At 41.8% G+C, this 71,866-nt stretch overlaps 2 protein-coding genes across 8 annotated transcripts; both read right to left on the reverse strand.

The window, feature by feature from the left end:
• Nucleotides 1-23,418: 23,418 nt before the first annotated feature.
• Nucleotides 23,419-33,139, reverse strand: LOC311612812 (pancreatic alpha-amylase). 5 transcript variants are annotated; one of them, XM_084866085.1, is made up of 14 exons: nt 32,867-33,035; nt 32,706-32,744; nt 32,470-32,586; nt 32,211-32,301; nt 31,054-31,267; nt 30,562-30,708; nt 29,242-29,439; nt 28,597-28,827; nt 27,719-27,852; nt 26,828-26,950; nt 26,633-26,732; nt 25,336-25,454; nt 25,102-25,227; nt 23,419-23,644 (listed from the first exon to the last, which is right to left on the reverse strand). In XM_084866085.1, exons 5-14 carry the CDS (start codon nt 31,219-31,221, stop codon nt 23,455-23,457), a joined length of 1,536 nt encoding a protein of 511 aa, XP_084722211.1. In that variant the 5' UTR covers nt 31,222-31,267; nt 32,211-32,301; nt 32,470-32,586; nt 32,706-32,744; nt 32,867-33,035; the 3' UTR covers nt 23,419-23,454. The 5 variants fall into 5 exon arrangements, with proteins under 5 accessions (XP_084722211.1, XP_084722208.1, XP_084722210.1 ...); XM_084866082.1 differs by having other exon boundaries at nt 32,470-32,596; XM_084866084.1 differs by lacking the exon at nt 32,470-32,586.
• A 6,623-nt stretch (nt 33,140-39,762) lies between these two features.
• RNPC3 (RNA binding region (RNP1, RRM) containing 3) lies at nt 39,763-53,541 on the reverse strand. Of its 3 annotated transcripts, none has more exons than XM_084865188.1 (15): nt 53,238-53,541; nt 51,756-51,803; nt 51,034-51,152; nt 50,299-50,382; nt 49,780-49,891; nt 48,479-48,547; nt 47,887-48,029; nt 47,361-47,486; nt 46,701-46,849; nt 45,308-45,469; nt 45,118-45,212; nt 44,952-45,010; nt 43,484-43,616; nt 42,762-42,829; nt 39,763-39,964 (listed from the first exon to the last, which is right to left on the reverse strand). In XM_084865188.1, the coding sequence occupies exons 1-14, from the start codon at nt 53,427-53,429 to the stop codon at nt 42,773-42,775; spliced, it is 1,548 nt and encodes a 515-aa protein (XP_084721314.1). In that variant the 5' UTR covers nt 53,430-53,541; the 3' UTR covers nt 39,763-39,964; nt 42,762-42,772. The 3 variants fall into 3 exon arrangements, with proteins under 3 accessions (XP_084721314.1, XP_084721313.1, XP_084721312.1); XM_084865187.1 differs by having other exon boundaries at nt 42,756-42,829; XM_084865186.1 differs by having other exon boundaries at nt 39,763-41,796; nt 42,756-42,829.
• Between the last annotated feature and the right edge of the window lie 18,325 nt (nt 53,542-71,866).

Genomic DNA, 71,866 nt, shown 5'->3' on the forward strand with positions numbered 1-71,866 from the left:
AGTTGCAACAAATGCTTCAATTCCTTTTCAATTCCCATTTTGCTTTGTCGCCTCCCAGTCAGTTAGTAGAAGAGGAATCATAAAACAAATCCAGGTTTTTTTAAGCAGAGGCAACCTCTTGATCCCCTGAAGACCAAAATGACTAGATGATACGCCTGATGTTTTTTTAGGTAAATTATAAAATTTCCTTTGCAAATCAATTGCCCTACGTTTGTCATTGAGAACAAAGCAATTGGCATACAATGTATTGTAGCTTTAGTTTCAAACAAAACACACATACAGATACATACGCACGTATATTTCACATGCCAGAATATATGTAGGCCAATTCTATTTCTAAAACCAGCCAAATCCTCATAAAACCTGTTTTGACAAATCCTGAACTAAAGACTGTCTAACCCACTGCTATCCCGCAGCATCTGATATTTCGAGGTGGTGGTAGAACTTTTATTCAATATTCAGGGCCCCAAGTTGTCAGAGCCTAAAGCCCCTAGCATTTACAGTTTTGCGATCCTGGCATTAGAAATAGAATTTACTTAACCTTTGCAGCGTCCTAGGACACAGAGACCAGTCCACATAAATGCCAGTCTCTGGGTCTCCGGAGAGAACACTGTCTTTCAGGCCGACACAGTCGCTGGGAAAGAAAGAGAAAACCCGGAGCACGGTGACAGAGGGCTGCCTGGTCGCCTTCCTAAGAGGAAAATCGCACAGGTGTTTGATCCTGAGGTTTCCCACAGCATCTCCTAGTAGCTAAGGGCTGTGGAGGTCATTTGCTCTAGCCCAGATTTCCGTCTCTATTTCAGTGCTTACAGGGGTCTTCAAACTACGGCCCGCGGGCCACATGCGGCCCGCAGAGAAGTCTGATCCAGCCCGCCAGGTTTTTTGGGCAGTGAGCGCAGCCGAGGTGTTACAGTAGGAATTAGTAGTTCATATAGTCCGGCCCTCCAGCTCTCTGAGGGACCGTGATCTGGCCCCCACTTTAAAAAGTTTGAGGACCCCTGCAGGAAACAGGCACCTCTACCCAGATCACTGGGAAAGTAGCAACTGGAATATGGGAGGCCACGGATTGAGAAAATCAAGCACACAGGAAGGAAAGGCAAGAAGTGAAATGTAACCGTCACTCTACACCTGTGGGTATTATTCAAGGACATTTCTGAACACACAGGGAAATTTTTTTGTTTTGTTTTTTTGTATTTCTAATGGTGTATTTGCAATCAGTGTTTCCCAGACTGTGTTTGAGATCAAAGCACAGGGTTAGATTCTAGTCCCAGGTCTACCACCGGACAGCTGTGTAAATTTTGACAAGTGATTAAACCTCTCTGACCCTCAGGTGACTTAGGCTCAACCGAACTTGGTGACTGTGAGTAGCTCTCACCAGGTGTCGGTCCTTGTGTTTAATCTGGGAGCCCGGAGAGAAGAATCACTTCTACTGAGTTACTGCAACTCCTGATTCCAGTCTCACCCCACTTGATAATTTCCAGGTTGTCCACACCCCTCCAAAGTGATCTATTTGTAATGGAAATATTCTCATTGGCTTTCAAATGTTTCAATAATGCCCTGTGTCCCTAATAAAAAAAAAAATCCACACATCTTTATCGAGATATGTAATGGGCACTTTATGGCCAGCTCCTCTTTGCCTCTCTTCATCTATTTTTTTAAAACATAGTTTTATTGATTTCAGAGAGGAAAGGAAAGGGAAAGAGAGGTAGAAACATCAATGATGAGAGAGAATCATGGATCGGTTGCCTCCTGCATGTCTCACACTGGGGGTTGAGCCTGCAACCTGGACATGTGCCCTGACCGAGAATTGAACCATGACCTCTTGGTTTCTAGGTTGACCTTCAACCACTGAGCCACACCAGTCTCTTCATCTATTTTTATCCCTCCTCACTAGACCTCATCCACTATAACCCCACACTGCCTCAGAGGCTCTTCTGTCCCTTTTCCGTGTGTGTTCTTCTTCCCACCTAATGCAGCTTCGCTGATCACTCCTGTTAGTCCTCTGAACCTCAGTCCCTAAGCCTGTCTTCCCTGAGACAGAAGCCTCTTTGATCCTGCCCATGTATTACGGAATCTACCAAGCAGTATCTTTTTATGGATCTGCTCACCAACTATACTAGCCATCTGGGAGCACTGATTTAGAGTCTGATGACCTAGGTTCAAATCCAGCCTACCCCAAACCTAGACAAATCTTTTTAACCTCTTCTATCTTCAGCTGCTTGTGAAATGGGAAGTAATCATTTGTTTCTAGCTCTTGGGTATGTTATGAAGGTTAGAAAATGAACAAACATAAAACCAAGCATGCAAAAATAGAAATCAATGAAAAAGAAATGTCCTTAGGTGAGGATTTTAAAAAATAGTAAAACAAAATGTCTACACCAAAATAAAATTCATGTCGAGAAAAAAATGCTCGTTTTGAAATTTTGAGTGAAAGCTTCATAAATTTTTAGGTTGTGTTGGGAACATGAAGATTATAAAGATGGTTTAGTGAATTATCTTAAAAATTATAAGCCTATAACTTCAACATATGAAATGTCAGCCATGAGAAACAAATTCTTCATGTTTACATAAAAATTCCCTTGTTCTTCAGTTTGGTTTACTTTGCCATCATGGCTGTGGGTGGGGAATGTCAGTATGACAGCACAGCTAAAACGTATTTAACGTAAAGTGAAGTTGCCTGGTTTGGGTCCCATGTCTTATTAAAGTTTTATATTAATGGCCTGTCATCTAAAATGTATGCTTACAAATGACTCATTGTCACCTTGAACTCTGGATAAACTCATATTACAGGATGTTTTATTAACTCATTTATAGTGTCCCCTGTAGCAGCCTTCCTGCAGGTGTATTTGGGGTCTTGAGAAGAGGTCTGTATCGGGTTAGATGGGCCCGTGGCAATCACGGAACTCAGGGACACCATCGTGCTAATGAAGAAAGTACCGTCTGCCCCCCCCCCCCCCCCCCGCTTTCCTTGCGCTCCCTTTCACGATTTCCACTTCCACATTCCTCAATTATGTTATTGAAGGTGATGAAGCTTTTCTTTTTAAAAAGTATATATTTGTCTTCATTTCAGAGAGAGGAAGGGAGAGGGGGAGAGAGAGATAGGAACATCAATGATGAGAGAAAATCCTTGATTGGCTGCCTCCCGCAGGGCCCACACTGGGGATCGAGCCCACAACCTGGGCCTGTGCTCCTGGTTCATAGGTCAATGCTCAACCGCTGAAACTTTTCTAATAAAATGTTCCCTAACACGCAGGCTCAACTGCGTACCCCTCTCCCGATAGTCCCATACCCACCTGTGCTCACCTCTATCACTGCAGTTACCACATTGTACTCATCTGTTTATTTTTTTTTAAATATATTTTATTGATTTTTTACAGAGAGAAAGGAAGAGGGAGAGAGAGCTAGAAACATTGATGGAGAGAAACATCAATCAGCTGCCTTCTGCACATCCCCTATTGGGGATGGGCCTACAAGCAAGGTACGTGCCCTTGACTGGATTGGACCTAGAGCAGGCCGATGCTCTATCCACTGAGCCAAACCGGTCAGGGCACTCATATGTTTATTAGTGTGGCTCCTACATTTGTTTGTCTTTGTTCCCCAAGCACATGACACAGTACTGGGCACATAACGGGTGTCTGAATCCATAACTGGACACGTGATGGCAGAAACCAACACTTATCAAGCTCAATGTTGTATTGGGGGCCATGTATCAGTAGCTTATAAAGAACAGAATCCCAGAGCCTTATCTTCAGAGAGTAAGAAAGTCAGAGCATTATTTTTATTTTAAAAGAGACACGGATAGATTACAAAGTAAACTATAAAATGTGTAAACATCTTTGAGTTACATCCTTAGAATTCAAGGCGACCTATTTTGAGCTATCTCCCCAATCTCTGTACATAGAGGTCTGTAGAGGCTCACACTCTACCTTGCTGTCCTCACCCCATGAGAGCGCTTTGGCCATGGAGCTCAGCCAGCTGTCCTCAGGGAGTGAGTGCCAGCGTGAGAAGTTAGAGTTGGCCACATTATTATTCTGAAAATAATAGCATCTCCAGTGAGAAGACCATATCGGAATATTGAATGTGTGTATGTCTAAGGCTGAAGTCAGACCTAAATATTCTGATTTTATCCAGTGAATGCCCCTGGGGGAGTCTTTTTGGTGGCCACAGCTCAAATATTCTGATTCCTAAGACTTGGACGTATTTTTCTATATTCCATAGTGTAGACTGGTTAGAGAAAAACCACATTGGCCATGCAAAAATTTTAGTCAGTTAGATAAAGCCAAATTTTAGGCATTCTCTAATAATAGCTCCCCAAATTCATTTTCACTAAGTATCTGCTACTGGTTGCTTACTATGATGAAAATATATTGCATCTCTAGATCCATGTTGTATGAAAATTCATTTCTTTCCTGAACAAACTTGTATTGAGGCACCGATTATGGGTAGCATGGCCGAGACACTGAGGATGCCACAGCGAACAAGACAGGAAACCTGCCCAGCTGGCATGGCTCAGTGGTTGAGTGTCAGCCTATGAACCAGGAGGTCACGATTCAATTCCTGCTCAAGGCACATGCCTGTGCTGCAGGCTCAATCCCTAGTGTGGGGCATGCAGGAGGCAACCAATCGGTGATTCTCTCACTCATTCTCTCTCTCTCCCTCCCTCCCTCCCTCCCTCCCTCCCTCCCTCCCTCTCTCTCTCTCTCTCTCTCTCTCTCTTCCCCTTTCTCCCCGCCCCTCTCTCCATTCCACTCTGAAATCAACAAACAATGACTTTATACTCCCCTGAGGCAGACAGAGCACACACAAGACCACACCTGCCATGCCTGGCACCAGGTAGAGTGAGGAGTCACCAGGAAGGGCTCTCTGAGAAGGTGACATTGATGGAGGGTTTGTTTTTTATTTAGACTAAGCAGTCTCCTCTTCTTCCCCGCCCCCCCCCCTTCTTCCCTCCAAGAAGCTAATACAAAGAACATGCAGGGGACTGGCTCATCACAGGTTAGTTGCTGAAGGTAGACCTATAAGACTGACAAGATGTGAGGCCAGATCATGCGTTACTCCAAGGACAAATGCACAGGCTCCTCATACATGGTAGTTCAGGTCTGAGCTCCAGCACCATTCGTCCTGAACCACACACAGTCGCCATGGTAAAGGGTGGTGCGCTGTTCTTTCTCACACTGCATCTTTAAGTGAAGGCTGTCTCCGCACGACCGCAGGCAGGAAGGTGGTGTGGGCATGGTGCCTTGCTCCTTATATTTGAGAAGGTGGCTGTTTGCCGTTAGCAAACCTTTGTCCCTATTAGTCTTTCAAGGTCCTCAGCGAGCCTCACTCACCTTATGATGTTTGTGGCTCAGCTACTTTATTCTATGTTTTTATGTAAAAAAAAAAAAAATGATTCTCTGCAATTATCATTATAGCTCTAAAAACCACAACTATAGGAAAAATGAGCCTAATTGAGTATTTCTCAGAGAATATAAGAGCCTGTGATGTTATTTTACTTTTTTTAACTTTTTTTAAAATTTATTTATTGATTTTCAGAGCCAGAGAGAGGAAGCTGGGGTGGGGGGGAGGGAAGGGGGAAATATTCATTTGTTGTTTCCCTCAGTTATGCATTCATTAGTTGATTCTTGTATGTGCCCTGACCAGGAATTGAACCCCCAACCTTGGCATATCCAGGTTATGCTCTAACCAACCGAGCCACCCAGCCAGGGCTTTACCTTGGTCTTGATTTCAGCTTCAAGATGCCTGTACATTGGTAGGAGCTCTATGGCAGTGTTTTTCAACCTTTTTTGGGCAAAGGCACACTTGTTTCATGAAAAAAATCACGAGGCACACCACCATTAGAAAATGTTAAAAAATTTAACTCTGTGCCTATATTGACTATATATAAAGTAATTCTCTTGAATAGGAATCAAATAAACACAAAGAAAGTATTTTATAATTACTTTATTATGAAATATTAAGTAAACAAAATAGTGAAAAATTATAAAATTCTTGTCTTGTCTGCACCTACGGCACACCAGGCAACATCTCGCGGCACACTAGTGTGCCGCGGAACAGCGGTTGAAAAACGCTGCTCTATGGCACTGCCACCTCTCCACCATGCCAGTTCAGGGCCTGCACACTTCCCTCTTTCCTACAAATGAGAAATGCGAGTGACGAACCAGACAGACAGAAGCTGATTGTCACCCTAATCATGACATTCAGTAAGACAGAACCCGTTGTTTCCTTCACAAGTCAACAAAGAAATAAGAGTCAGAAATAGAGCTAGTATGGCCTGAAATATGTTTGTCTGTGTATTCTCCCCTCTCCCACGGCCATCAGATTCGATTTGCATATCTAAATTCAATCAAAGCTGGATGTTTGAGGTAGGAAATTCACAGACCTTGATTGGTGGGGGAGGGTGGGGGGTGGGGTGTAGTCAAAGGCAACACTAATTGTGAAGTTTTCTATTTAAAAGTTTATCTGAGATCTAAAAATTCTTCAGATAGCATGAAGTATTTTCAAAACACTTTTATCGTTAAAAGAGAAAAATCACCCCCAGAAGAGAAATGCTCTACTAAGCCTCATATCTGAAATAGCAGTGCCCCCTGGTGATCAGATATTTCTCTGTCATTCTCTCTCTGTTTCATTATTCTTAGCCAGCTGTGTTGACCTCTGCATATAAAAATATAATGAGAGAAGTAATGGACTTTGATTTCTTTAGGACGTTTTAAATTAGCATATTAAAGGGAACATGTTAATCTTCATTTAGTATTAATTAACCATTAGACTAACAGTCATCAAGCAGCCACCATATTTGACACATTTTCTTAGGCTACGCAAACATCTATGAAAGAAATGGCCATGGGTCCTGACTACTGCTCTCAACAAACCTATCAACGAATAGAAGGACCATCAAAAACCAGGCTCAGAAAACAAACCATTGAAAAATACACGAAATCGCAGGGAATGGCACTTTTCAACCGGGAAGGCATCCTGGTGAAGAGAGAGGACCTCTGTTCTGGCACAGTTCCTTGGTCAGAACTGCACAAGTATTTTAACAAAGGTTAGTTGGGAAGGATAGTCTTTTTATATTATCTCATGCTTTTCTTTCCGTCTGTATTCCTGCTCCTTCTTTCCCAAGAGATGCCCTGGCCGTGGAGGACAGTTGGTGAGAGCCTTGTCCTGATGCTCCAGGGTTGCAGGTTCGATCCCTGGTCAGGGCACATCCAGGAATCAACCAAGGAGCACATAGATCAGTGGAACAAAAATTGGTTTCTCTCCCCCCCCCCCAAATCAATTTTTAAAAGATGCAAATTATTTTTGAAAAATTTTATTTCTGTAAAAAAATGTGAACAGGACCAATACAGCAGGATTCATTTTGTGCTGGAGGCCTACATTGATGGAGGCTCTCAATACTTTTAAATGTTTGTCAATGTGTTTCTTTTCTCCCGACATGCAGGCAGGTGCTACATTTAGAAGGCCGTCATCTAATATGAATAATTAAATTATTCTATGATATGATCTATATTGATCTGGAAACTCTGAACGTTAGTGCACTTGTTCAATTCAAATAACAATTAGTATCAAATGCCCATTAGACAATAGGAGGAATAAGGGCACCTATTTTTCTGCTGTGCACATTACTTTGACAAAACTCTAGCTGATAGCAAGAGAAATTGCCCATTCCCTGCCCTAAACCTCTATCGCTCTGTTATCTGCGGGCTGGGCAATTAGCTGGACTGCAGGGCCCTGATTTGGGAACACTAAGGGGAGAGGAAAAGGAAGCAACACCAATGAAAACTATGCCAGTTCTGTCCCACCCCAGTCAGCAGTACTGTGATTTCATCTTTTTCTACAATGACTGTTTTGACAACCAAATCACCATTATGAAGCAGTCAACAAGAGTAAAAGGCTAGAAAAATAGGCCGAAAATTATTCCTTTCTTTACATTTTTATAATATTTTAATCCTTATTTGTTATATTGTATTATTTCATTGTCTGCTTTCCTTTCCTTACCCTTTTAGCTCCTTGAACACCGAGCTCCCATTTTTCTGTGACCCTGGCTAAGCTTAACAATAATTACCATTGGATTAAAATTTTTCATTCCTTCAGCCTCGCTCTTAGCCCCAGTATGTCTCAACATTCTTGGAGCCCTTTTGTTACACTAGTGGAAAAAATATAACTATAGTTAGTCCTAAAATAATTGGGTCTCATCCTCTAAGTTTTTGGGTTGTTTTTTATTTATTTTTTTTTCCCACAGCAACTAGATGTTTTTCAGACACTGAGTTATTTTTCTCTGAAAAAAAGAATATGTTACTGTGCAATACGGAACGGAATTTATTGAAATCGGCAGCATTCAGTGATGAGATGGAGTCACATGCTTCCTTTACGCCTGCTGCAATCTATCTGTTAACTCAGTGCTCTGTCTGCACCTGCTGGCCATCACGCTGGTACCTAAGGAGATCCTGATGTGAAATGTCATGAAAAGGTGTCCCCTCTTCTGCTCCTTGTGCTTTCAACAGAACTTTATCTGTTGATATCAACAGAACTTTAACCAGCTAACATAGCTGAGTATTTAAAGATTCACCTCCAGCCACTCTCTAGGTTATAGGATTGGCATATATTTTCACTCATGGCGGCATATTGAAAACCTTTTATAATGAAAGGCCAGCCAGCATAGCTCAGTGACTGAGCACCCACCTATGAACCAGCAGGTCATAGTTTGATTCCCCATCAGGGCACATGCCCAGGTTGTGGGCTCGATCCCCAGTAGGAGGCGTGCAGGAGGCAACTGATCCATGATTCTCTCTCACCATTGATATTTCTTTCTCTCCTTCTCCCTTGCTCTCTGAAATGAATTTTAAAAATATTTAAAAATTAAAATAATCTTCATAAACTTTCTACATTTTTCTTCCAGAAAATGGCAGCACCTCCAGGGCATTCCATGTAAATGTACATTCTAGTCTCCTTTAACTTTCTCACGTTATTGAAAAGCAGAGGTTTGGGACCAACAAAAGGACAGCCAGTCTATCTTCCTGCTCTAATATGCCATGACTTCAGATTCGGCCCTTCTACTGCAATCATATTGTTACCAACATTACACATGAAATCATCTAGAATTCAATAGATAATATTGAGAGCTCTAATTAAACTTTCAGCCACTTAATAAAAATAGCACTCTGCAATAAAAAAGTCAACCCTGAAAACTCAACTTTTCTTTTTCATTAAGTTTTATCTATAATAGTTGCTGCAATTTTTTCTTTTTATGTGTGCAGTTTTTTTCAATTAATTTTTAATTGATTTCAGAGAGGAAAGGATAGGGAGGGAGGGAGAGAAGGAGAAAGGGAGAGAGAAAAGGAGGGAGGGAAGGAGGGAGGGAGGGAGGGAGGGAGGGAGGGAGGGAGGGAGGGAGGGAGGGAGGGAGAAACATCAATGATGAGAGAGAATCATTGATCAGCTGCCTCCTGCACACCGCTTACTGTCCTTACTGGGGATTGAGCCTGCAACCCAGGCATAGGCCCTGACCAGGAATGGAATTGTGACCTCCTGGTTCCTGGTTCATGCTCAACCCCTAAGCTACACCAGCAGAGCCAGAAATTTTTAATTTATTTTTTACATATCAAATGTTCAAACCTATATTCACATCCTATATCTAGACAAACCACTTTCTTCTACACTTACTTGAAGGTATAGCAAAAAGTAATTTTAAAAGTCATATTTACTATAATTGAATGTATTCCTAGCATAGCTGCAAAACTCTTAAAGTTGTTATAGACCATGCAAAACTACTTTCTGGTGATGGTTTGTTGAACATTTAAATGGAAATCAGAGAGCTTAAGCTATCTATTTCAATTCAGCTAGCAATTCTGCAAAGCTTCAACATCTAAATGCCACAGTACTGTGAAAACACAAACTATCAAAAATTCATACACTTGAATTAAAATCTGTAAAAAGCCCATTGTTTTGAAACCTCTATTAATCTCCTTGTAATCATACATTTCTTTTACAGAATCTTCTTAAGCTCTATAAGGCCCATATTATGTATATTGTCTTCAAACTGCTCTGATATTCTAATGGAATTTAAGCTTTAGATTTCTAAACACAGTTATTTGAAGTTATTTACCCCTATAATTGTCAGATAGGAGGTCTCCATGTACACCACTCCATTGCTGCCAAGGCCACCAATGTCAAGGTAGCCAGTTGTCTATGCAGTATTTCCGCCCCTGTGTCTCACATGAGTCTTTTCCTTATTTTATCTCCATTGTTTGTGTTACACTGCTTCCTAGGTCTGACCTCCATAGCCATTTTTACCCCTATTATTAGCTCCTTTTCCCATGCTTTCACTCCCATTATTTCATCTCATTTTCCTCTCTTCTTCCCTCCTCTCTTTTTACTCTACAGATATAAAGGAAACTCCACTATGGCTCAACTACCACTTATATATTGAAAACCCAAATAACTAATAGTATATGTATTGAAAACGAATACATGGATACGGCAAAGATTTTTCTTATTAAGCCCGAATCTTTATGTCTACCTGCCCACTGAATTTCATTACCTTCAGATTTCCTATTTCTTCATGATTCTGCCTTGGTTGGTTATGTTTCTAGAAGTTTATTAATTTATTCTAAATTATCTGACTTGTGGTGATATAATTGTTCACGGTAATCTTTAATGACTCTTTGTATTTTGTGGTATCAGTTGTATTGCCTTCTTTTTCATTTATGCTTTTATTTGTTTTAAGTTTTCTCTCTTCTTCTCTTAGTCTGGCTCAAAGTTTGTCAATTTTGTTTTGTTTCAGAAAACTAGCTCATAGTTTCAATGATTTATTTGTATTGTTTTTCTAGTCTTCATTTTAGGTACGTTTGCTTAGATCTTTATTATTTTCTTCCTCCTTACTTTGGGCTTAGTTTGATCTTTTTCTAGTTCCCCAGGTGTAGTTATATTGTTTATTTGAGACTAGAGGCCCAGTGCACGAAATTCATGCATAGCAAGGGGGAAGTCCCCTCAGCCCAACCTGCATCCTCTCCAATCCGGGACCCCTCAGGGGATGTCCGACTGCCAGTTTAGGCCCCATCCTGAAACCGGCAATCGGATATCCCTGTCACAATCCTGGACTGCTGGCTCCTAATTGCTCACCTGCCTGATCATCCCCAACTGCCCCCTCCCTGCTGGCCTGGTCACTCCTAACTGCCCCCCCCCAGACCTGGTCACCCCTTACTGTACCCTTCTGCCAGTCTGGTTGCTCCTAACTTCACCCCCTGCTAGCCTGGTCGCCCCCAACTTCCCCCCTCTGCTAGCCTAGTTGCCCCTAACTGCCCCCCCCCCCCGCTGGCCTGGGTTCCCCCTCCCGCCCCCCCAGGACCCTCCACCAGCCTGGTCACCTCATATAGCCTGCTTTTCAGTCATTCAGTCGTCCCTCATAACCCCCCTGCTGGCCTGGTCATGGCAGCCATCTTCTGAGGGTGTGAGGGTCAATTTACATATTACCTCTTTATTATATAGGATATTTCTTGTTTTAATATACATGTTTATTGCTATACTTCTCCCTCCAAATTTTGCTGCACCATATAAGTTTTGGTATGTTTGTGTTTCCATTTTCACTTGTTTCAAGGTATCTTTTTTTTATATATCTTTTGATTTCTCCTCTGACGCATTGGTATGATATGGAACCACAAAGATCTGAAATATCCAAACCAATCTTGAGAAAGAAGAGCAAAGCTAGAGCCATCACATGTCCTGATTTCTCAGGACATTACAAAGCTATACTAATTACAGAAGAGTGGTACTCACATAAAAACGGGCACAGGGAGCACTGAGATAAAGGAGAAAAGCCGGAAGTAAGCACATACATGTACATTCAGTTCATCTTGGACACGTTGCCAGGAACACAAGATGAGAAGAGAACAGTGTCAGCAATGACGGTGTCTGAAAACCTGATGTCCACATGCGAAAGAAGGAAACTGGGCCTCTGTGTTTCCAAATTCACAAGAATCTATTCAAAATGTATCAAAGGCTTAAATGCAAGACCCGAAACCACAAAATGCCTAGAGCAAAACAGGCAGAGGCTGCTTGCCCTCAGCCTCGGCGATGGGTTCTTTGGGCTCTAACACCAGAAGCAGATACTGCAGAGTCAAAAACGGCTTCCGCTCAGCAAAGGAAGCAGCCAATCAAAGGCAAACACAGCCTGCAGGATGGGAGACAAGATCTGCAGGCCTTCTATCTGATAAGGGGTAAATCTCACAAATATATGAGGGACTCTTAAAATTCAGTGTCTTAAGAAATAATAATAAACTCATTGGAAATGGGCAAAGGACCTGAAGAAACATCCAGCGAAGAATCCGCAGGGCCAACAGGTTCATGAAAAGGTGCTCAGCCTCCCTGAGCATTAGGAAGAGGCACATCCAAACCTCAGGAGAGCTCAGGCAGATTTAATGTCTCCTTAAATTTACATAGGTATTGGACTCATCATGGAGATTTGTCCTCCTAATAGCCTTTTTACTTTTATGAGATTTCTCAAATTACCTATTTCTTTTAGTAGATAACTTAAAATTCTGTTAATGCAATAATAACTTTTGAAAATATTTTTCTAAGCTGCCTGAGCTATTTTCCACCTTAAAAACCTTTCCAGTTCCTCATGTAAGGTTTTTCCTCCAAAATTTCTGGAATGAAGAGAATGCAACCTTCCCTGACCCGTGCCTGGGCCCACTTATATTGGATGTATTTTCCGAGCCTCTTTGGCTGTCCCTAACATATGGGCTCATCCGGCACAGTGCTCATCTTTGAACAATAAAAATTGAGGACAGGGGTGACAGGAAAACTCACCCTAATTGGCAGTCTGTCAGCATTTCTCTGAGTGACATGCAGTGATGAAGTTGGCAGCAATACGAGCCTGGGCACACCTGACCTTGCAGTACGCAGAGCATCCATGGACCAGTGATGATTTAACTCTGTGAACCCCAAAATAAATATCTTTTTCTTAAAATATATATTTTAAAATATATTGTTATTGATTTCAGAAAGGAAGGGAGAGGGAGAAAGATATATATATAAATGATGAGAGAGAATCAAAGGTGGGCTGCCTCCTGCACGCCTCCTACTGGGATTGAGCCGAAACCCAGGCATGTGCCCTGACCGGGAATTGAACTGTGACCTCCTGGTTCATAGGATGATGCTCAACCACTGAGCCATGCCTGCTGGGTTAGATGCTATTTTTAAAGTTCCTGTATTAAAATGCAGCTTGGACTTTAATCATCTACCAAGGATGAGCTCAAGGATATCAACCTTTTCCAAAACCTAACATGACTTCAGCTAATTTGATGCAAGACACTAGGTCAGAGACAACAGTCACTTCCTAGCTCATGACCTCAGAAAACCTGCAACAGAGGAAACATTTGTATTTATATTTTTTAAAAGATCATTAAAATATCATAACGCAAAGCTCAGAACTTGAAAAAGTACTCAGCATCACTAAGCATTAGGAAGAGGCACTTTAAAACAACAAGGAGAGTTTAGAGTTTCTTGCATTTATATGCAATTTAGGATTTTTTTTTAAATCCTCACTCAAGGACATGTTTTTCTTTGATTTCAGAAAGAGAAGAAATGAGAGAGAGAGGAACATCGATGGGTTTTGACCAGTAATCAAACCTGCAACCTTTCATTATATGGGACAATGTGCTAACCCACTGAGCAATACCGACCAGGGTTAATATTTCTTAAAAATTATTTTATTATGGAATGTGGGTTCCAAATGGATTTTAGTAATTAATGACTCTAAAGGTTTGAATCTAGCACTGACTTTGGCACTCTCATTCAGGTGACCTTCGATATTTAAAAATAAACCTAATCTGGAAAATAAGGATTCTCAGGGGATTTTTTATAGGCGAAATCTATTCTGAAGCACCCACGCCCACTGTAGAGATTATGCATTGTCTTCCAAATATAGAAGGCAGCAATGAGCACCATAACTCATCCTTCACTCTGCGCATGTTTTGTGCCCCCTGCTCCCAATAAGCTTTATTAGTTCAATCTAAATTTCAATATTATGTCTTCACAAACATTTCTCATCCTGAGCCAAGTACCATAACATTGCATTGCCTTAGACGGTGGTCTTTCCTCTCCTGAAAGTTACTTTTCAATTATTTGTATTTCCTTGGCATTTAAAAACAATCTGCTCCCCAGACATGCAACCGTTTCCTAGAATCCCTTTTCATCAAATTCCCTCGGGGTCAAGCTACTCAGACAGTACAAAAGCTTTATTTTCCTAAAGTGACCTTTCCCACAAATCCCACCCGTGTCTTCATCTAATGTTTCCTGGTTTCTCCCAGCTGATGGGGTCCTACTGTCCTTGGACATGGTCATTCTATTCCAAGGCCCATTCCCATCTCTTCTGTGGGGGATTCTCTCTGTCTCAGAAACCTTCTCTTCCTCCACCTGGATTGGCTTACTCATTGGGGCTCAAGAAAAAGAGGGGGTACCCGGGAGTCACATATTTTTAGATTTCTGCACAGGTTACACATTGACTCTTCCCCACAAACTATGGCTGTGAGTGTGGCTGCCCGGAGGATTCTAAGTTGGAAACTGTTGCCCTGGGGATGTTCCCAATCTTGCTAGACTGTGCTTGCTCTCCCTGTGATGCTGGTCGTAGGTTTTCTAATAACAGCGAACGTGAACTTAGCCCTTCCTGTGAGCCAAGGTCTGCACTGGCCTCCGGGTTCCTCCTGGCAAGCTTATCAATAGGTGACACGGTCCCTGCTGGCAGAGGAGGACACTGAGGTCCCAAGAGCTCAAGTTGTTTGTCTCGGGTTCCTTAGCAGATCAGTCCTGTAATCAGAATCTAGATCAGCACCCCACCCCAGGCCCTCTGTCCACTGCCTGCCATTGGCTTTCTGGTGCTAAGCTTTTCATTTAGAAATGTTTCTCCCTCTTGAGCTGATAGTATTTTGATCCAGGAGCTGAGAACCAGTCGTTCTCTTCCTATGGAAGTGTTTATCCGCACCTCTTTTCCTTTCCATTTCTGGAATATTCATGATATTCATCCAGCATATCAATTTCAGGTCTCCATACTCACATCCTTGAGCTCATGCCTGCTGCTTTTCTGTTTCCCCAAAGCCTCTTCAAAATCATCAAAATTAAATGTTGGAATGCCTGGAATAATATTCTTATCTACTTATTTTCTCTCTGGTCTTTTTTCTCTATTTTCTGGAAGATTTCCTCAATTTTACATTCCAACATTCTTACAGAATTCTTATTTCAGTTATCACAGTTTTCATTTCAAGAATCCCATCCATGTGTATAAATATACTTCCATTTTCCTTCTTAAGTGTTCAAAAAAAATTAGGATTGTTTTTATAGTGTCAATTTATAATTCTGCTAGGTTTATTCTTAGGTATCTTATAGTTTCGTTGTTTATTGTAAATTATATTTCTTAAATTCCTTTTTCCAATGATTTTGGGTGGTTATAAAGAACGCTATTGATTTTGTGTTGCTGGAATTTTATGTTCCTCTCTTGTTTACTTTCCTTCCTTTGTTGAATAATCACTTTGCATGGGCCATCGGTACTCTCCTTTCTGGTTCTTACTTTAATTTTGAGTAGCTCTCCTACTCCCCCTAACACTGCGTGTATGCTGAGTGTGAGGAGGCCCTGTGAGCTGCGGCAGCTGCGTTTGGTGTATGTTGCCTCAGTAGACTTTTTTCTTCTAAACTTTCATGTCTGCTCTCAGATCATCTATTTTCATTGCGGTACCTTTGCCTGTCTCTCACCTCTTTTCAGAATGAGCTGAAAATCGGATGATGCATTAATGAAGCTTGTTGGGTTATAAGTTCCCTCCATGGTGCCAGAGAGTAATTTTATTCCCAAGGGAACACACAACATGGGACAGCCAGCTCCGACTCAGTGAGGGAGATACCTCATCCCGCATCACCCTTCTGCTCACGGTTTCAAGGTGCTGTCAATCAGGAGGTTCAGAGCAAGTCAAGTCGGGAAAGGCCTGTGGTGTCAGCAGCATCCTCAGAGGCAGATGTTCCTGAATGAACAGGAGCATCTGGCTCCCAACACGGCTGGATCTCCAAATAAGGTCCACGGGTTGCCTCACACAGTAGGACCACGAGGTATAACATGACTCCATTTAAAAAAATCAGAGCTGAAGATGGCTGCCATGCCTCAGAGAGTCTAGGATCTACTGGTTATAGGTAACCCTTAGCCAGGGACATGCTACAAAGGGCATTTCAGCCTGGCTGGCGTGGCTCAGTGATTGAGGTCACCTGTGAATCCAAGGTCACCCTTCAATTCCAGGTCAGGGCTCATGCACAGGTTGCAGGCTCCATCCCCAGTGCGGGGGAGGGGGGGGGGTGTGCAGGAGGCAGCTGATCAGTGATTCTCTCTCATCATTGATGTTTCTTTCTCCTTTCCCTCTGAAATAATATATATATATATATATATATATATATATATATATATATATATATATATATATATTTTTTTTTTTTAAAGGGCATTTCAGACATAAGGTTGTTTCTTCCTCCCACACACTAGGATTCCCTTTCCCCAGAAGCCCAGCTGACAGGGAGGCTAGACCAAGCCCCCGCCTTTGCCTGTGCAACACAATGAAAGGAAGTGCAATAAGATGAGGTGTGAACAGTCTCTCCAGTGGAAGGGCAGAGCAAATCTTGAGCAATATAACATTTGTCAAAAAAGAAGAGAGAGGAAAAGAAATATCCCAGGCAAATGGAATGACAGAGGGTTCTGGCACTGACAGGAGGCAGGAGTCCAAGGCGGAACTTGCCTGGGATTCCCACAGTGACGCCCCGGCTTACCGAATGGCCCGCTAGGAAGCGGAGGCTCCATTTTACCTCGCTTTGTATCTTGAAAAAGATTCTTCTCTAGCGAAGTCCCAGTGTCCCTCTTTAATTTCCATCTGACATTTATTCCGAGGTTAACAGATATTAATAATACAGACAACCAAAGAATATCAGCTACAATAAGACACTAAACAGAAAGAAGATAATTCCATAGCCTCTATTCCATGAGGACCCAAATCTGACAAGGGCCCAAAGTCCAACCAGGTGTAAGATTCGTGCCCTTAACTAGCTCAGTGCACTGTTGCACCATGGGGCATTTGAGGGAGACCCTGAGTGACACTGTTTCCCAGCGACATCTTTCCTGACGTGGTTTCCTTTCCCCCGGGATCTCAGAAGAACAAATTTCAGAAACAAAAGGCTTTGCCATAGAAAGCAGCATCATCGTGGAAGGCTTTGGGTTCAGATAAGTTTTCCAGTGCCAGGAATGAACACAGTATTGAATTAAAGTATATTTCAAAATCTAAGCATCCATACATTTAAATACGGTCATAATTGTATTGCTAACCTACCAAGTACCTTGAGCTGACTAAAGAAGAAAAGTCCATTCCCGGTAGAATTACTATTTTTTTATTTTTTATTTTTATTTTATTTTTTTTAATTCCCGGTAGAATTATTGATATGCAGGTGGAGTAGGGGTCTGGGAGCAGGGCTAGGTGCTAACATGAGCCCATTGTAAACAATCCCACAAAGCCAACAAGGAAGCCAAGACCCGGCCTGATGACTGAAACAGTTCTGACGCTCTCACTGCTGATGGTGAATGAGGGGCCCATTAAGGTAGGAACGCGCTTTGTGGTGAGTCTGGAAGGAAAGATTGGGAACATGAAGCCTAGCTCCTCCTCTTCCTGCTGGCCGTACCTTATTGTTGACAAAAATATCAAACTTTTTTTTTTTTTTTTTCCCTACAGAGCCTCTGCCCCGTCCAGGGGAGCCCTGCCCCACTGTAGGCTGCTGAGTGGGAAAATCAGATCCTTAGATTCACCATTAGGAATGCCACTTGCCAATCGGTACAGACTGTATTTTCCTAGATGGGCTTTTTAACAAAGGTGATATTTTGTCGTCTAACTTCATTATTCGTTTGTTTGCTTTTTCAATTAGTTTGACCCCAGGACTCAGAAAAAAATAATATTATGTATTCTGGGAGGTCTCTAGCTTGCACACTAAAGATGTTTTCATATAGTACCTCCAAAATGAAACATCTCTAAAACTGTGTTTTTCCAAAAGCATTTTCTTTCTCAGAAAACATTTTACTGAGATATAATTTTCTTTCTTTTATATTTATTGATTTATAAACCCACAACCAAGGTACATGCCCTTGACTGGAATCAAACCCTTCAGTCTGCAAGCCCACGCTCTATCCACTGAGCCAAACCAATTAGGGCTCTTTCTTTCTATCAGCTGTTTTGTGGCATGGATACAAATTTCTTCATTGGTTTGGTACCTTTTGGAATAAAAGGCAGAAAATGCTTTGTATTAAATGATGCTTTTTCTCTCCAGTGAAAATATTAAAAGTCTATGTTCATTGAAAGAGAATTTTGCAGGACATAATTCTATAGTTTAATTTTAAAGTGCACGAATACTCCTTGTGATATAGGAAAACATTTTATATCTGAACTTGCTCCTATGAAGCCAGCAGCATTACTAACACCATCAGCGCCTGGCAGGTTGAGGCACTTTGTTTAATCGCATGCTGTGCTTGTGTTGTCACTTGACTGACAGTTAAATCAAGGGGTGGTTCCATTATTTCCATCCCCAATTATATAAAAATAGTGAGCGGGAAGCAAGTTGTCATTCCCAATCAGTTATTTCAGCATGACAATAGGAGCCTGGCGCGGGGACTGGCAGGACAGACCCATGCCCTCAAAACTGATGGGCAGATTGGCAGACCTGGGAGCTAAGTAGAATCAGTGCCATTGCAACTACACGGCGGGGGGCAGGGGAGGAGGAGAGAAAACCATGAAGGTCATGTGCACTAACACGTCGTTAACTAACTCTGTCTTAATAGCAACATAGGAACGATAGTCACTAGCACTGTCGTTGGCAAACTGAGGCTCTCAAGCCACATGCTGCTCTTTGGCCCCTTGAGTGTGGCTCTTCCACAAAATACTACGGCCTGGGCAAGTCTATTTTGAAGAAGTGGCATTAGAAGAAGTTTAAGATTAAAAAATTTGGCTCTCTAAAGAAATTTCAATCATTGTACTGTTGATATTTGGATCTATTGACTTAGGAGTTGGCCGACCACTGCCTAGCACTTCCCCACGGCCACACCTGATTATCTCACACAGATAGTAACATCCTTTCTGTTCAGAAATGCCCTCCCTGGTGTCCACAAAGCCAACCGAACAGAAGAGTCTTGGTAGAAAATGCATTGTACTGGTTAGTTCCATTCTGCCTCTGCAGCCTCCTTTCCAATAGTATTCCGTACACCCTCTGCAGCCTCACTGATCCTCCATCGGTGCTCCGCCCCAGTCTCCTTCATCCTCTGTGCCTTGGTCATCAGCACTTGTATTCCTCTGGGCTCCTCTCCCCGTCCCCTTCCTTACAAATCCTCCTGGTCCCTATTGAGACCTTCCTTTCCCACACATTTTTCTCAGAGCCTCTCAGACCTGCCTTCTTCCAACTCAAACCACTTGCGGTCCATACTTACTTTGCATAACTTCACTTTCCTCTGTGTTCTATTTAATGTAGCCTATAGTTCTGTCTTTGTACCTAAGCATGGGTAACATATTTCAAAGTACCTCAGCGAGTGCTTGTACATTTAATAAGGACACCTTAGGTTTATTAATCCCATTTTCATTGGAACACACCTAATCTTCCTTACTTGTGGCCACATACCACGGGTAAGATCGGAACATACAAAGCCGAGGCTGAAATTTCTGATGTGGCATCCCTAGACCTAGAACAGAATTTGATCCTATGAGCTAGAACTGAATTGGAAACACTAACGCCAAAAGGAATGTTCTTTCTTTTTTTAATCCTCACCCAAGGATATCTTTTTATTGATTTGAGAGAGATAGACATCAATGTGAGAGAGACTCAAGGATCCTGCCCAGCCTGGGGCTAGGGATCAAACCTGCAACCCAGGTACATGCCCTTGACCAGGAATTGAACCTGTGACCCTTCCATGCCCAGGCCAGTCTCTAACCACTGAACACCACTGGCCATGGCCAAGCTGGGTTTTCTGTTAACTTTCAGCTAATGGCACACAGGTTGAACCTGACAAGATTTCAAATTAGAGTAGAATGTTGCCTTCTGCTCCAGTCCCAAGACTTTGTGGTTCTTTTTCTTCTTTTAATTCAATTTTAGGAGAAATATCGAATTGCTAGCCATCTTGACTGAGGAAATGAATGTTTTTTACACAGTTCCTCACTCAATACACCAAACTGAAATAGGAGTTGTCATTTTCATTTTACACATGAGGAAACTGAAGTGCAGAGAGGTGCTCCAAAAAAGGCCATGGGTTGAATTGATCATGAACATAGCATTGTTTGTTGACTGGAAAATGTCTTTAAAAGTATAGGAACATGGTGAGCTGGTCTTGGCGGATACGCCATTATAGGGAACTACTAAGCATCACCTTTTATTCTGGCGTAAGACTCGCTCTTTGTACCCAGATCCTTTCAACACTCCGAGTTCTACCTACAAACAGATTATGTAACTGGCCCTGAGGCACACTTCTTTCTTTTTTCTTTTCCCGGAATTTATGTTCAAGGACAAGAAGAGCAAATAGGCTGTATTTGCCCATCTGTTCAAGTTCTTGTGAAAGACCTTTAAAGGTATTTTCCCCTTCGGTTCTCTCCCCGCCCCCCACCCCCAGTATTGTGTGTGTGTGTGTGTGTGTGTGTGTGTGTGTGTGTTTAATTGGAGTTCTTAAATGATTTCTTCTAAAACCTTATGATTTTCTCCTGTAACAAATTATATGCTACATTTAATATATCTAGATTTCCCCCTTGATATCTAGTTTTCTGAAGACAGAGCTTTGTTATATAGTTTGAAACAAGGCAGTGTGATGGCTCCAGTTTTGTCTGTCTTTCTCAAGTTTGCTTTGATTATTCTGGATCTTTTTCGGTTCCATAGAATTCAGGATATTTTTTTCTATTTCCGTGAACAATGCCACTGGATTTTAATAGGGATTGCATTGAATCCTGGATCACTTCAGAGAGTGTGGATATTTTTAATAATATGAAAATATGAATTCTTCCAATGCAAGAACATGATACCTTTCCATTTACTTGTGTCTTCTTCAATTTCTGTGATGAGTGTCTTACAGTGTCAGTGTATAAATCTTTCACCTCTTTGGTTAAATGTATTCCTTAGCATTTTTATTTTATGCTATAGAATTGGATTGCTTTCTTAATTTCTCATTCGGATAGCTCATTGTTAGTGTGCAGAAACACAACTGACTTTTGCATGTTGATTTGGTATCTTGCCGCATAAACTGAATTTTATTGTTAGCTCTAACACTTTTTTGGTGGAGGCTTTAGGAATTTCCATTATGAGATCATGTCATCTGGAACCAGAGACAATTTTACTTCTTCCGTTCTGATTTGGGTGCCTTTTGATTTCGTTGTCTTGCCTGATGGATCTTGCTAGAATGTCCAGGGTTGTGGTGACTAGAAGTGGTGAATGGACACTTGTCTTGCTCCTAATCTTAGAGGAGGTACTTTTAGCTTTTCGTCATTAAATATAATGTTAGCTGTGGGCTTGTCATAATGACCTTTACTGTTCTGAGACACATCCCTTCTATATCAAATTTATTGAGAGTTTTTACCACCAAAGGTTGTTGAATTTTGTCAAATACCTTTTTCATTTCTATTGAGATCCCATGACATTTATGACCTGAGAAATCAGGGCTAACCAGGAATCAATAAAACTTGGGAAGAATGGGAGAGAGAATAAAAACATCTCTAACTCTAAGGTTATATCTTTACTAATAATTCTGTCCTAAAAAATGTTATCTTTTTCTTTTCTTTCTCTCATCATCTCAATTTATTTTACAAACAAGCATTGAGTGTTACATAATATGTGCCAGACACTGCCCTGAGACTAAAGTCTCCCTGAGACTGAGGGGGTAGAACAGTACAAATATACATCTGTGTGAGCCTTAGGTCAAACAGAAGATGAGCCCGTGAAAAAATGTGTGAAAAAAGAGCAGTCAGTGAGAGAAAAGGAAAAGTGGGAGACAGAAGAAGCACAGAAGCCAAAGGAGCCAAGGAAGCAATGTGGCTGAGCATTTTGAAAATTGGGGTAAAGTGATATAAGACAATGGTAGAGACGTACATTGGATTCGTCACATAAATGTTTTTGATGATGTTGATGAGAGAAGATGCAATGAAGTGATGATACTAGAAACTGAACAGTCAAGAGATAAAAAATGACTGGTTAAAATCACTGAAATACAAGCATACAAGTGAACCACTGCTGGGCAACGGGCGTTACTATCTACAAAGATGCCTACCTGGGTTTCTAGAAATTCCTTTTTTTTATGTTTATTGAATTTATTGGGGTGACATCTACACTAATAAAAGAGGAAGATGCAAATTGACTGTACCTTAGCTATGCCCACCAGACAATCAAGAGTGAGTACCGTATTTTCCGGCGTATAAGACGACCCCCTAATTTTACAGTTAAAACACAGGTTTAGGCCTATATTCGCTGTATAAGATTACCCCCCACTTCCGAGGCAACACCAGTTCTTTTTTTAATAGACTGCCTCTCTGACTCTGGCCAATCTGAGCAGGCTTTTTACTAGAACACAGTGTACATGTTCTGTACCCAAAGCTACACTGTGTTCTAGTAAAAAGCCTGCTCAGATTGGCCAGAGTCAGAGAGGCGGTCTATTAAAAAAGAACTGGTGTTGCCTCGGAAGTGGGGGGTAGTCTTATACAGCGAATATAGGCCTAAACCTGTGTTTTAACTGTAAAATTAGGGGGTCGTCTTATACGCCGGAAAATACGTGCCAGTTAACCCAACAAAGATGGCAGCTTAATTTGCATATGCAGGCACCGAGCAGCCAGGGGTGTGGCCGGTGTTCCCTACCGCCCCAGCTGCTCTGGGCCTCTAGGCAGTATGGGAAGGCAGAAAGGGGCTCTGGTCCAGAATGAAGGTGGTGCTGGCAGCCAGGGGAAGTAAGGCTCATTCTTGTATGAATCTTTGTGCATCAGGTCTCTAGTTGGTTAATAAAATTATATCGGTTTTAGGTGTACACTCTATAATGCATCATCTGTGTATTGAATTGTGTGTTCACCACTGAAAGTCAAGTCTCCTTCCATCACCATTTATATCCCTTTACCCTCTACTATACGCCCCTTTCTCTCTGGTAATCACATACTCTTGTCTGAGTCTGAGTTTGGGGTGTTTTGTTTTGTTTTGGTAATCCCTTTACCATTTTCACCTAGCCCCTCAACCCCGATAAATAGGCTAATGTGAGTCTTCTGAAATAAAACTGTTGATTGTAATTATCTTATAATTGTATAACTATGTGCGTGTTTATGCTTTTCAAGTTGGTTACTTATAGCTTTTACAAAGAAATGAATGAGTGACAAGAATTTATATATGTAAAAAAAGAAACACACATGGTTAATTCTCTGCGGTCATATGTATTTAATTCAAATCTTATAATTTAGATTCCGCATGAATTGCAATAAATGGATCTTCAGCACTGTTACTGATAGAGAAGTGAGCGTTGCCGTCAGCAGAGACGTAGATTTTGATTCCTGTACACTTGTCACCAATTTTATCTCCAGAAATAACATCGCAGTAGGTGCCAGCAGGAAGACCCGTTTGCAGATAGGAAGATAATGGCCTGTAACAGAAACGTGAAGATTTAACTTGAGCTCAACACCATGAAAACCAAGCTCACAGGTGACCTCTGTAACGAGCGGCTGCCCTTCATGCCATGGACACCACACAGTCAGGTCTCAGGGAGAAGAGACTTCAACACAGAGACCTCCCTGTGGACGAGTTCTCTCAGGAACAGAAGGAATGCTCTAGGAGACAGCAGCTGCCTGGTCCACAGGGAATACTGCCAAGTACGACGGTGGAGAACTATTGGTGAAGACTTGAATTGTACGGGCTCCCTCGGGTAAAGACTTGAATTGTACGGGCTTCCTGAAGTGCCTGCCAGGTGTGGCTCAATGGCTGAGCATTGGCCTATGAACCGGGAGGTCAAGGTTTGATTCCTGGTCGGGGCACATGCCCCATTTCAGGTTCAATCTCCAATAATGGGTGTGTGAGGAAGCAGATCAATAATTCTCACCACTGATGTTTCTTTCTCTCTCCCTAACTCTCTGAAACTAACAAAAATATATATTTTGGAAAAGTACTTCCTGCGGTACACAAATATTTAAAATAGGTCCTCATCTGAACTTCAAGAAATACAAATTACTTTCAAAATTTTTAATTTGGTTATGCTTTCCAAAAATATTTTCTTTTGTACAAGAGGCCAAAATGAATTTGGGCTGGAGCTAAAAATAATCTAACATTTCTTTGGAGAAGTGTATGGTTTTAAACAGAAAGCTGTTTGCATACATTTATTTTGCTTCTCCCATCCGAAAAAGACAGAAACTAAAGGACGAACCACAAGAAGAGATATACTGGGTTCTTCTTGTTGTCCGTGGAATGTAATTTAGGCTGGAATGAGCTGAGCATAAATAGAAGTTGCCCTTGGATGAAGACATTTCAGCAGCTTGCTAAGAGGTCTAAGCCATGCTCTTGTCTCGAGTGTAAAAATCAGCTCTCCTCAGGTGAATCGCGGACCCGAAGATACATATTCAGTACACATATGCTTTGAAAAATGATGGCATGGAGAGCCAGAAGCAAAGGAAAGGACCAGAGAACAGATAGGAGACTAGTTGAGAAAAAGAGCTAGAAGAAGGTATTTCAGTGCTGGGCAGTCATCTTCCATCATTTACATAAAAGGGTGTCAGGCGACATGTTCATGTAGTGACTTCACCACCTGTACACTAACATGGGTGGATGTGTGCGCACAGAATGTGCCTGGTCCCTGCACATGATACACAAGGTGCACAGACACCGGTCTTCTGAGAACAGAGAGCCCTCGTCACGAGGAGACCAAAAAGATCAAAATAATAGGAACCATCATTTTTTTCTTTTTCTGGCTCATTTCCCATCTCTATGATTGTCATCCATTGACTAAAGAATCTTTCTGATATTAAAGAAAATGTAAATGAGCAGCAAGAGAAAAGAATAAACCCGGAACACGTTAGTGTGAAATATAATTTCTGATGGATATCGACTTACCAATCATCATTGTTAAAGATAATGAAGCCTTTGTTTCCTCTTCCAAAAGCTACTTGGTTGCTACCATTATCCCACCAGTTGGTAAAAGGTTCGCCGTCAACCACATTACGGAACATAACCATGTTCCTGAAAGCAAAACACGGTAGGATTGCTATGCATACTTCAGCAGTTTCACAGAAAATGTTAGGCAAGTTTATTATTAGAGGATCTCTCCCAATAAGGGAGGGGCCCCACCTGATCTGACGCCAGCGATGCTCACACACCCAGTCATTGCCGCAGGTGGTGTCTGGGTTGATGGTGACTTCTTTAATTACTCCATTCGTGTTTGGTGGCCCAACCCAATCATTAATATCCTTCATTAGATAAAAGAATAAAAAAATGCTCAGATTTTAAATATTAGTGTTCTCCGCTATGCCAAATCCAATCTCCTATTTGTCTTTAGAGTGTCTTCATGTAGAATCCAACTCCTTCAATAGCCATCAGTTCTCATCACCTTCCCTCCGAATTCTTATTCTCTAGTGCCATGTTTCAAAAGTTTAAAAAAAAAAAATTCTTTCTGTATGGGAAAGTTCATTTATTTATTCAACAAATATTTATTAAGAATCTCGCATATGCCAGGCACTATGGACACAGGCCAACAAATTCCTCACTTCATGCAATTTACATTCTATTAAGAGAAGATACAATAAATAAGAAAAATCTATTCAATTAAGGACCTTGGATGCTACTCTGAGTGATCGGGGAAGTCATTACTATAATGTAAGCTCTATGAAGGCAGGACTTGTTATATGTTTTGTTCATTGCTGTGTCTCCATGGTCAAGAATGATGCCTTGTTTATGTTTGTTGGATCAAAAAAGGTAAACATTTTTAAAGCCTGGCTGGTGTGGCTCAGTGGTCGAGCATTCAACCTATGAACCAGGAGGTCTCAGTTCGATTCCAGTCAGGGCACACGCCAGGGTTGCAGGCTCAATCCCCAGTAGGGGCCATGCAGGAGGCAGCCGATCAAGGATTCTCTTTCCTCATTGATGTTTCTGTCTCTCCCTCTTCCTCCTCTCTGAAATAAATATATATTTTTAAAAAATTTATGCAAATGAGTGAATTTACCAATTTTTTTTTCTCATCTGGATCTTTCCCAGTATACTCTGCACATTTCTGTTCTTTAATACATATATGATCCTTCTTATAAAATACTTTGCCTATTTAACCTGAATTCAACTATATATATATTTTTTTTTTTGCCTTTAATACAATTTTTTAAAAGTATTTCACCAGTATTTATATTGCTTAAACTATGAACAGGTGCTGTTTTAAGTTCTTTACAAGTGTTCACTTGTAATCCACATGCCAGCCAAGTAGTAGCAGGTACTTATAAGAGGTACCAATTATCACATTGCTAACAGAGGCCTGCATCAGCTTACACTTAAAGAGTTGATAAACAGATAATAAATGTAACAGCATCAGGTAAACTTAGAACAAAACTGCCTTCCTTGTCTTGAGGAAAAAAGTATGTTGCATGACACCAACACTTACTCTTCCATTCTCAAAATACCTCGGCCACCGGAAGCTGGACATGACACGTGTGAACCCATAGGGATGGGCGAGCATAAATGCCACTCCCATTTTGTAGAGTCTGGAAGTTACAAAAGGATGCCATGGTCAAAGGAAGCAGTGTTTTCAGTATTGTTAAAAGGCAGGGGGAGAGCAGATGGAGAACTCTGTTCCGACCTGGGGTCCCAGAAGGTAAGGATGGACGCGCCTCCAGCGCCGTGTCCCCGCTGGTTGTCATGGTTGTCCACGAAGACGAGGGCTCTGTCGGAAGGCATGAAGCCCCAGCCTTCTCCCCAGTTCCTGTGCACACACACACACACACACACACACACCATAGAGTAACTTACATGCGCGTTTCTTTCAGTACATAATGACATTCTCTAATTGAAATACAAATAAATAATACAACAACAAATATATACAAGTAGTAGAGGAATAAACTCACAACCATAAACCTACTTCTGCCTGCCCCTGCATATATTCTATATAGATACAGCTCTGCTATCTATGAATACATTCCATATGTGCACATGTGCCCGTGTCTCTTGTATTACATTCATGTTACAGGTATTTCTGTAATTGTAAGAGTCCCTTTGAAAGTCTTAGGGAATTATAATTGAGATGGGCTTCAGAAGGATCAACATCCATCTCATGCAGAACAGCAAAGCAGTTTAAAAGAAGGTTTCCATGTTTGCATCTATAATACAGACATTTTAAAATGTGAAACCATTTGATAGGATGCTCGTAATTGCCACAGCATGGCCACATTGTAGGGACTTTCTTAACGACTGACCATTTTGATAACAACCTGGACCTCCCAGGTCAGCTTAGGAGAACCATGTAAGCCATAGATGAGAACCCCAGGTGATGGGTTTCTAGACATACTGGGACAGACATTCTCAATAATAAAGATGATCCGTTCACGTCTGGGGAGCTAGCACCCGTGTTATTGGTAACTGAATCCTCGCAAGAGTCTACATAAGGTCTTCATAAGATAACACCTGTCAGCATAATGTGATATGTACTAAGTCTGTAAAGTGATTCCAAGAACCAGGCTGTGCCACTCACCTCAGATAGGCCATCCTTTCCCCATCCCACTTGCGCAGCACTGTGCCCAGTTTGGCACCATACTTGAACTCTGTCACGCGGCCGATGTCGAAGTATTCGCTGCTCTTAATGGACTCACCACCCAGATCGATTACCTGGAAGAATTATTCAAGTCAGAAGAAATGTAGGGGGAAATGCCGTTTTAGGTCAGACTTTAACCAACCAGTGAGTGTCATATAGAAAACGGCTTTAGCCCACCTGGCATGGCTCAGTGGTTGAGTGTTGACCTATGAACCAGGAGGTTACAGTTGGATGCCTGGTCAGGGCACATGCCCAGGTTGTGGGCTCCATCCCCAGTGTGAGGCGTGCAAGAGGCAGCCTATCGGTGGTTCTCTCTCATCACTGATATTTCTATCTCCCCCTCTCCCTGCCTCTTTGAAATCAATAAAAAAAAATATTTTAAGTGGTCTTAAACAATTTATGTTAACTTGACATGCCCCAGATAATTCTGCTTATACCAAGATTCTCATTTTTGTTGTTAAGGTATTTACTACAATATTAAAAGTGACTAGCTAAGGCGGCCTGATGTCCTGTGAAAACCCGGACCTAATGGAGTCTTCCTCGGGGCATGTGCAGGAGGCAGCTGACTGATGATTCTCATCGTTGATGTTTCTATCTCTCCCTTGCCCTTCTTCTTTGAAATCAATAAGAAATATATATTTTAAAAAAAAAAAAAAAAAACACTGTCCTCTACAACGGATTCCTATTCTGTGTAGATGAATCAGTTCCTCCCGTACAGAAATGATATTTTAATGAGATATGTCCCTTATTTTCTGGTGAATTAAGCTACATTGTGTCTGCACACACATGTCTCCACACACACATATGTGTCCACGCACCTCCTGGTAAATGAAAGCTTTACTTCCCTCGGGGAACCAGGTGGTGTTCAGATGATGCAGTTTATCCATAATGGCCTTCATGTCCCCGGGCCACATGTGCTTGGAGGCATCGATCCGGAAGCCGGCCACCCCGATGTCAATGAGGTAGTTCAGATACTCGGCCACCTTGGAGCGCACGTAGTCTTTCTCCAGGGCAAGGTCAAGAAGACCGACCAGACGACAGTCTCTGACCTATGGAGGCAGGAAGTTCGTGATGGATGCATAAGACACGGTGTCCCCACCTGAGAACCCACGTGGCCAGTCATTCATTTGTTCATTAACAGGCATCTCTATAGCGTCGCGTCCGCCTCGGGCACTGGGGCCATGGACACCCTGGTCTGGACACACCTTTGAGGTGCTTGCTAGTGTGAAAACAGAGCACGAAGGAAGTGAAGTGGCTGAGCTTTTCACTGGGAATCAGTCACATGGAGAGAGGGTGGTACCTATTGCTCTGAGTTGCTTTATTTTTATCCAGTCAGACTTGGAGCCCTGTTTTCTTAACTACGGAAGCTAAGGTGGCACTGCAGTGGAGATCAGTGAGCTGCGCGCAGATAAAGGCAGATCACGGGAGCTCTCTATTCCGATCCCCGTGGTGTTTCTAATTACCTGGTAAGGGTCATTGTAGTTCTCGATGTCCCCACTTGGAGTTCTGCATTTACCGTCATTGAAATCCCAGGCAGAGAACGGGACGGAGGGGAAGTCGCGGCTCCAGGGGTTGAAGAAGCTCCCGCAGGTGCTGCTCTTCCCCGGGGTCACGCCGTTGCCGCACATGTGGTTGATCACGGCGTCCACGTAAATATGAACCTGCAAGGCAGCGCGTCCGGTTCAGTGTGACGGATGGGAGGGAGCCACCATGACATTGCCGCCTGGAGCTGACAGCATGTTCATGACATTCCCAACTAGTTCTTCTTTTACATTATAACGCAGCTGCCTAGGAGACTATAAGTAAGGTGTGCGAGGAAATGAACCGAAGACCTACATGCATGCCAGCCACAACCCAGATGTTTCCCTACATGTAAATGAACAGAACCAGACTCCAGTGCCTACGAACAAAGGCAAGGAGCCTTTGTTGGGGAGGAAGGAGGAAGAGGAGGAGAGATTGCTGATCTTTGGAAGGTCCCTGGGTTGTGCTCTGCTACCGACTCAGCCGCTGAAGACTGGGCGGTAAACATAGTCTCTTACTGTGTTCCTCATCTGGAGGGATCCTCCTTTTACCATCAAACAGCCTGTGGGGAAGAAGACTCGGGAATTATGGATGGAGACACCAGCCATGCAGAAGGCACCCAGACATTGTCGCTGGAATTTCCAATTTCTGACTAGAAAGTATTCCCTGGAAATCTGTACAGTTATAAGGGTTAAAGGTTGATTTTTGCTTTATAAACCCCAACTTATGTCTTGGTAGATAAATGGCACACATACAAAGAATGATAAAGACTGAAATATGCCGAAGCCAGTTTGGCTCAGTGGATAGAGCATCGGTCTGCGGACTGAAGGTTCGATTCCGGTCAAGGGCATGTACCTTGGTTGCGGGCACATCCCCAGTAGGGAATGTGCAGGAGGCAGCTGGTCAGTGCTTCTAGCTTTCTATCCCTTTCCCTTCCTCTCTGTGAAAAATCAATAAAATATATATATATATTTAAAGACGGAAATATAAGCTACAATTAAACTTTAGTTACAGGTAAAGCATAAAGTAAAATAAAAAATATGGGAAATTTCTCAAAAGGAGCAAGAGACGGAGGGCAAGCAGAGAGAAATTATATTTTTACGTAATTTATTTATTTTTAAAATGTATCTTTATTGAAAGTATTACAGATGTGCCCCTATATTCCCTCATTAACCCCCTCCAGCTTGCACCTGTGGCCCGCCCCCCAGGCCTTCACCACACTATTGTCTGACAGATATTTTAAAGAAAACGAAATCACTTACTCCAACGTTGTTACACCTGGTCACCATGTCTCTGAATTCATCCTCATTTCCTGATCTTGTACATAACTTGTAGCTAATCGGTTGGTATCTTTCCCACCAAGGTCTTGAAGGGTTATTAATGATCACATTTTCATTGGGTGGAGAGATCTACAAAGAAAACCATCTTAGGTATCACATGGTGGCTTACTTGGTATCACTGGATGGTCTAGGAAATAATCAGTGACCTTAGATTCTTTCTCAATCTTTGTATAAACTGCTTCATTTTTTAATAAGCAGGGGACACCATTAACAGTCTATTGGTGATATCCTGCTGAGAAGAGAGTATACCAGAAACAGAACCTAAAGCTGCTATCAATACTAAATTGTGTATGTTCCTCACAAAACTCCTCGGAGGGCATATAAAATACAATTTCTGAGCTTCGCAGACACAGAGGAGACCATCGGCTCTAAAGCCCCGCCAACCCCAAGGTGTACACCATGAGCCATACCCACCTGCACCCCTCCGAATCCTTTGGGACCCAAGTACCGCTCACACTCAAGGGCAATGTCAGCCCAGCGCCACTCAAACAGGTGGACAATGGAGGTGCGCCCAGGCTTGGTGTTGGGGGCGTACTGAGCCCAGCAGAACCCCAGGGCTGAGAGCAACAGCAAGAACTTCATCTTGGCTCGGCGATGTCAGGGTTATTTCCAGGAACTATTTATATTCCTGCAAGAAGTGTGCTTTACAAAGTTAATGTTCATACGAGCAAATACTCGGGCACAAATGTTTACTCATAATCTGAAAGGTATTATCAATAAATCATGAGATTGTCCAGGGAAAGAATCCAGCTGACCTCTGAGAACCTTAATGTTTTCTTTATTGGGGAATATCAGCCTTTGTAACATATGGCACTTTATATACATAAAAAGGAGTCCCCAGTCATATATTATTTACTTAGCATTTGATTTTATTTCCAAAGTCCTTCAAAGATAGAAGGAAAAGAACAAGCAAGAGTCAACTACATTCATAGTCAGAATGTTGCCTTAGGCCTGGCCGGCCTGGCTCAGTGGTTGAGCGTCAAACTATGAACCAAGAGATAAAGGTTGGATTCTAGGTCAGGGCACATGCCTGGGCTGCAGGCTTGATCCCCAGTGTGGGGCATGCAGCAGACAACCAATCAATGATTCTTTCTCATCATTGATCTTTCTATCTCTCTCTCCATCTCCCTTCTTCTCTGAAATAAAAATATATATATATATATATATATATATATATATATATATATATATATATTTTAAAAATTGTTACCCCTAGTCCTAATTTCTCAATTACTTAAATTTCTGCACTAAGATTTAAGAAACTATTTGGCAGTTGAAAGTCTATGAATTAAGCAAACAACCTTTCACTTCTCCATCAAATCATGTGCTTAACGCAATGTCTAAAAAAGTAATGTGTGAGTGTGTGTGCTTTTTCTTTACCCCAGCCCCAGCAATCTCACTTCTCAGACAGATACAAATATATATTTTAACATGTACGTGAATTAACATTAACCAAGGACAGAAAGTTACCTACTCTTGTCATTCATAGTCATTAGTCTCGATGCTTTATAAATATCTTTATAGCAAGTAACTTAATGAAAGCATTGTTAAAAATTTTAACGGAGAAATACCTCCAATGTCACATCTATGTCTGTTATTTCATCGCTTGTATTTCTCTCTGGGCGTTTTTATATTTTTCTGTTTTCACAGTTTTCAAATATTCTAAAACATAGGTAGTAATAAGTCAAGGTAATGGCTTCTCTTCTAAAGATAGTCACAATCCCTCTAAGTTTTCCATGGAATCTCATGTACAATTTTCTTAAAACATTGCCCTGTCGCCTATGAGCCCTCCCTCTACCAAAAGAAAGGAGAAATAAAAGAGAAATGCACCTGAGATCAGGATAGTAAGTCACGTGGGAAGGTTAGAGAAGAGAAGGCAGAGTCAAGTTTGCCTACAGCTCTCGGCAGGGAGCCACATTTTGAAAGAAGGTTCCACGCATTTCAAATCTAAATAGGACTTTTAGAATCAAGGTCATAGAATGGGAGGGGATTGATAATTCTCAGGGGGAAAGGGGCATCTGTGGGGGGGGAGGGGTACGGGAAGAGACTGGACAAAAATCTTATACCTGTGCTGCTGGGCATTGAAACTCGAGTTGTCAACAAACCTAAAATAGATTGTGCCACTTTAACTCTATCGACTCCTATGCCAGAAGCCACTTATTTCAAGACAGAAAAGGGGGGACGGTATTATATGAAAGTAGAAAAAGCAAACAGTAACATAACTTACCACATCGACTTCTGTAAGCCAGCAATCTCGCAAATCCTCCGTTCAGTCTCTTTTGAAGCGTACAAATTAAGGAAACAAACAGTGATGAATTGCCCAAATTCCTCTTCCCTTTAAGTCATTGCTCTGAGGACCCTGCTGAGTTCTCCAAACCCACATGGTACCAGGTCTAGCCTTAGCCCCACTTGGCATCAGGTCAGGCCTGGGCTCCCCTCCCTGTCTCCACCCCCTGCAGCCCTCAGCCTCTCCTCTGCCAGTTTGCTTTCGTTTTGTCCTTTCTCTTCCTCAGGAGCCTCTCCGGATCTCAACAACCCGTGCTTTTCTGAGTGGTTTATATTAATCCACTGCGGGGAAATTGCTAAAACAAACAAACAAACAAACAAACAAAAACACCCTTAAAGACAGCTTAGAATATCATGGTGTTAAATGAGTTGTGTAGCATAAGTGTGACTAGAATGTAAACAAAGTCTCTAAACCAAAAATCTAATTTTGAATGCAAGCTTTGCCATCGGCTCTGTGAGCCTGGAAGAAAACCACGAAGCCTGTACATTATATGCCCATCCTCGTTTATCTAATTGAAATCATGGTATATGTTAAATGCTCAAAAGTAACTACAAACAGCTAGCAGCACGCATCCAATGCTACTGCGTGCCATTTCCATGTATTATTGTTTTGATTTCTCACATGTGTGTAAATGCAAAAGCGAGCTATGCTTATACCCATTTTTTTAAAATATACTTTATTGATTTTTTTACAGAGAGGAAGGAAGAGGGATAGAGATTTAGAAACATTGATGAGAGAGAAACATCGATCAGCTGCTTCCAGCACACATCCTACTGGGGATGTGCCTGCAACCGAAGTACATACACAATTGAACCTGGAACCCTTCAGTCCATAAGCCAACGCTCTATCCACTGAGCCAAACCAGATAGGGCTGTACCAGTTTTAATACTGAGACATTAAGTCATTTGGCCAAGGTTAAATTTTAGTAAGTGTTCAGATTGAGAATAAAAACCAAAGAGTGTGACTGCATAGTGAGCTTGTCCCCCAGTCCTATCAGTCTGTCACTGGGTGTTATTGACAACGAAGAGAGTATTGTATGTGAAGATATTCTGGCATCTGGACATGTGTTTGGCTAGTAGTTACTGTTAGTCAGACATGAGCAGAGCAAGGACGCTGGGCCAGGTGCCGAAACTCACCAGGGCAGAAAGCCCCGGATGCTCAGCAAGGGGCAAAACTGGGAACACAAGGACTGCCCCCTCCCAGGGCTACCTCCCCTCCCCTAGAGCGGTGGTCGCCAACCTTTCGGACCTCTCGGACCACCAGTGGTCCGCAGACCACCAGTTAGAGTGTGGCTGCCCGTGGGGGTAGGAGAGCCACAACCCCTGAACAAGGGGTTCACATCCTTAAACTGGAACCCTGCATTTGGAATCTATGCCAGCTTCACTTCAGCAACATGCCAGAGCTGCCATTACAGTTCTCTGCCCACTTCTTTTCATTGTTGAAGTCCCCAAACTACACCTTTCTACGTGATGTGCCCCCGCACATATTTGAAATGCATTAGTCTCTTAAATTATGTGGAAAATGTGTGGAGTTACAAACCAGTTACAATACCAACTTATGGGCTAATTTTTTTTTTTAAATGTATGCTTCTTAAATAATGTGGAAAACAACTGTAGTTATAAACCACTGTTACAGTAATCCTAGCTCTTGTAATTGCCCATCATTTCCTTTATTGTGATCTGAATTTCTCCAGATGGCTTTGAGCTCCCGTCTCGTTCCCATTCATTTCACACTGCCAGAGCCCCTTAAGCATTTCTTCCAGTGCAGGTTTATCTGGGACTGTCTTATTTCTCTCTGAGTTTTGAAGACAGTTTTGCTACGCATAGGGTTCCTTGCTGGTTTTTTTTCTTTTAGCACTTTGAATATATTAGTCTACTGGCTTCTGAGAAATTTATTGAGAATCCCTAATATGTGACAGTTCACTTCTCTTGCTTGCTGCTTTCAAGATTCTTTTATAAAATTTAATTATGTGTGTCAGTGTGGGTTTCTGAATTCATCTACTTGGAACTTGTTGAGCTCCTTAATGTTTATATGCATAACTTTCATCAGATTTGAGCAGCTTTCAGCCCTTTATTTCCTCAAGTACTCTGTCCCTTTCTCTCTCCCTCAGGGACTCCTACAGAGCATAGCTTTAAAATGAGTCTTAAAATTAGGTAATCTAAGTCATCCAGTTTGTTTTTCTCAGAATCGTGCTAGTTATTCTGGTTCGTTCATTTTCCAAATAAACCTGTTTGGCAACATCAACAAAAGAGAATTTTTGAATGGGAAAGAATTAAGTTTTTAGTCAACATTTTAACAATCCTGAGTCTACATACATACTAGAGGCCCGGTGCACGGATTCATGTGCAGGGGTGGGGGGATCCCTCAGTCTGGCCTGCACCCTCTCACAATCTGGGACCCCTCAGGGCTCAAGGAGCAGGTGGCCAGGGAGAAGCCTGAGCCGGGGCCCGGCACCATGCCACGTGCGTTCATCCCAGCCTGCGGTGCCTGCTGCCGCTGCTCAGGAGCACTGCTGTGGAGTCAGGAGAGACTCCCACTGCAGCAGCGGTACTCACCAGCCATGAGCCCAGCTTCTGGCTGAGCAGCGCTTCCCTGTGGGAGCACACTGACCACCAGGGGGCAGCTCCTGTGTTGAGTGTCTGCCCCCTGATGGTCAGTGCACATATAGCAACCGGTCGAACAGTCTTCCTAGTCGCTCTGTTGTATGGTCACTTAGGTTTTTATTTGTGTGTGTGTGTGTGTGTGTGTGTATTTTTTTAATTGATTTCAGAGAGAAAGGGAAAGGGAGAGATAGAAACATCAGTGATGAGAATCATTGACTGACTGCTTTCTGTATGCCCCACAATGGGGATGGAGCCCATGATTGGGGCATGTGCCCTGACCTGGAATTGAACCAGGCTTATACCTAGGTTAACACACTGGCTGGGCAATAATTATGAGTCTTTTGACACAGGTATACATTATCTCCACTTATATTTTATTTTTTAAAAATTTAATGAGTTTAGAGATAGATGGGACAGGGGAGGGAGAGAAAAGAAACATCAATTTATTGTTCATTTATTTATATTCATTGACTCTTGTATGTGCCCTGACTGGGGTACAAACCCATAACCTTGGCAAATCAGGACAATGCTCCAACCACCAGAGCTACCCGGCCAGGACTAAGTTTTCATTTTTCATTATCACCTAGAGGCCTAGTGCATGAAATTTGTGCAGGGGTAGGGTCCTAATGGCTGCTGGCCAGGGCTTCTCTTCATTCCATGTGCCCTCTGGTGGTCAGCACATGTCAAAGCGAACTTCAGAGGGGACTCTTCACATATTTGGCATATATATATATATATATATATATATATATATATATATATGTATATATATATATATATAATTGGTGGTGGTGTGGGGTTTCACCATACAGGTGTAGTACATATTTTGGTAGATTTATAGCTAATTATTTCCCCTTTGGTACTATTGCAAATGGTACTTTTAGAAAATTTTCAAAATGTAGTTGCTTATTGCTAGTACATAGATGTACATTTGACTTCTACACCTTTTATTTTTGTAGCCTTTAGGTCGGAGGAACCTTATTATTATTTATTTATTTATTAAATATATTTTATTGATTTTTTTACAGAGAGGAAGAGAGAGGGATAGAGAGTTAGAAACAGAGAATCGATCAGCTGCCTCCTGCACACCCCCAACTGGGGATGTGCCTGCAACCAAGGTATATGCCCTTGACCGGAATCAAACCTGGGACCTTTCAGTCCACAGGCTGACGCTCTATCCACCGAGCCAAACCGGTTTCAGCCAGAGGAACCTTTTAATTCCTTGGATTCTTCTATATGCCATTTCCGACAAGGACAACTTGCTTTTTTACATCCGATTTGTACGGCTCTCCCGGTTACCCACTGGCTGTCAAGATGTTGAATAGGGGCGGGAGTGTGCACTTCCTTGTCTTTCTCTCATCTTATGAGGAAAACATTCCACCTTTAACAGGAAGTACTAGCATAGCCATAGGTTTTGTAGACCCTCTACCAAATTAAAGAAGCTCTTATTTCTGGTATACTGAGTTTTTATGAACGGATGTTTAATTTTGTCAAATGCTTTCCTTCCTTTATGCTTTTCCTCTACTCAGTTGCCATGATGAGCTACATCTGCCTTTCAGAAATTGAACTAATCTGAACTTCCCAGGATAAACTTCACTTGACCATTATGTATAATTCTATTTACATAGTTTGATGAACTTAATCACACTTTATTAAGGATTTATGCATCTATACTCATGAGAAATAGGAATATTGTAGTTTTCTCATACTTTGCCTGGTTTTAGTATCAAGATAATGCAGGACTAAGAAAATTAATTTGGAAGTGTTAGCTTCCATAGGTTTGTTGGTTTTCATTTGCTGTTTAGCAGAATTTACTATTGAAAATACCTAGACCATGAGCTTTATTTGCAGGAAGAGTTTGAATTACGAAGTAAATTTATTAAATAGAAAAAAGATTGTTCAAGCCACCTACTTCTTGAATAAGCTTTAGTAGCTTTTCACTTTCAAGAAATTGGTCCATATCATTGAAGTTGTCAAATTTATTAAGACAAATTTGTCCAAATTCCAGTATTATATTATTACAATTTGGAGGGTGGCAAGGAGGGGTTCTCTTACTTTTCTTTGGCAGGAACTAGTCTTGTTTACAATGATATTTTCTATTTACAAAGTATTGGTTTGTGCTTATTACTGATATTTCCTTTTCCTGCTTGCTCTGGGTTTAATTTATTCACTTTCTAGTTCCTTCAAGTCGAATCGTCAATCTGTTGTTTTTACCTTTTCTAACGTAAGCAAATTCCCTTTAAACACTTCAGCTGTACTTCACAAATTTTTGTTGTATTTTCATTCATTCAATTATTTACTAATTTCCCTTAAGAATGATGATTTGCTTTATTTGTTATTTAGCAATGTGTAATTTAATATCCAGGAAATTTGAAATCTTCCTGTTACTTGCTATCTGGTTTAATTTGTCTGAGGTCAAAGGACACACTTTTTATGATGTTACTGTTTAAGGGCATAGAACCACGCGTCTTCCAAACTATTCACCATTGTTTCACTTTTCGGTGAGGGAGGAAGAAAATCTTCCTTTTGTCACAGGACAGACACACACACAATGAACAGGCAGACATACAGTGCACTGATTTTAAAATTCCGTGTAGGTTGATTTTTTTGAGAGGGACAGTAATTTTAAAAAATAGCTGAGAAACTGATTTTGAGGTATGCCACTATTTTGTTTTATTTTTGTTTTAGTTGTGATATATTTGTCATACAGAAAGATGTAATTAAAAAAAAAAAAAAAAAAGACTCCATGTCTCAAGACCCAGGTTTAATACATGTTAACATTTTGCCAAAATATTCTTCAAACATCTTTTTTAAAGAAAAATAGAATACATACAGCGCTGCCCCCTCCGACTTCATTCTCCTTTCATCTTTTTCTTCCACACTGAGGCATTCAGTGCCTCCATAAATACATAATGCTGTTCTCTGCATCTATTTTTGTCTAAGGTCTGAAAAGTTTCAGGTAATAAAATAATCTATGGCTCAGATTTTCTTCTGTATTCTGGGATTTTCAAGGACCCTGGTGTATTAACTACTGGTAAGTGGTATACTGGTGCTGTCATAATTTTTCAAATAAAATACCTTTTGTTCTCAGTACCTTTCTATCATTTCTAACTGATGTCCATTTTTAATAGATGCGATCCCCATTCCGATGTTTACACATTATCCTAGATGTTCTGTCTTGTTTGACCTCCTACCTTCCCCCTGGCCTTAGAGCTGAGCTTGTTTGGTGCAGGCCTCTCCTCCTGGCACTTCTTCCATGCTGCTCAGTCTCAGTTTCGTATTTGAGATCCCACCCCCCACCCCCACCACACACACACACACACACACACACACACACACACACACACACACACTCTTTGGGACTGCTGTGCCTCCATACAGCTCATTTCCACAAATGTCAGTTGCTTAAGTTCTTGGGTGGGAACTCTACTCCTCCAAAGAGGGCATCAGCTCTATCTCTTGTGTACCTAACACACTGGCCTGCTCTCATGTCTACTGAGCAATGCTACTGAGGTCACCATTTTTGTTGTATATGCATGAGTTAAGGAAATTAAATGGGACAAACAAAATGTCTTCACTTACAGTTGGAGTTTACGTAAAAACTCCATTACTCACAGAGGGACGTTTTTCTTATGGGGATGGTAAACATCAATACTTACTACATCTAAGCACTCAGCACTATGCCTGGTGAATGTTAGGTGCGCATCAGCTATTGATTCTGTTCCTTTACTTCCTCTGAAAGCCTTAACATCTCTTGATATTGATTTTGAAGGAGTCTTATTTGCACAGTAAATACTTTCTGATTCACCTAAAACAGCAACCTGAATGCTGTGCCTTCTGTCTGATGACAGACTTACCAGGATTACACTGACTGTTCGTGTTACTAACAGGAGGCAGGCACCTTTAAGGGAACAAACACTTGGGGTGTTTTCCTACTTACCTACACCAAGGGAAGGGAAGGGAATTTTATATCGGAAACATTTGTACCTTTTGAATGATATTCTAACGGATTATGGGGCACAAAAATCAAAGACTAAAAAAATTCCCTAAACTGGATAAACACACACACACACACACACACACACACACACACACAACTCATAGCCAGTGCACTGTTATGCAGGTAGGAATTAAAAAGGGGCATTATTTGTAATATTAAAATACAATTTAATTTAATATTGTAACACCACCATCATACTTTCCTAGCTATGAAAAACATTAAAATTAAGAATATTTTAGTGAAAAAAATAATTTATTATATAGAAAGCCGATTAAAATGCACATCATAATGTATGTCCAATAAACTAATTTAAGTGCAAATACACTTAATTTTTAAATACACTTTAAAAGCTGTTACGCACAGTTCCATAGCCCAGGTGGTCAATTTCTTCTCAAAGGTGCAAAACACAGGAAAGACATGGAATTCAAAAGGAACCTAAAATACCATAAAAATTCATTGAAAGCAGTAATGAGTATAAAACAGTTCATTAGTTTAAAAATAAATAAAAGCTAACATATTTATACTTAGAAAATTAGTGAATCATGTCAGTACAACATTTTGTCTAAAAAACAGCTTATAAAGAAACTAATTTATAACATTAGAAAATAAAACATTTAACTTCCTCCTGGGGGAATAAAAAGTAATTTCACTACCTATAATTTTTTGCACTCTTAAGATGATAGTGATTATTAACAGAGGACTAAGAATAGCAGGATTTGTAAGAAGGAAATATAGAGGCACCAACCAACCTTTCTTCTCCTACCTAGAAAGGTAGCTAGGTAGGGGACGTTAGGTAGCTGACCATTTTAATCTCCCAAAGTCGTATCCACACTGGTCAGTCCTTGTAACTATACTAAGGGAAGGATCCTTTTCAAATTCGATTCTTCGATTCCCAGAGATTTGATTTATTAGTTCTAGGACCCAGTTCAGGAATCTCAGTCTAAAAATCCTTCCTAGGTGTTTCGCAACCTTGGTTACATATGAGAGTGAAAACTTAGGAAGGTCTAAAAAAATCCCAGAAAATACGTTGCACACCCGATGGATAAGTCAAAACTCTGGTTGAGGAACCCAGGCATCGGTAGATTTTTTTGGTGTTTTTGTTTGTTTTGTTTTGTTTGCTTTTTAATCAATACAATGAAAGTTTCCCATGTTATTTTAATGTGCAATCAAGTCTGAGACCCAGTTCTGGGTAATCCTGGTCATGAACTAGTCTGGAAACCACGGTTCTGACCTATCCACGGGGACTGTTTCTCTCCACTTAATGTGCTACCCTGAGTCAACATTCTGTCTTCCACCTCTGTTACACTTTTCTTCTTGCTTTTGTTTTGTTTGGTTTAGAAAAGAAAGGAATAAGACACTCCTATTTGCTGTCTGTCTCAAAGGAAATTTTAACAACACTTCAAACCTGAGGTTTGCTACTCTTATTTGGAATTTGCATAGGAATCTAGTGATGCTATTTTTTAACTAGCTAATATATTTTTTAATATTTGAATTCTTAAAATAATAAAAGAAAAAACATTTTCCCAACCAAATTTTACAACACATTATACATAATACCTAAACTAAATCTATATATAAAGGCCTAAGCAACTGGCCAATAGCCCAGTAGCTATGATGCACTGTCCACCAGGGGGCAGACACTCAATGCAGGAGCTGCTGAGCTGCACTCACATGGCAGCAGTTCTAGGGTGAGGCACCTGGAACCAGAAAGGAAGGAGCCCAGTTCAGGGGTGCATCACCTCAGAACCACCTTCTCACAATCCAGGACCCCTTGGGGGATGTTAAGAGAGCGGATTTTGGCTTGATCCCCGCAGGCTAGGCCGAGGGACCCCCCACCAGTGCACGAATCCCTGCACCAGGCCTTTAGTATGTCAGAAAACAGAACACATTCCTGAATTTGGTCTAGAAATTACATAAATGAAGAAAAAGGGCTAAATTCTGTGTTAAAGTAAATGCATACATTCTACAAGTAAATAAATTGACCTGATTCACTAACTTTCCCTGAAAAAATTACATAATCTAAAGGAAAGTCTAGAAAATTTAGCAGCACATTTCAACAAACCCATAAAAGATTTGTTCAGTCAACACTGATATTTAGGAATATTTCTTTTAAGTTGCAAAAAAGTATTGCTCATTCTGGACCAATGGGTGGGAGGGACAAAACATTTCTAAGGAAAACAAAAAACAAAAGTACTGCCCCCAAAAGGATACGAGAAAGGATACACTTTGCATGACAGTGTTACAGCGGTATTTACGCAGGAATGCTTCTAAAGAAGAACAGCGGGTTGCAGTTTAATTTCTTCTCACTTCCCACATGTTTGCATATAAATGATTTTTTTAAAACACACACTAAATATTGTTTCTTGTTAACTGTTCCACTAGGGCATTTGTAGTACTTCTGACTATACCACTATAGATGTTTTAAAACAAAACTCAAATATTTAAGGTGTCTCATAAAAGGAATAAACATAAAGCAAAATTTTGTCTAAGTTAAATAATTTTTTCAGCTTAACACCAGTAATTTTGACCCATTTACTTCATGTTCTTCCAGTGTACAAAGGCAGAAATATTTTAAATAAAAGTAAAAAAGGATATATTTCCATTCATTTTCTTCATCGATGTAACACAACTTTAAAGTTGGAAATGTAATTCTACCATTTTTAATAAAATTACTTGAATGTACATTAGAATTACACATTTGAAAGACAAAAGATTCCATTCCACAAAAGACAATGTAAGTATTTCTCTTAAGTGTTCAGTTAGTAATTAGTAATGCAAGAGCTCAGGCCCACCAAGGATGACTGCTTTGCCCTGGCTTGACCCACACACCCCGTCACAGAAAAACTGGGGGCTGGAGGGGCAGGAGAGCTGGGTTCTTGGTTTCCCAAGGTCTCCACCCCAGACCTCCTGAACAGAAACTCTGGCAATATGATACACTCTCCCCTTATAAAACCCATTTTCCAAATATAACTTTTATATCCAAATAGGCTTTATTCTGTAGTTATAATGCTGAAGTTGACTGAGAATTAACTGCACAGTTAGACAGAGACAGCGATGGAGAGATGGCTGCAGGGCCCTGACTAAGGGCTTTCACTTGAGTTACTGCTCTGCCAGCTCCGAGAGGTAGATGGGTGGTGGGCGGGGTAAGAACAGGGCCCGCCTCCATAAGAGTTTAGGTGGCAGAATCTCAAAAAGTCTTCTTTCATTCATTCCTACCCACACTTACCTTTACCGAGATTCTGATCACTTCCTTCTTCCTTCTTTAGAATCTTGTTTTGGTCTAGCAGACCGAGCGAATTGCTAATATTTAAAAATTAAGGTTTGCTTAACAAACATAGAAGCAATCTTTTCTAATTATCAGGAACTTTCTAATTCAGGGCAGAATTGATCTTTTATATTTATACTCTCAGACATTTGTTAAATACGTTTTATCTACCTGCTATCCACGATTTGGGGGAGAAGTAAAAAATGTAGTACCTTTCTCTCCAGTCAGTATCTTCCACACCTATATCTTCATCTGTCCTGCTGATTAGCAACTTGTGAACTACATTCGCTAAAGGCAGGGTAATTAATCAATGGTATATTTTGTTTATTAAAATTCTTGAATGCAAATAAGAAATACAATATAAGGTATAACTACAATGAACTATCTCTGTAATGACCTAAGGGAATTTCGGGGACTGCAGGCACAGGCGCAGTGTGCACATGCTCTGTTGGGCTGAGGAAGAGAAAGGTTGAGACTTGGCTACATCTAATACCCTCATGCTGCTGCTGAGGTTCCTTCATTTCCAGTGTTCATCTAAACAACTCATCTCTCAGCCAGTACGTCTCTGATTGAGGACCTCCAGGTAGAATGTCAGCTAGTAAGTCTTCTAAAGGTGGATAAAAATTAGTTTCAGCTATATGCTTCTCCTAACAACTAGAGTGCTTGGAACAGACAGGTTAAAAGGATACGACCACCATGGGTTTTCCAAAAAGCACATAGCCATTAGCTTCCTTCAAGGCCTTTGCTGCTGCTTTTTCGTTTGGGAGCCCAATGAAGGCCTGTCCTTTCATGCGGCCCTCCTTCATCAGGCGGATGTCAAACCTGGAGGTCAGAAGAACAGCAGGCTTGAGTCAAAGAATGTCAAACCATGGCGACCAAATGAATGGAAATGTTGCGAAAACAACTATCCAACCTCGTTAGCACATCAATTCCTCACTTCCTAAAGCTGTATTTTGTAGTCAGTCCCAAAATTGATTCTATGAGTAGACAATACAACTTTGAGGATGAGCTTACACATATTTTTCAGCTATCTTAAATGTATTTCTGTGATTTAAAAAATATCTTCCTAGCAACTATGAAGCACATTTCTTAAGTTATGTCATATCTCTATTTTTAAAAAATTCCACGCAAACAATTCAATACTATTACTCAAGAGACAAAAAGCAATTACACAACCAACAACAGGATTTCGGAGCAGGAAGAGACATTACTGAGCACCGCTTCACAGGGACGCCCCCGGAGACAGTGGTTTCTTCACTGTTGTTTTACTGAGCTCAAGTCAGAGACCGAAATACAAGCACATGTGTTATTCCACGTGTAGAATTCCACTCTTTCATAGTGTATTTTTTTTTTTTTTAACATTTTGTACACAAAGCTATATTGGAGACTCCTTAGAAAAAGCAGATTATAACTTGTAACTGAAGTACTGCTTTAGAGAGTCTATAGGATTAGGAAAATCATATAAAGTATGAAAAAATGCAGTGAAATTTTAAAATTCACATGACTAAGTCCCATGGGGAACAATTATTAGTCATCTTGTCGTGCACAACCTTCTCCATATAGAATTATTTTCCCCATGACACTCTACATGCAAGCAATCCTGAAAATAGAAAAAAAAAAAGAATGTATACACACATTTGTACATACATATCAATACATATAAAGTATTTATTTATGTTTCTTACCATCATGATTTAAAGGCAGCAATAAGAAAAAGGACCAGCAAGAAAACCTTTTGATATTCTATAAGAAGAGGCATTGGGGACTACTGCATATAATGGAAAGTTTTAAGACCGAGCATACCTATCTGAAAAGGAACACAAGGCCAGACTAGACTTGAAAAGTGCTGGTTGTTCAGGAAGTTTAAAACAGATTAACTAGTTGAGAGGTCTCTCCCCTCACCTCTTCTACTTCTAGTTTACATGGCCAGCAGTCTTATGGACTTAGGAGCCAACTATTATGGAATTTCAAAGAATGAAACTCTAACTGCAAACATCAGCTTTTATATCATTTGCAACGGGACCACTGCACTGGGATGAAAACATGCCTTTGCAAAGAAGCCTGCTGACGCCGGCTTCTCACTAAGGGACAGGCGCGGGGATGAACCAGGGTTACTTCCTCACCGGCGAAAACTCTGAGAATATGACGGCCACTTACATGATCCGTTGTGTTTCTGATGAAAAGTCAACATATCTTCCAAAAATAAATTTAAGGTCCTAGAATTTCAATAAGAAAAAAAACAAAAACAAGTAAGGAAGTCCAGCAAAAAAAAAAAAAAAAATTAATAGTAAAATAATAGCTTCATTTATAAATTCTGACCTACCTTTTCTTGAACATGTTTAGCTAAATTCTTTACATAAATCCTACAGTTTGGTTCACCAGGTTCATAACTTCTGAAAACCGAAAGCGTTTCCATTTCTTATTAAAAACAAAACAAGGAAGTAAAGTTAAGATATTTTAGATCAATTTGAAAGTTTCAAAGGGAGCAAGGCAGGTTCCTGTCATGCAATTACCTTCTCTAGAGACCCGGCCCTTCTCCAGCTCCCGCCTGGAGATACACTCGGACGGCGTCTCGTCCGAGTCTTCCTTACTTTCCTCTTCGACGCTCGGGTTGGGTTTGGGGAATATCTTTCCAAATCCTACAGTGGATGCATCACCTTGAGCAGCAGGTAAATCTAAGGGTTAAGGTCAACAGGAGCCATTAAAAATCCCTCCTTTCAAGACAGTCCGTTTTCCACTTTTAATTTTCAAGATGTCTTTGGCACGAAGCCCTTTGGTGTTTTTCTCATTACTATGGAACAGATAGGCAAAGTCTACCTGTCAAGGTTCAGAGTAAATATTTCAGGGTTTACAGGAGTATGAAAGTGTCTTCATAATCTACAAAAACTTATCCTGCAGGCATCTAGTCACATTGCTGGTTCCTAATCAATAGGACGATCATACTAACAAGACCACTGAGCATCACACTTAACGAGCAATGGAAAAATAAGTCAGCATAAGGATCCTTCTAGTAGATTTCCAGCGTGAACATCAGTACAAACCAGACTCCAGTGCTCCTTGGAGTTCATTACTCGCAACCGGCAATGAGACATTTCCATCGGAAGCACCAACTCTAAGTATATAAGAGAGGTGACAATGGACAGTATCCATGGTACTGAGGAAGCCCTGACCTGACTGCATATTTTACACAGAGTTCACAAATACTGAGACAGAAACTTGGCATATAGAATATAATTGTAACACAAACGCTGACTGAGAAACGTGTTTACATCGCATTTAAAGAACTATGCTAAGCGAAATAAGCCAGTCAGAGAAAGATAAATATCACATGGTCTCACTCATTTGTGGAATATAATGAACAACATAACTGATGAACAAAAACAGATCCAAAGACAGAGAAGCATCTACTAGGCCATCATATCTCAGAGGGAAGGTAGGGGAGGGGGAAGGTAAAGGGAAGGGAAGAGATCAACAGAAGGACTTGTATGCATACATATAGGCCTAACCAATGGACACAGACACCAAGGGGGTGAGAGCATAAATGGGGGGAAGAGGGAGCGTGGGATAAGGACACATATGTAATACCCTAATAAAGAAAAAAAATAAAGAACGTTTACTTTAAATTCCTTAAAAAAGGTGAAAGAATTTTAAAAAATACAAAAAGAAATTAACTCATAGACAACAGTATGGTGATTACCAGAGGGAAACAGAGAGGGGGGAGGTAGGAGAGTAAAGGAGGGACAAATGTATGGAAAGAGACCTGACGTGGCACGGTGAACCATACGCAGATGATATATTATAGAACTGTGCCCCTGAAACCTATACAACTATATTAACCAATAAGCTCAATAAAAAAATAAAGAGCATTCCTTTATACAGAAAAAAAAAGAACTAGAACGTGCTTACCAGGATTTTGTTCTTCAAAATCATCTTCCTTTTCCAAATCTTTCTTAACTGCAGCTGGCATGTCGGTAGATATATGGAACTCAATCTTCTTATTCCCGACCGGCTGTGGCTGGTCGAACACATCGGACGGGGACAGCACCGGGTGTAAGCTGAGCGTACCAACAAGCACAGAGTTACTTCGCAACCGCAAAGAATGTCCCCAGGAAAACACTGTTTCATGTTTACTATACTTTAAAAAGCCAACGCTGACAAAGTACTCAACACTACCGGTATTTTACCAAGTAAAACCTGCATTAACTACTTCCATAAACCCTGACGAGTTCTACTGTGAGTCCTATTAAGTTCCTAGTTTAGGTTCATTACATCATCACTCAGAAGTGAGAGACACAGTACGTGAGGACTATTAGAAATGGAGAAAAAGATCATTTAAACAAACGCCTTTCTCAATTTATGAAGTTATGAGCTCAAGGAAAATTGACATAGAAAAGTTCCATGAAATTAAAACCGCAATTAAGAGTAATTTAATCTGATTAAGATATTGAGAAACATAGAACTCACTGGCAAACAGACATCTCTGCCACAAATGGACTGAAGAAATGCGAGTTCCGCAAGCAGACTAGCGCCTACGGAACCCTTATTCCATAATCCAAACAAGACTACCTGTGAGACAGGGGCGCAGGTGCGGTCAGCATGTCCTTTATCTTCCGCCTTTTCCTCACGTGGCGCTGTCTTGTTGCTTTTGGTCTTTTGGGCTGAAGATTTGCTAATTCCATTAGTTTGGCCATTCTGCCTTGGGGGAAGGGAAAGGAAAAAATTATTTCTGTACACCAAAAGGTTGCCAGTTTGATTCCTGACTGGGGCGAGTATAGGAGGCAACTAACTCATCGATGTTTCTCTCTCTCTCTCTCTTTTTCTCTTTCTCTTTCCCTCTTCCCTCCTCCTCTTCCTCTCTCCAAAATAAATAAATAAATAAAAATAAATAAATAAAAATCAAACATATGCTTGGGTGAAACTTAAAAAAACTGTATAACTACTATCTATATGCTTGAGGGGTGGTGCTGGGATGAACAAATTCTAATGTCCACAAATTACTAAGAATTACAGTAAAATTCAGAAGAGCAAGAGACTCTCTTCTCAGAGAGTGTGTCTCTTCAAATCTAAACAAGTATGATACGAAGTCACCAACCTCTGTCGGTCTTCTTCATCACTGCTTTCGTACTCGGATTCTTTACTCGATAAGTCCTCATCCTCATCCGGCAAAGGCGGGTCCTCCGGGGGCCGAGGAGACCCAGGGGGCAGAGGGGCGTGTAACGGCACATAGTCTTCATACTAAACAACAACAACACCCATGATGTTTCCCGAACAGATAAACCGCTCCATTCGATGCACGATTCTCATCTCTCTGTAGCTCATGATATTAGGACACACTCCACACACGGAGGGACACCTGCCTGGCAGATGCCTAGCTGAGCAAATACGTGCTGCTTCTTCCTGGGCATCTGGCGAACACCTTTAAGAGTCTCTACTTAAAGGTGTATGCAAAAGCAACCATTTCCAACTTCCCTGGCAGTTCAGAGTTCACCAGGGAACTGTTTTAGCCAACGAAGAGTTGGCATGAAAACCTTCACCCATGAACGTCTCTTGCTTGGTGCTCGGCAGGCTCCTTAGTTTCAGGGCACAGGAGAGGTCAAGGGCCCCGCATCGGGAGCATTCAGTCTCAATGATCCCACCCCTGGCGGAGCAGTTTTGAATCTTGAAAATTGTAAGAGCATTCTTACCATGGGAGGCCGTGCAGTGATTGGTCCGAAAGGTGTGGGCAGATTCATTTTATTCATCAGATGAAGCACCTTGAAATTACAAAGCATTTAGAACTGCTTAGTAAAATGGTGTCAGCTCACGTTTTATGTACTTAAAAACTCTGCGTTGATTCGACTGATTAATGGGGTGCAGAGGCCAGCAGACCTCTCACTGTCATGACCCCAGGACAGGCCTGGAACAAGGCCCTGGTGGATCTCAGGGTAGCCTTCCTAAATTTTTGTCAGCTCTGCAAACGTTATTCTCATTATTACGATACAACATCTTCTCACATGCTGTTTCTCCCTTGATCATTATAAAATTAGGAAACAGAAGTAAAATAACAAAATCAACATTATCTACATTCTGTGCTAAAAAAAAAGTATCCGGTTACTATCAATACTTTCAAACCTTTGCCCTAGGGGTCAACTATGTCCTTTCCTTTAAAAATCTCTACTTAAAGGTGTGTGCTACAGTAACCAAGAATTACCAGAAATTGAATTTCCCAAATTATCTTGTGTTTATTACTATTAATACTAAACATAATAGGTTGCTTATGCCATTCCTATATAATAAAAGGCTAATATGCAAATTGACCAAGTGCCAGAACGACTGGTTGCTATGACACTAACTGACCACAGGAGCCAGGAGCTCAACTCAGGAGCTGCCACTGCTCAGCCAGAAGCCGGGCTCATGGCGCAAGCACGGTCTCCACAGCAGTCGGACATCCCTTGAGGGGTTCCAAACTGCAAGAGGGCACAGGCCAGGCTGAGGGAACCCCCAGTGCACAAATGTCACGCACCAGGCCTCTAGTAGTTTATAAAAGCCTGTACTTGAATGCGGTAATATTTCATTACCATTTGAAATTGACTGAATGAATGTCTGTGATGCAACCCCCCACCCCCAATTCATATGCTGAACCCTGACCCCCAAAGTGTAGGTATTAGGAGGTGGGGGAAGGATGGGGTTTTGGGAAGTAAATAGGTCATATGCCAGGCCATCTGCCACCTGAAGAGAGCCCTCACCAGAACCCCACCTCACTGGCACCCTGATCTTGAACTTCCAGACGTGAGAAATCATTTCCTGTTGTTTATAAGCCGTCTACTCTGTGGCACAGTTACAGCAGGCTGCACTGATGATGACATCTTTCAGCAACTGCAATATCCATGCCTGTCGGAATTAGTCTAACTAGTACTCTATGGAAAACTCTGAGAATTGGCCTGGAAAATAAAACGCCAGGTTCCTCCTCATTTCCTGTGGGGAACGCTGGTTTCACTCTACGCACCTGGACGTAGAACTTGGGCACACTGGCCAGGGCGTTGACTATGTTTGCGAGGATTGTGCTGGACGGCGGCGGGTACATGTACTTGAGGCAGGAATCCAGCGGAAACGTCAGCCTGGAGAAAACATTCACAATGCTTATTGTGTTCCCCTGAGTTTCATGTCAAGAACTCGTTGTAGATAACGTGGTAACATACAGAACCGATCCAATAACTCAGTACTCTAGGGTTGCTTGGTGCCTGATACAACCAAACAAGCACATTTAGGCAGAAAGCTGTCTTCTGGCCGCATTACAGGAAAATAAGAATTTTCTTCTCAGACCTTATCTCATAGCTCTGAACATTTTAATGGAAGCAAATTCAGTGACCAACTCTTATAGCTCAAAATGTTTCATCGACAGATTAAAAATAGCCATGCCAAAATATCCCTTTTGAATAAATTATCTGATTTACAATACACACACACAGAGAGAGAGAACAAAAAAATTAAAAAGAACAACAAAGTACAAAGAAAAAGCACTCACCCATGGTTTGGTGCAATTCCATTTTCTATAGTCAAACAACCAAGTTCTTTCTTTTCTTTATCATCTTCCACAGGCTCCTCAGACCTAGGACACACAGAATCAAAGTTGATCTGAGCTTTAGAAATAGAGTGAAAAAATACATACAGGAAAAAAGTTATCTTTCCACACATGGCATTACGAAAACAGTTCCATAATAAACAGAATGTTCAGATACTGTCCATGACATGCCACATTTCATTTAGTCTTCACTGAAACCCTAGGAAGATGGTGTGATAAATCCCCACTGAAGATTGAAAACGCCTGAAATTTACCTGTGTACAACAGTGATGGCCCAATTTCTATAATTGCATTGCTCCTCTCCCCCAATTTCTAACTTAGAAAACGAGGTTAAGGCCCAAAATTCTATATGCCAGTCAAGGTCCTAGAGGATGCAGCTGGTCCAGGGACCACTAGTCTTCAAGACCCACTGGCATAAAGCTTATTTGTAAAGGTTATATAACTTAACTTACCAAGAGTTATAACTGAAACCAAATACCAGTCTTTGCAAAAGCCCTACCTATGCATGACACCCACTGTCTGTAATACAATGTTGTTAACAGAACTCTCTTCCCACATTGATTCCTAACATTAAATCAACTCCTAATGCACGACTAGGAACAAAAATACATTGTTTTAATGTACTAGAGCCAATGAGAGAGATGTATCCATGTTAGGAAAAGCCAACTATCTACGCACCTCTTCTTTTTGTCTGAGCCTGCAGAGGGACATGGGGAATGGACTTCATCTTGCTCTTTTGCAAATTCAACAACTAACGTGTGACCTAGGAGTTTCAGCTGGTGGAGTCTTGTCAGTGCCTGCAGTTAGAAAAAGAGAAAATTCGATTTGTTAGAGACCACCTACCTTTACACATGCCCTTTGTTAACGCTATTATCACTTCTATGGCTCTTTCTCACCCGTTTCTAATTTCAAGCTGCCCAACCTTTCTTACTGGCTTCCTATCACTTAGCAAAATTAAAATCTGGCCGGGACCGGTTTGGCTCAATGGATAGAGCCGTCGGCTTGGGGACTGAAGGGCCCCGGGTTCGATTCTGGTCAAGGGCATGTACCTTGGTTGCAGGCATATCCCCAGTAGGGGGTGTGCAAGAGGCAGCTGATCGATGACTCTCTCTCATTGATGTTTCTAACTCTCTATCTCTCTCCCTTCCTCTCTGTATAAAAATCAATAAAATATATATTTTTTTAAATTAAAATCTGGTTAAATCCAGCACATGTTTACTGTTCTTAGATACCAATACCTAGACTTCGGGTAAGATCTGCCAACTGACAGAGTCCAAGGTAGCCTGTGGAGCCAAATGTTGAAATACAAACCCTTTTGCTTTTTAAAACTATAGTTTATGTGTTATTTTTGAACCAAGCCTGGATAATGGTTAACTGTGATAGTAAAGAAAAAGTCCCACCTTGACCGCTGCTTTTTCATTAGGGAAAGTAGCAAACGCTGTATGTTTCTGAAAAAGAATGAAGGTACAAAATTATTTCAAATATAATTTTCAGCTTTTCATAAGGAAGTCTGATATTTTAATAGTGATTTGACACATTAATAAAATCTTGGCAAAGAATGAAAAATCACGATCACTTTAACGGATTACTGCTAACTCCATCACAGTGGTTTTGAATCTTTTCTGGATCAGACTGGAGATGGAAATTATGTAGCCTTTTTTGTTACAGCTATTAGAGCGCTCGCTTGACATCCGTCAAATAGTTCAACACATCAAAAGTTTAAAAACTACTATACCTAGTAAAAGCACTATCCTTAAACTATAAGAAAATATAAAATACCTGCCATTGTATAATACATATAAAGAGCTTAAACTTTATACACCCAAATGCAGAGTTTAAAAATGTTCGTAGGAAAGAAAAATCCTTGAGTGCATGTTTCCTTTGGGCTTTATCTTTGTAATAAGAGTTCAAAGGAAGAACTCTATTTTTAAATATAAATTGTGAATATTTTTATAACAGAAAGGGAGCACTAAGTCAAAAGAAAAGAAATTATCATGCTAAGAGTGCTTGCCTAAAGCATTTAAAGGTGCTTGAATACATTGTTACTTTTGTCTAATCCGATCTAAGACGACTTGAGTGCACTTAAACTGAATCGCATAGAATCTTTGTATCTGCTGGCACACCGCAGGTCCTTGAATACTGAACGTCGTTTTGTTCAAAGTCCTCTCCTTACAAGTTGATGAGCTGCCTCAGGAGCTTGACTAACTCTTGTTTCTATCAATCAGCCTACGGTAAAACCAGATCCCGTGTATGTCCTTTTGCTTAAAGTTGCAGAACCTAGCAATGACATTGAGGACTTACTGCACTTGATACTTGCATCAAAACTGGTCTTTTTTTCACTGATCCTCAATCCTGGCTGCATGTCAGAACCAATCACCTAGGCCTAGACTCCGGATTCCAATAATTACAGGCTGTGTTGTGATTAAGCCGGAGACTTTAGAACCACGGGTGACTTGCCCCATCAGAGCCCGCCTTGCAGAAGCTTAACAGCGCCGTTCCTCTTCTAATGCACACAAATCCAGCTAAAACATCGTCAGGTTTAAAAGAAGTGAAGTGGAAATTCTGTAACTAGTTCACTCCAATTTACTATTGCAGTTTCTCCTCTGTTCATGGACTATCTCATTCCTGGCTTACAAACGAACCTATATATATATATATATTTAAGTCCTTCTTCCCTATTTCCCAGAGTACGGAGACTGGGAGAAGCACCCCCATCCTCCGAGGTGTTCTGGGATCTACACATCTAGGCAGTTCCGCGGCGCTGTCACCGGTCCACGCCCACCGGTCCACCCATCAGAACGTCGCTGGGCCCGCGGGAGATCGGGATGGAAAAGAGGGGAGTCCCCCGCCGCGAGCGCATCTCCCCCCGCGAGCGCCCTTACCAGCCGCCCCTTATCGGACAGGACGCGCACGGACTGCGCCCCGAAATACTTCAGCAGGTCCTCCTTCTCCTCCGCGCTCAGCTCGGCCGGCAGGTGCCTCACGAGGAGGGTTCGGTCGCCCCGCGGCGGGGACAGCGAAGCGGAGCCCGGGCACCCTCTGGCTCCGGGCAGCGGCGGCTCGGGGGCCGCCATCGGCCCCGGAGAAGGAGGGACCGGGATGCGGAGCGCAGGACCCCAGCAGAACACAAGCTGGGATCAATGTGTAAGTTTTCCGCCCCGCGCGAAGGATTCTGGTAGCACGGAAATGCCGCGAGAGCCGGTTGCTTTCTCGCGAGACTCTCGCGAGAGTGACACTTTGGAGGGCGGTTCCTGGGGCCGGAGGGCGTGGCTGTGCAGTGATTGGAAAGGAACGTGGTTAGAATTCCAGGCAGCTGCGGAAGGTATTAAAAACTAAAACGTGCCCGAGAGAGTGTGAGGATTTAAGAAGTTGTCAAAGAAGGAACAGAGAGGCGATACCTCAGTGGAGCTGAAGGAGGGAAGCCTGACAGGAATCTATTGCGCATGTGCGGGCGGGGACGGGGGGGGGGGGAGGGGGGGGCGTGGCGCCTGCGCAGTCGGCCGCCCTGGTCCCGCTCCTGCCCCGAGGCCAGGAGGGTGCAGTGTGAGCTTGTGGGTGTGATTTACACTGGGGATAGGTTACCTCGGAGACTGCAAGTTCTTTTTGCAACTCAGCGAGGTCCACGCAGGCAGGAGAACTCAGTATACGGAACACAGTGTTGGAACACATGTGTTTTGTCTTCTGTGCACACATGTGCAGCAGTGAAGCACGCCCCTACTTGGAATCCAAATCCCTGGCATGTGCCCTGACTGGGAATCTAACTGTGACCTCCTGGTCCACTGGTGGATGCTCAACCACTGAGCCACACAGGCGGAACATCCAATCTTATATTTATCTTGCCTGCTTGTATCAGGGTTTCTGTTTTGCGTTCAGAGACCATTAAAAGCACAACTTTGGGAGTGAAACTGCCTCGGTTTATATTCCTGTTCTGCTCTGTGACTTAGGGGGAGTGGCTTAACTGCTCTGCCAAGCTCTCTGATCTGTAAAACGAAGACACCGCCTTCGTCATAGGCTTGTTATTAAGTTTTAAATTAATGAATCTGCCATACAGTTGTTCTCTTTGTTATTTTTACTTTTACTTGCTGATTGTATGGGTAACGTTTGTCTTCCCACTAGATTTTTAGGAACTATGTTATTTTCTCCCGCTATTGTAGCTCCAGACCCAGCTCATAGTAGGTACTATAAATTGTTGAAAATAATAATAATAATAACAATAAAAAGAATGGTTTAAATCCAGGTAATGAATGCCTGTCTGTGTGTGCACTGAAGTCAGCGGCATATTCTGCATTTATCAGTCATAGCCACTAGATGGCAAGCTTGTCCCAGGCAAGGCAAATGCTTTAAGCCCCCAGGAGCTGAAGATGGGGGAGTGTCAGACAATACAGTGTATGGTTTTTAGGCTGGTAGAAGGATAGGAAGATGAAAGTTTAATTGTAAATAAAAATTGCCGATTTTTATTCTTCATTCCGTCATGTGCTCTGCCCTTCTGACTAGCTCATCTTTCAATTGACTTATTTATTTTTAAAGTTTTTAACTGGCCACACACAGACACTGGCTGAACGTGGGTGGCCCGGCTGCTGTGGCAGCAGGATGAGACCCGCTCTGATTCTGAGTTTTGAGTGACTTCGTTGCCTGCACGTGTGTGTGGGGAAAAGAGCAATGTGCCCCTCCCCCTAGGCTGCTCCCCAGGTGTCCCGCTCACCCCCAAGAGGGCAGGCCCGAGACCTGCTACGGTCACCTAGGGGCACTTCTGTCCTTGACGGCTTGTTCAATAGAGATCAAATCCTGAACACATTAACCCCAAAGCTGGCAAGAGGCGTACGTAACAGGACATGCTGACGTTTCAGCTCTTCCATTTCTAGAAAGCTCTCCTTTACTTCTGTTTACTTAAGGACCAACTGATGCCATTTTCCCTTTCTCCCCTCAGAACATTTTTTCCAAACAGGAAAAACTAAAGAAAGCCACACACATCCATATTTGCTGAGCTCTTAAGATCCCTTCAGTATCCAAACTTCAACCAAACTCAAACCAGCTGCGCTTGTCAATGTTTGATTTCAAAATTCTGGGGCCTGAGGCTCCATGGGGTCCTTGTGGGCATGAAGCACCAGTCAGGGCTTCCAGAGAAAACGTTTGCTGGCTCCTAGTCCGGGTCAGAGGCCCCAGGACCTGGTGCAGGACCCGGTCAGAGGCTGCAGCTGCCCCGTGGGCACAGCCTCAGGCAGAGCCCAGAGCACACAGGAGACTGGACGGAGGTCGTGGGCATCTCCTGCATTGACACACCTAGCATTTCTCATTCCACCGACACCTCGTTACAATATTCACAATTCTCCATTGAAAAACGATGCTCAGAAAGGTCTCTTATAGGATTATTATTAACCAGTTTTCTTAATTCTTTCAATCACAGACCTTGACCTGCTGGTTCCCAAATCTACTGTGATTGTGGCTGGAACATGAGTTACATTCTATATCTTATTCTTGAACAAGAACTTGGTCTCCCTTCTGATTATTGCTCATTATAAGGGTGTGAGGCACGTGCCATTTTCATTTTCTTCCAGCTCACAATGTGTGTCATTTTTGGAAAATAAACTGCTATTGTGCCTGGTATAAAAGAAAGAAATGAAAGTGTCGAAGAGTCTACAAATGAGATAACCTCTAAATAATCAAAGTTTGGGGCTTTTGAAAATTTTTATAAATACCAATCAATTGAAATTGATTAAATGTGTGTATATGCTTCTTATACTCAAAAGCCAGGTGGAAGTATTTTTTTTCTCTACTTTTAGCAAACAGGAGGGAGTAGTATAAGGCTTCTATCAGTGAAGTTTTTAAAAGCTTTTACCTATTTTAGATCGTTTTAGCCAGGTTGTAAATCACAGTGTAACCTGTTTCGTAAGATCAAAAACAAATTATTGTTGTCTTCTGGGTAATCTCATGGTCCATCTAAACAACAGAAGTCCGACATTTAGTCAATATTTGTTTTCCAAATTAATGACCTTGGTCAGTACAATTATTCAGCGATACTTCAATTACCTAAAATTAAGCAAACTGGCGACCTGTCTCATGTAAAATAAAGCTTACTCCCCATTCTCCCCCCCCCCAAAAAAAAAATGCGGAACTCTCTGACCATTCAGAAGGGTAGCTTGCTCCAGACTTCCCATTTCTCAGCGGTGGGGCTTGCATCGAGCTACCTGTGTTCACTTCAGGGCTAGACTTACGGGCTGGGAGCTATTACCATCCAGCTGCTGACCCTGTGTCAGGGGGAGCAGCAGACCTTCCAGTGAAATCTGCTGTGATCTGCTGGGCTCTTCAAGGCTGGGCTTGGTGACCAGATCTGCGTGGCTTGGAAACAGCGAGGCCTGTTGTTAAGGAAGGAATGAGGACCCAGAACAGCGCCTCCCAGAGGAGCAGAGCCTGGATGTTGATCCTGGGCAGACTGGTTTCTCCCTGAGACACAGCTCCCCCACCTGCTCCCTCCCTTCCCTGACAACCACCTTTGTTGCATTTCCCACCAGCAGCTACCAAAGAATTCCAACTCCTGGATCTAGTTTACTCTTAGATGATCTCTTTCATTCTTTATTCGGCACCCCTTTTTGATTTATGAACAATTCTAAGACCCTCCATTGTGTAGTTTTGAAGTGAAACAAAAAGTTGAAGGGTAAAGACTGGCAGCCCACCGCCATTTCCTCGGTGGGTGCGTGTTTCCTAACCCGTCAGAATAAAGACCCGCGGGGATAATGGGCCACAGCTTCCTTTTCGTGTCTTTGTCCCAGTTTTTAGGGTGATTTCTTGTGCCCTGTTAGTAAGTAAGGGCATTATAACTTACAGGATAACAATCTGGGTTATTGTTTCTTAGAAAAAAAATGGACACATGAAGAAAGGCATATTTATGTTTAAGATATTAAGTTACAGCCCAGACAGTGTGAGTGTCATCAGCTGGTTGAGTGTCGTCCCATGCACCTAAAGGTTGCCAGTTCCATTCTGGGCAGATGCCCAGGTGGCAGGTGAAGTCCCTAGGCTGGGTGCATGTGGGAGACAACCAATGGATGTCTCTCTTTCCCTCCCTCCATCTCTCCCTACTTCTCTCCCTCCCATTTATGCCTATCTGCATATATATTGTACATTCAGATATATACTTAGTGGCCAGATTATTATGACCACCCTGTCTGTCCTTTGTTGGGCCACCTTTTGCCGTCAATACTGCGGTGATTCTTCTTGGCATTGATTCCATGAGATGTTGAAAGGGGATGGGAGGAATCTGGCACCATGCCTGATGAATAGCACTGTCCAGTCCTGTGAGATCTGATGGTTGTGGAACCAGCTGCCTGATGGCTCTTTTAACTTCGTCCCACAAATGCTCAATTGGATTGAGATCTGGTGATTGTGGGGGCCACCTAAGCAAGGTAAAGTCTCCCTCATGTTCTTGAAGCCACTCCTGCACAATACAAGCACCGTGGCATGGCACATTGTCTGTTGGAAGAAGCCATCTCCATTGGGATAAGTTATCAACGTGATAGGATGAACTTGATCAGCAATGATACTTAGGTATGTTGTGCTATTTAGACAATACACATGAATTAAAGGGCCCAAATCATGCCAGGAAAACATGACCCAAACCATAGCACTGCCCCTACCAGCTTAAAAGGTTGTACTCATGCATGTGGGGTGCATGCTTTCATGCTCTTTTCACCAAATTCTCACTCTGCCAACTGGAAACGTGATTCATTGGACCACATGACTTTTTTCCAATGCTCGACTGTCCAATCCTTGTGTTTGTGTGCGAATTGGAGAATTGGAGACGTTTTATCTTGGTAACTACAGATAGCAAAGGTGTTCAAACAGGCCTTTGGCTTCCATATCCCATAGAGCTAATTTGCCTACAAATGTCAGGTGGTCATAATAATCTGGACACTCAGTTTACATACAAATAGGCATAAATGGGTGAAGAAAAACTCATTATTAGTTCTGTGATCTTGAGAAATTGCTTCACTACTCTGAAACTCACCTGTAAAATAATTATAATATCAAGCTCAAGAATTTCTGAGGATTTAATGGCATACTATATGTAAAGTGCCTGTAAGAGCTCAATGAATGCTAGCTGCTATTATTGTAATGAGTATCAACTTTGTCATAATTTAATAATGTTTGATTATTATCGTGTTGTTGTAACTTTTAAATGTTGTTGAAAGCTCAGTCTTGCAGTTAAATTTGACAATAATCCAGTCAAGTTCAGATTTACATATTTCATTAAGTAATCACTTATCAGATTTTCACATCATGTTTTAATTTAAGAATATCACTGGCAGACACTTCGGTAGTATGCTGAGAGTGTGGAAGCTGAAAATCCTCCCTAGCTTTTCCAACTATTCTTTACAGCAGATGAGGTACATTGAAGAAGAATTAGAATTAGCAGCATCATGCCAAAACCGGTTTGGCTCAGTAGATAGAGCGTCGGCCTGCGGACTGAAATGTCCTAGGTTTGATTCCGGTCAAGGGCATGTATCTTGGTTGTGGGCACATCCCCAGTAGGGGATGTGCAAGAGGCAGCTGACTGATGATTCTCTCTCATCGATGTTTCTAACTCTCTATCCCTCTCTCTTCCTTTCTTTAAAAAATCAATAAAATATATTTTTAAAAAAAGAATTAGCAACATCAGTCATGAGGCTCAAGAACATTGTAATAATGGAAGAGTGAGAAAGCAAATTATTGAGTCTTCACTTCTGCTAAGTTAAAATCAAGGAGAGTCTGAACAGCGTCTCCTTTTTCAAAGTTAATCCAAATGAATCTATTTGCCTTGTGATGTAAAGCAAGTCCTTAATGGCAGAGCTGTAATGTGTGACCACAAGAACCGGTGGATGGCTGCAATACTAGTGGGTTTTAAGCTATGAATTACACTACCTACGATGTCCTCTAAATGTGTTCTTCATGCACACAAGTGCACACAATCACATGCTTTCACATCTCTCTAATTGTTAACTCAGATTTAGATATGTGGTCAACTCTGCTGGTTACTTATGCCTATCATCATTCCTCTCTTCCTTCTATGGTTCCAGACACCAGGTAGTAGACTAAAGAGCAGGGGTAGAGATTAGGGGTGGAGGGGGTGGATGGGGTGGAGGTCAATGCCTTGCACACGCTCTATCCAGCAGAGCAGAAGTGATGGAGGCAGGGGTGGGCATCCGACAGGCTTCTCCCTGGTTGTGACTTGTTGCACCCAGTTCTGTTCCTCACGAGTGTATCCTTTCAGCCCAGTGTTAAAAGTTGCATTACAGTTAATTACAATTAAGAAAGGGTCTGATGATCAATTTTATGTGTCGATCTGGCTGGGCTATGGTGCCCAGCTCTATGACCAAATATTAATCTAGATGTGTCTGTGAGGGTGTTTTGGGGTGAAATTAACATTCAAATTGGTGAAGTCTGAGTCAAGCTGATTGCCCTTCCTATTGTAGGTGACTAGTCAAAGGCCTGAGGAGCAGAAAAGCCAGGCAGTTCTGAAGGCCTTCAAGGCTCCCCCTGGTCTCCAGCCGGCCAGCCCCGCCTGCAGATGTTGGACTTGCCAGTCTCCCCAATCAGGTAAGCAGATTTCTGGAAATAAATCTCTGCATATGCACAGCCCATTGGCTCTGGTTCTCTGGAGAACCCTGACAATCACAAGGGGATCGCTACCATAGCTATTTCATAAGGTGTATGTTCAAGATCATTTTCTAGGAGAAACTTCTGTTCCACATGAAGGTAAAATGGTGATGAGGATGATGATGATGATGATGAAGAAGATGCTAATTGCAATGTATAGCAGCACAAATTTCAGTTCACATTATGTAGAGCCTTACAGTGTTCCATTGTCCTGAAGCGACCGTCTGTCTTGGCCCCTCTATGTCACTTATTGATTTATTTATCACACAAAATGATTGTGTACAGTGAACTCGTTCGACCGTAAATCAAATGATTTACCATGACAAGTAAACAGGAATGTTTACCCGGTGGGTTCCATCTTAGGTTTGGTCTGCAACCAGTGCAGAAAGCTCCCTTGTACTCATGAATGGGTTCAGTGAAGCTAGCCAGCGCACCTGCCAAAAATGCCTTCAAAACGTTCCTTTCACAGAACCCAAAAAGTTAAAAGTGTTCAAAAATGTTAATTCCAAGTGCGGAGGGAACAAGCGCAGACCTTGTGCTAACCTGTGTTTATATGAAGTGGAATGCACATACTGAGGCCGGATTGTGTGAGAGGCCGGGGACCCAGCCATGATCTGGGGGCAAGGTGTTTAGATAAGGCCCTGCTCACGTAAGCAAATGTCTTTCATGGGCTTGTGTGTGTGTCTTTAGTTCAATAAAATACCTCTCTTAAGTTTACCCTTTTTTGTGTGGGGGAGGGGATGCTTTTATAACACACTAGGGAAAACAAGAAATGATGATGATGATAGCTGCTATCAAACTTGTGGCTCAAAATGAACATTCTTGCCCTGGCCAGTTTGGCTCAGTGGATAGAGCATCGGCCTGCAGACTGAAGGGTCTCAGTTCGATTCCGGTCAAGGGCACGTACCTCCTTCCTGGCCCAGGGCCTGATGAAGGTGCGTGTAGGAGGCAATCAATTGATGTGTTTCTCTGTCTTTGCCTCTCTCTCCCACTCTCTCTAAATATCAATGGAGAAAATATCCTGAGGCAAGGATTAAAAAAAAAAAATTATTCAAGCTGCAGAAGGAAGTCCACTGCAGGTGGGACAGACCAAGGCGATCTTTTCCCAAAGGCGTGGGCCCTCCATGTTGATGCCCTCTTACCTCTGTCTCCAGGAAATGCCTCTCCTGTGTTTGAGAGCCAACCACTCCCACGTCTTCAAGGACATTGTTTCACAAAGGAGCCATCGCTTCTGTCCTCAGAGGCTCACTCTAACCCTCTTCACCATCTCCTTATCTTCAGAACTTAAATGTGCAGACGTGACTTCTGCCTTGATAACGCCCTCCCTTCGTTCCGTGTGCCTCCATCAGCCTTCCCTAACCCTGTCCTCTCTTTGCAAGGCCCCACCCTTCACCAATGCCATTTGCTCGAGATCTTTAACACAGCGCACTCCAGTTCTCAGCCCTCATTTCTATTCTTTATTTGTGAGGCCCAGCTAGCTGCCGGACACTTGGTGGCTTACGTCATCAAAGCGTCCGTGGGGCTGCAGTGAAGAGGCTCAGCTGAGGCCTCTGTGGCTGAGTCATCTCAGCACTGGCCGAGGCAGTTTCTTAAGGCTGCCGTGACAAACTGGCTTCGAACTACACACATCTATTATCTCACCGTCTCGGGGGTCAAAAGCCTGGGTGGCCTCCGCTAGTTTCTCTTCTTGACCTTCCACAGGGCGGACATCGATGTGTTGGTTTTTATAGGGGGGGAAGGGGGTCCAGGAAGAATGCACCTGGAAGGTGCTGCAGGCAGTTGGCAGAGGTGGTTCCTCGGGTGCAGTACGGGGGGGGCCCTCGCTTTCCTGCTGGGGTGCCCTCAGCTCCTCAAGGCATCTTCCTCCTACAGTGAGAGCCCGTGTCACCACTCAGCCCTTCTCAGGCCTGCTAGCTCTGGCTGGGACTGGATTGGCTTCTTAATAATCCCACAGTGTATAAGCTTACTGTTCAAAGTAATAGTTTTTTACCAACAAACCATATCTTACTTTTTTTTTTTTTACCAACAAACCATATCTTACTTACAAGTTTGATAGCAGCTATCATCATCATCATTTCTTGTTTTCCCTAGTGTATTATAAAAGCATCCCCTCCCCCACACAAAAAAGGGTAAACTTAAGAGAGGTATTTTATTGAACTAAATTTTTTTTTTTTTTCAGAGATGCTAAGTAGTTTATTGGGGACTATTGATAGGTCTTAAGCATATTCTTAAGTTGCCAACTTCTCCTTAAGCATAGAGGGCAGACAGAGGGCGCCTTCAGGGTTAGGGTTATGTTAGCCTTGTGGCATGAACTGGGGTAGAGTCAAGGAATAGAGGGCAGTGACAAGAGAGCGGTGGAGTATTGGGCCTTGGACAGGGAACATAAAGAGGTGGCCGTGAACTTCAGGCCCAGTGAGATAAAGGTAACGGAATGGATGGAAGGATGAGAGACTGGCGTCGGGAAGTTGCAGTATGTTTACGTCTAGCTTTCAGGTGCTCATTAGGACATCTAGTGTAACTAGAAGAAAATCACTAAAACCAGGAAGTCTAGTTATTGGATTGGTTATTTTTTACTGACTTGAGTCAGAGTTTTACATTGAAAATCCAAAATGATAAATGTAGCTTAAGCAACACGGAAACATTTCTCAGTTTGTTTGTATAGAATTACCCATTTTAATACTGCAAAAGAGAGGCGATTCTCTCTGATGGACTTACCAGAGTATACCGTCTTTTAAAGACCAGTGAATTAGCAACATGTTAATAAAAATTACATAACCTATTCCTGAAAAAACAAAGACTTTTTCTCTTGGCATCATTGGCTTACAAGGAGGTCCTTGGTGAAGGAGGGAAGATGCTGTCAGTGCTCTGAGATTAGATAGAGTCATTCTTTTATATCAGCGTCAGGTGTACGCACTTTCCAGGAAAAGAAGCCTTTACAATGCTTTCTTCCTCATTTTCCTGCACACAAAGATTGACATTAACATGCATTTTAGTTTATTAATGCTTCTAAGCCATTGAAGTTCCTTAATTCTTAAAAAAACAATAGAGCAAAAAACAGGTAAGAGCTTGCCAGCTATCACTTAGTTTTAAATAAGAGTACACAGATATTTATGATACCAGTAGATTATCATAGAGTTTCAAAGATTTAAACTATAAATTGGCATCGAGGGTCTAATATATTTTAAACTTAATGTTATGATTATACCCCCTTTCCTCAGGGAACAAACCTTTGCCTACTGAGTTACCTATGTTATTGCTCTATCTGGCCACTAGAGGTCAGTATTGATAGATAAATAAAAAGCCTTTTGGAATTACAGGTTAATGCAGTTCAATTTTAAATTCTGTCTGCCCCAAATCACTACTACAATAGAAAGACCATAGCACTACCTCCTAGAACAACATTATAACACTGTAACACAAACTTTAAGTCAAAATAGTTTCAGATAATTAGGTGATCAAAGTAAAGGTATTACCACTTGGATGAGTCAGCCAAATCATGTGATTTAAGATTTCCCCCCATCTGCTGGATGCTATATGGCGTGTTCAGGCATCAGCTGTGAATCCTCACACAGCAGCCTGGAGACTAGGAAGGAGAGGCCATATGTCATTCTCAGCACCTCGCTCTGTCCCACAGGGATCTGACTTTTGGGTCGGCCTTGCTCATTTGCTCTCCAGGCACAAAGGGGCCACATTTCTACGTAAAGAGGAGCCTGACATAGGCCTGCAGGAAATCACATTCCGCCATAGTGAACTGGCCGTCCCAGCAGGAGAGGAAGGATTTGGGGACAGAAGTCAAAGACTCAAGTGGCCCACCGACCATAGGTTTTCTTTCCTAAAAGTCTTTTGCTTTTCTGTATCAATTCATGGGGGGAAAAAACCCACGAAAACACCCAAAACAAAACAAAACAAACAAACAAACAAACAAACAAAAAACACCTTTCTCTGGGACTACAACTTAACAGAACTTCGAGTCTGTCGTCGTGGTGGGAGCACATGGGCCTGGCGTTTCCGTGGTGACATGTCTGGGGTTCTAAGGAACAGCCCCAGCGCCAGACCAGCCGCCCGCAGATGAGGAAGGACGCCTTCACTAAGCCCATTCATCTCCCGGCCTAGTGGGAGTGCCCGCGCAGCCTGCCAATGAGCGGTTGGTAATGCGGGCTCTGCTTTGGGGAATTGGGCAAGACTGCCAGGATTCATTCCTGAACTTTAGCGGCCACAAAAGAGTGTTTTTCTGTCGTCTGTAACCGATTCAAAACCAAAGGACAAGCTGGCTTTTGTGCCCATCTTCCCTGACGTCCAACGACTAGTCATGTTACGACTTCGGGTTTTCAGCAAGATCGCAGGAAACATCGGGCGAAAGGGGAGGAAAGAAAACAAATGTCATCTTTTGACTGGAGTAGCCTGTTCTCACCGCCGGCTCACTTTAGAAGATTCTCTCTGGAAAATTATTACGTGCTAATTCGCCACAAGTTAATGGTGTGTTACTATCAAAGGAGGGATTAAATCGGGGATGTATCGAGAATCATAAAAACGGTTGCCTGAATCTTTAGATGTTGAGTACAAAAGCAGTTCATGCCAGTTCATATTCAAAACTGCTTGAAAAAATATTTCCGCAATCCTCTCCCCAGTGGATGGGCTAATAAACGTGTGATATTATTATTAATATATTGTTTAGTTTCTACATTTTAGTCCATCTGAACGTTGGCTGGTGTTTTGAAATGTTTGAGGGGCAGAGGTAGCTTTCCTTGCTAAGGATCTGGTGCCCTTAAATATCTCACTAGTGGGGTGACCACATCTTGGAAAGTGTCCCTCACCTTTTGTAGAAAATGTCAGGAGTTCCGAACAGTAGGCCAGGAGGGACCGTCAGGAGTGAAACTCAGCCAGTCCCTGCAGCCTCTGAAAAGAAAGGGCGGTCTCCACACCTCTGTGTCCAGTTTTTGTTTTATTATTATTTTTTTTTCTTTTTAGGGCAATGTATTCTTTTGGCTCCTAGCCCTCATTTTATTTTAGGAATGGTTTCTCATGCGCTTCAGACAGGGGCCTCCTGTCTAGATCTTGAATGCGAGCACCATGTCTTTGTTTCGTCTTCTTGGACAAATATGTTTTATCGGGAACCCATTTCAAAAACGCTTGTTAAACAGGGTTCCACACGGGAGCTCTTGCGCGTGAATGCCATGGGGACAGAGGGCCTGTGCCCCCGCTCGGGACCGCAGCCCCCTGTTCCAGGAGAGAGATCCCCTTCCCAGGTGCACACCGCCTCCTGCCGTGACGCACACACAGACACACACGCAGGCACATCCCGGGGACGGAGGGGAAAAAAACACATTAGTCATAAAGCCCAGGAGTTGAACGTTAAAGAGAGCGAGGCCGGGAGAGGAACCGCTCAGAACTTGAATGAATTGCCAGTTTTCACCAAGTAACTGGCGGGCCTTCTCGGGCAGGCTCCAAATTCCTGCTGAAACCAAGACTTTCTTTCCTGGACTGGGCCTGGCATTCCTGGGAAACAATGGCCCTTTTCAAATAGGCTCTGAAATTTCACAGGTGAAGGGAGAGGGGCAGTCATCCGATCCCACCCACGAGAAGCCTGTTCGTATTTTAAAAAGTGAAGACAGGGCCTATCGTGGAGAGGCAGGCCGAGCTGGCCCGTGGCTGCAGCTGCAGTGTAGACCCCAGCCCCGCAGGGCTGTGAACCGCCAGTCAGTGTCGGGGCTCCTCTCCCACTCCCCTGCAGCTCTCTCCCTCGTCTCCCTGAGAGCAGACTGCACAGCCCCTGGAGCAGGGCTGTATTTTGCATCGTGTTTTATTTAGTGTCATGGTTTGTCAGCATTCAGGTTCCTCTTTAATGAGGAAAGGACATGAGAATCTATAAAAGGAAGGATTCCAGCCCATCCAGAGGGGCTCAATGGTTGAGAGTTGACCTATGAACCAGGAGGTCAGAGTTCGAGTCCTGGTCCGGGCACATGCCCCATTGCGGGCTCGACCCCCAGTGTAGAGTGGGCAGGAGGCAGCTGATCCATGATTCACTCTCATCATCGATGTTTCTATGTCTCTCTCCCTCTCCATTCCTCTCTGAAGTATATATATATATATATATATATATATATATATATATATATATATATATATATTTAAATTATATTAGCCCTAGCCAGATTGGCTCGGTGGATGGAACGTCAGCCTGCAGACTGAAGGGTCCTGGGTTTGATTCTGGTCAAGGGCACATGCCTAGGGGGTGGGCTCAGTCCCCAGTGGGGGGCATGCAGAAAGCAGCTAATCAATGATTCTCTCTCATAATTGATGTTTCTATATCTCTCTTCCTCACAGAAATACATAAAAATATATTTAGAAAAAAATACAAATCTTTTTTTTTTTTTTAAAAGAGTGAAATCAATAAAAACCTATTTTTAAAGAATAAAATGAAGGATTCCATTGCTGATGTGTGTGAGTGTGTCATTTTGGAAGAGAAAAATATTCCGTAGATAGGTAAACACGTACATATCCAATCCCGTGTATGTGTCATAATTTCACCTTGCATCCTTTCCAAAATAGATGGAAAGAGATCTCATTATATTATAGTTAAGTGATTTAAAAATTCCTTTAAATACGTTTTTATTGATTTCAAAGAAGAAGGGAGAGGGAAAGAAAGAAATATAGAAGCAGCAATTGATGAGTGAGTCATGGCCTCCTACATGCCCCCTATTGGGGATTGAGCCCACAACCTGATGGAATTGAACCATGACTTTCTGGTTCATAGATTGAAGCTCAACCACAGACCCATACCTGCCAGGCTCAATATGTTTAAGTGTTCGGAAAGGCTTAGGAGCCTTTCATGAAAGTATAAACCTTATCCCAGCCCTAACCTCTTTGGTTCAGTGGATAGAGCGTCAGCCTGCAGAATGAGGGGTCCCGGGTTCGATTCCAGTCAAGGGCATGTACCTTGGTTGCAGGCACATCCCCAATAGGGGGTGTGCAGGAGGCAGCTGATCGATGTTTCTCTCTCATTGATGTTTCTAGCTCTTTATTCCTTTCCCTTCCTCTCTGTAAAAAAATCAATAAAATATATTTAAAAAGCCATTTAAAAATAATAAAAGAATAAAAATAAACTTATCCCATTTTAAAAGACTTTGGGTGTGTTGTTAGCTGAACATATGTATGTGTACAGTTAAAATCAGGTGCCTTTCATTGACTTTATGCAAACTTTTATTGGATCATATCTTTCAGTGATTCAGTTTGTGTGCTTTTTGTTTTTTGTGGTTTTTTTTTTAAATATATTTATTGATTTCAGAGGGGAAGGGAGAGGGAAAGAGAGAGAAAAACATCAATAATGAGAGCGAATCATTGATTGGCTGCCTCCTACATTCCCACTGGAGAATCAAGTCTACAACCCAGGCACGTGCCCTTAACCAGAATCGAACTTGGGATCCTTCAGTCCATAGGCTGACACTCTATCCACTGAGCTAAACTAGCTAGGGTTCAATGATTCGGCTGAGGAGATTAATAAAAGTTCAGATTATGATATTTATCATTCAGAGACAAATCTTATTGGGCTTGTCTCTCTGCAAGAGACAGAGAGTTCTTTATTCCTTTTAACAATGCTGATGACTGGCCCAAGATACCTGATGCACCCAATGCTTAATGCAGGCCTATCATGGAGACTTATTTTATTATTTATTATCTTTTTATATTTTTATTGATTTCAGAGGGGAAGAGAGAAGGAGAAAGAGATAGAAACACCAATGATGAGAGAGAATCATTGATCAGCTGCCTCCCACACGCCCCCTGCTGGGGATGGAGCCTACAACCCAGGCACGTGTCAGTGTGGTCAGTGTGGAGATCAGCCTTGTCCTCCTTGTTAAAAAACGAATAAGGCTTGTGGAGCATATCTATCCCTAGAGGGATAGAGTGGAAATCTGAATTAAGCTTCTCCTTTTCATAGTTCTAGGTTTTGTTTTACAGCCGCTGCTCATAATGAGTAGTTATGTAAAGGGAAAAATACGGCTTCCAGTTCCCGGCCCCTGTCATTTGTATGTGTTCTTTTGCTGGAACTCAGCATTACCAAACTAGTGTTTTACTTGGCTTGGTAGCATTTTTATTTAAATAAATGCAGAAATTTAGGAAACGTAAAATACAAGGTTCACTGTATTCCATATATTGGGTCGGCAGCTAAGTAATTGCGGATTTTTTAAAGAAAATCAAAGACAATTTTTTCATGGAACTAAATAACTTTATTCTGTAATGTATTGCCCATTTTGATCAATGACCTTTTGCCATCTTTCAGGCAGCATCATAATCCCACGTTCAAAAAACTTCTGGTTTTTATTAGCAAAAAACTGAATCAGGTACGATTTGACATCATCATCATTATTGAAATTTTTACCATTCAAGGAGTTTTGTAAAGATCAAAACAAAAAGTAATCAGATGGTGCAAGGTCAGGACTATATGGTGGATGTGGCAAAACATCCCAACCAAGCTCCATTAATTTTTGCCGAGTGACCAAAGATGTGTGTGGCCTTGCATTGTCATGATGGAATACAACACCTTTTCGATTTGTCAATTCGGGCCGCTTTTCTTCAACTGCATTGTTTAATTTCATTAGTTGTTCAATGTAGACATCAGAATTGATCGTTCGGTTGGGTGGTAAGAGTTCAAAGTAGACAATTCCTTTGTAATCCCACCAAACTGATAACAAAACCTTCTTTTGATGAATATCAGCTTTTGATGTTGTTTGAGATGGTTCACCTGGCCTGCTCCACGATCTTTTCCGCTTGATATTGTTGTAAACAACCCATTTTTCATCACCAGTTATCAGTCGTTTTAAAAATGGATCATTTTCATTACGTTTCTTTAGCAAATTGCAGCTGCTAATGCGTTGCGTTAACTGTGATTCTTTCAGTTCGTGAGGAACCCATGTATCGAGTTTTTGAACATAGCTAAGTTGTTTTAAGTGATTTTCAATGCATGTATGTGATACATGAAGCTTCTCTGCAATCTCACGTGTTGTACTGTGACAGTCTGAATTGATTATTGCTTTGATTAGGGCGTCATCAACTTCAACTGGACGACCAGAGCGTCTTTCATCTTTGAGTGAAAAATCACCAGAACGAAATTTGGCAAACCAATTTTGACACTGCCGTTCTTTTAAGGCTTTGTCACCATAAACAGCACATAACTTTTTATGAGCTTGCGATGCGTTTTCCCTTTGCGGAAATAAAAAAGCAAAATATGACGAAAATGTTCCTTTTGATTTTCCATTTTTCAACGAACGCCAAACGAAAACTACAAAACAGATCAAAAAACTTTTTTTACTGATTAACAGCTGAATAGCCAACTATCAAATAACAAAATGTGTTTTACATTTGTACTACGTCTGCAAACTAAAAATTCAACTGAAGCCATATATGTGTGAAACCCGCAATTACTTAGCTGCCGACCCAATAGTTCAGGGAAGCGGGGAGGGGGGGGACCCTAACTATCTAGCCATATGCATTCCAAATATTAGCTAAAAGCTAAATAGCCCTTTATATATTCACAAGTCAGCAAAATAATACTGACAAATTATTCTCTTGTGCTTTTACAAAATACCTGCTATTTTAAAGTACAAAAATAAATTACAAGACTTTAAAGAAATGCTTCATGTCTCGTATCCACTAATGCATACACTATAAAATATACACAAAAACAGTGAGAAGTCTTATAGATTAGTAAAGCAATTCAAATGTGATAAACAGAGTTGTTTCGTTAAAAAGAGAGAGAGAGAGAGAGAGAGAGAGAGAGAGAGAGAGAGAGAGAGAGAACTACATACTTAATTTATTCCTTAATTTTGAAAAAGGTTAAGTAAAGGATATTGAACTTCATAAGACCTATGCACAATTAATATAATAGATGCTGTTACTCTATGACAGTGTTTCCCAAACTTTTGACATATGTGTACCCCTTCTGTAATGTTCATAATGCTGAGTACCCCTCGTACTCATGAGAACGTAGAATTAGGCGCAGCTAAGCACGGTGCAGTGCATATCCCTACCAAACTCCGGTGCAACGCGTACCCCCACCAAACTCTTCCCGTATCCCTGGGGGTACGCGTACCACACTTTGGGAAACACTGCTCTATGATATGTAAAATTCTGTGCATATTTATGCATCAAAGAAGAATTTACTCTCTGAGTACACATCTTTGATAGTTTCTTTCTCTTCCTTTGCCTTGTGTATTTGTCCCTTTCCAGGTGTCTATGAGGAAGTCTGATAGAACTCTAGTAGTAGTTCAAAATGTACGCTTTGGAGTCAGATACCTGGATTTGAGTCCTAGATGCATCCCATACATCTGTGTGGGCTAATTTAGCCAGGCTCATAGAAAGTTTTGTCTGGTGAAGAAGAAAAAAAACATTTTTTTCAGAGCAAAGATGAGAGCGTAATCACTTTTTTCATCTTGAAAAGCTATTTTATTCCTGTTTTGGTCAACTTATAAATGAACCCATGATACTCGAACACTTCTGAGCATTTTAAAAGGGTCTTTCAGTTTTGTCTCTGTGGATGAGAATTCCAGGAATGTCCCTTGGGGGAAGATATGTTTGTCAGGTGTGGCCTTTGGTATTTCTCAGATCGTACCTCCTACTCATAGGGCCTGCCTTGTGTTTCCCCGGACCTCACCGAGGAGTGCTTTCCTCTGTGTAACGGGAGTAAGGAGGGGGAAAGTCACCACTGAGAAGTGAAGTCTGCTCTCTTAAGATGAGTTGTCCCTGATTGTTGTTGTCCTTCCCAATTGCAGTATGCCCCAAGTTTCCATGGTTTATCAGGATGTAACCCCACCCTACATCAAGAAGCATCTGCACATGTAAACGTATTGAGGGGAAAGTTGAAGCCCAAGGACACAACTCAGTGGTTACGATTATTTGTGTGTATCAACTTAGCTGGACTATGGAGGCACAGAGATTTGATCCAGTGTTGCTCTGGGTGTTTTCATGAGGCTGTAATTGAATGAGATTGACATTTAAATCAGTGGACTTTGAGCAAAGCAGATTGCCCTACAAATTGTGGGTGGGTCTCATCCAATCAGTTGAAGGCCTAAAGAGACCAAATAGACTGCTCTCCCTTTGAGCAAGAAATGATTCGAGAGCAGGTGGCCTTCAGACTTGACCCAGAACATATCTACATTTTAACATATAATTATATAAATATACACAACTCATATTTATGTATTATTTCATAGTTAACTTGATAATATATGAAGCGACTTCCTGTACAGTATCTCATTTAATCTCTACAAATCTTCCGTGAGAGATGAAAAATGCATTTAAAAGTCCTGTTTTTACAGACAAGAAAAAAAGGAAGTGTTAGAGAGGTTATCTGAGTTGCCCAAAACTCTACAGTCAATGGACAAAAGAGACTCGATTTGAACTCAGGACTTCAGATTTGCAGTGTAGTTTTGATTCACTAGACCAACATTTTCACCGGGAACCTTAACGAATGCTGATGCTCAGGCCCCACTTCATATGCATCAAAAAAGCATGCGACGGCAGGGGTCAGGCGTGAATACTTTCTAGATACCCCCAGGTGCTCCCGGTATTGAGCAGAGTCTGAAATTACCAGTTCTTTCATCACGGTTTAGCCTGATGATTCTTTCTTTTCCAAATGTGTTTCTAAGGCACCATCAGCACATAGTCTGACTGGTTTCTTACCATGAATTGTATTCACAGAAGAGGCGAATATTATCCCTAAACATAAAAACATAACATGAAGAATAATTAGTAGGTTTTTAGCCATAAAATCACATATACTAAAAATCTATGAAAAATAAATTTGGCATTAATAAGCTCTGGGGGACCAGTGATTAAATTCAGTGTTGTTAACCGAGTTCCTGAGAAAAACTGAAAACAAACACACAAA

This window comes from Pipistrellus hanaki (genome assembly GCF_964339955.1).
Source record: "Pipistrellus hanaki genome assembly, chromosome: 18".
Classification (NCBI taxonomy): domain Eukaryota; kingdom Metazoa; phylum Chordata; class Mammalia; order Chiroptera; family Vespertilionidae; genus Pipistrellus; species Pipistrellus hanaki.

Excerpts from the sequence above, each read along its gene's own strand:
- LOC311612812 (XM_084866081.1), bottom strand. The coding sequence starts at position 31,221 with ATGAAGTTCTTGCTGTTGCTCTCAGCCCTGGGGTTCTGCTGGGCTCAG. Across the intron at positions 27,853-28,596 it reads AAGCTTTCATTTACCAGGAG|GTAATCGATCTGGGTGGTGA; the intron begins GTGCGTGGACAC and ends TAATTCTTCCAG. Across the intron at positions 25,455-26,632 it reads GGTATTTTGAGAATGGAAGA|GATATTAATGATTGGGTTGG; the intron begins GTAAGTGTTGGT and ends TATCTAATGAAG.
- RNPC3 (XM_084865188.1), bottom strand. The coding sequence starts at position 53,429 with ATGGCGGCCCCCGAGCCGCCGCTGCCCGGAGCCAGAGGGTGCCCGGGC. Across the intron at positions 45,470-46,700 it reads TTTTGAAGAACAAAATCCTG|ATTTACCTGCTGCTCAAGGT; the intron begins GTAAGCACGTTC and ends CTTAACCCTTAG. Across the intron at positions 43,617-44,951 it reads TCAGAAACACAACGGATCAT|GTTTGACATCCGCCTGATGA; the intron begins GTAAGTGGCCGT and ends TCTGACCTCCAG.